This window comes from Tupaia chinensis, unplaced genomic scaffold (assembly GCF_000334495.1).
Source record: "Tupaia chinensis unplaced genomic scaffold, TupChi_1.0 Scaffold000688_1, whole genome shotgun sequence".
Taxonomy (NCBI): Eukaryota; Metazoa; Chordata; class Mammalia; order Scandentia; family Tupaiidae; genus Tupaia; species Tupaia belangeri.
The window spans coordinates 4,283,940-4,356,028 of NW_006160211.1; the positions used below are offsets into that span (position 1 = coordinate 4,283,940).

General features: G+C 41.0%; 1 protein-coding gene and 2 pseudogenes across 1 annotated transcript; 2 read left to right on the forward strand and 1 right to left on the reverse strand.

The window, feature by feature from the left end:
- Window positions 1-17,955: 17,955 nt before the first annotated feature.
- LOC102483027 (39S ribosomal protein L35, mitochondrial-like) lies at window positions 17,956-33,537 on the forward strand (annotated as a pseudogene).
- A 4,417-nt stretch (window positions 33,538-37,954) lies between these two features.
- Window positions 37,955-38,126, reverse strand: LOC102483441 (ATP synthase subunit epsilon, mitochondrial pseudogene; annotated as a pseudogene).
- Window positions 38,127-64,773: 26,647 nt separating this feature from the next.
- LOC102497069 (60S ribosomal protein L26-like) lies at window positions 64,774-65,236 on the forward strand. Its single transcript, XM_006160552.3, has one exon. The coding sequence runs from the start codon at window positions 64,799-64,801 to the stop codon at window positions 65,234-65,236; it is 438 nt and encodes a 145-aa protein (XP_006160614.1). The 5' UTR covers window positions 64,774-64,798.
- Window positions 65,237-72,089: the final 6,853 nt, after the last annotated feature.

Consider the following 72,089-nt stretch of genomic DNA (forward strand, 5'->3'; position numbering starts at 1 on the left):
TGCTCCAACCTGCATCCACCTGTCCCCAAGAGCTGTGAATGAGGACTCCCAAACACCTGGCTCTACTCCTTTTTCTGTGTGAATTGGAGCTTCCTTCTCCTTACGAATGACTGAAAGCTCTCAAAGGAGGGTATCGCCAGTGTATTATTTTCCTATTTCCGCTGTAACAAATTACTACATACTTTGTGAGTTGAAACCACATATGCTTATCTCCTTGGGAAAGTTCAAAGTGTAAAATGCGTCTGCAGGGGTATGCTCCCTCGAGAGCTCAGGAGGCTCGAGACAACTCTTTTCCTTCTGTTTTCAAGCTTCTAAAGGCTGCTTCCACCCCCCCCCCCCCCCCCCCCCCCACCCCCCCCCCCCCCCCCCTCTCCATCCCCCCCCATCAATCCATTCACCTCTCCAATATCCACCCATCCACCTATCCATCCATCCATCCAGCTACCCATCCCGTCAGACCTCTTCCTCTACCTTCAGAGGCAGCAGAGTAGCATCGTCAAATCCACCACCTCTGCTTCTGCATCCCCGTCTCCTCTGATTCTCACTCCCCTGCCTTCCTCTTACAAGCACCATGGGGGTGGTTAGTGGGGCCACCTACACAATCCAGGATAATCTCCCCATCTCAAAACCCTTTATTTAATCACAGTGACCAAAGTCCTTTTTGCCAAGATGGTAGCGCATACTCTGGTGTTTAGGACACAGACATTTTGTGAGGGTATTATTCAGCTGACCACAACGTCCTCTGAGAACGGATTCTCTTGGTCGTAAAATGACGGCCCATTATTTTCTTCTTCCTGCACTGGGTCGTTATAATGCTGAGCTTCGCTTGCTGCTGATGTTTCTTTTTTTTAATCAATGGCAAGAGCAGGAGATGTGTCTCAAATGCCCCTCAATGGCACAACGTCCCTGTGGGCACTGCAAGTCCTCAAGCCTGAGGATGGTGACGTCAGCCCGGAGGCTGCCGAAGGCCACTACTGCCATTATTGTTGCCACCATCATCAACATGGCCACTGCTCCAGTGGAAAGCAGCAAGGTCAGCATGTTTCAGCGGTTTTTTTCCATCACCTTTGGGGCTCAGATTTGAGTCCAGTCAGGAGCCACAGAGAAGTGGAGTGACTGGATCAAGCTCTGTGAATGACCCTATCTCCCTGAACACTGCCGATTGACCTAGAACCTGCATCTCCCTTTCCTCCTGGGGTCATTCTGTCCCAGAAGGTTCCTCTCACTACCAGTTCTTCCAGGCCTAAATATTTCAGAATCCCAGTGTAAACACAGCTGGGACTCGGGCTGCTTCGTAGCACGTGCTTCTCGGAGGCTACCTTCCCCAGCGTTTACATTCCATGCTTGAAGAACTCTGGCTCCTTCAAGAAACTCAAAGAAAGAATCAGTACGGTTCCTAATTTTTCCAGACTTTCTACCTAGTCTATGGGTGACCGTCTGGAACCCATCGGAGGCCATTTGTTCTAATTTAGCACCTCCTATTAATTTTGTAATAAGTGACTATTGAAACACACAATTTAGCAACTTCAGATTTTACAAGCCATGTCAAGTATCGTCCCAAATAGAGTTTGACTGGATTTATGACTGTTGAAAAGGAAATCTTTCCTTGCGTTTCTCCGAGCTACTATGATTCGTTCCACACTAGAGTGTGTGAAATTGAAGCTGTAGAAAGCACTCCTCCCCTCCATCAGAGTAAATGTTTTCGCTTTATGAAATACTCAGTGAAAGACTTTTCATGAATTTCTATGTATTTTTAATGAGTTTTGTTTCTTATGATGGGATCTATTCATCTTTTATGTCACGTCCTCTCAGGAAACGTAGGAATCTAAGATCCTCCCCATGAGTTTCAGTTTGTGCAACAGGAGTCAGTATTTGTAATGTTCAGGGTAGTGGAGCCTAACTCCTAGCCTCACTCCTCTGGTAAGGAGCCAGGCCTGGATAGAGTGGGCCGGCTGAGGACAGGTGAGTGTTGTTGAGTACAGGCTTTGTGGTCCGCCTCCGGCTTCCTCTCCTCAGTGGTGAGGCCTGTTCAGATGACTCAGCAATGTGTACAGGTCTGCAGGGAGTGAGGAAAGGAAGGAAGGTGAGGGGTGGGCACGTGGGAGACCTGGGACTCATGAAGACTCATGGCAAGGTATAGAAACAGGATTCACATAGTTGTGCTGCTGTTCTTTCACAAGTCGTTTCATTCATGGCCAAAATTCTTTTAACTTTAGTTTTTGAGCTGTGTGTAGGACAGAGAGAGCACCTCCAACAAGGTCTCGATGCCACAATCCACGTCCAGACTCAGCCAGTTCTGTATCATGGGAACCAAGGTGCCTGGCATGTTCAGGGGAATCTCTGAAAATCAACCTAGAGCCTTCCCAGCTCCTCTATGATTCTTACTACTTTCCTGGGACTATTTCCTCCCCCCAAAAGAGATTGCCAAATGGAATTAGGCCTACCCATATTGGGATGTAATTCCTAATATCCTGAAGGTGTACTTTTACATTCATATTTATAGGTCTACTCAGATGCATCTATTGACATTAATTTTGGAGACGGAACTGTGGTTGTGGCCCAGGAGCTGACACGAAGAACGCTTCTGCCACCTGCTGGACACTCTAAGGAACTGGAAGGATTTTTCCACAGGAAGAGGGGAGTTTGATGAATTTTGTTTCAAATTTACTTCAACAGCTGAGAATTTAGGCAAGTATTAAATAGATTAATTCTTGCTTTTGTGAAGGTTCGCACGCCTTTGATCATTCCGTCGTTTTAATGAACTTGACGTGGTTGTTTCCGATTTGGCCTTGAGTGTCTTGGCTTGCCGCCGTGGCCTGAGTGGGAGCCTTGCTGCCTCTAGTCTGGGCTCCTGCGTTTTGGCAGGGCTTTCCTTCCCGCTGATGGGAGGTTTACAGAGGGAAAAAAAAAATTATGTCTGAAATTCTTCCAGGACACATCAGCGTATTTCTAGGCTGCCATCTATCGTGGAAGTCTGCAAAGATTTAATATTAAAAAATGGTGATGCACCTGTTGCTAAGGAAAACTACCTTGTGAATTAGCGAATTTAAAAATCTGCTTCTTAGGATTTACAACTCGCGTTTCTACCCCTAGGTTTTCTGATCTCTCTGCTCAGTACAACTTGCTCCCAAGGTCACCCTCCCACCATCTGTAATTAGCCCGGAGATTTACCAGGGGCTTCTAGCACCAGCTTTACCCAGCAAGCTTAGCGCCGCACTATTTTAGGTCATCCCATAAGTGAATCAGCGGCTCTTCTATCTTTAGAGTCTTGTCTCATCCTACACAAAGCTCTTTTCAGACTCACTTTGACATTCTGATATTGTACCATGACCCCGCAGGGTCAGAGAGCATAATGTGGCGATTCAGTATCTGCCCTACTGCAGAGAAAGGGTGTTCAGTGCTCGGTTTAAGGGCAGGCTGAGGAGGGGAGGAGGCAAGGCCACGTCCTACAGATTTGGCCCCTTTGCTTGCCTAAGAGTCAAAGATCTCGCCCGGAAAAATGGCTCCAGAAGCACCTTTCCTGTTGTTTCTTAGCTTTTTGGCATTAGGACTGCAGGCCTATGCTGGTTGGGTATGGCTTTAGGGGAGGTTCTTCTCTGGGGAGTCCTTTGCTTAGGGTACTGTTTCCTGGTAAGGCAACCGAGGCAGAATTTACGGAAGTCAACTGAAGTCAGGGGAAGGTCTGCTTACATTGCTGAATGAATATGAAAGATTTTGGGACTGGGCTTGGCAGTTGAAAATCAATGACAGACTTCCAAATTTGATCCTCTTGTGTACTTGTCTGGTCTTTGTGTACCTGGTCCAGTTTTAAAAGCTATCCGTGGCCATACCAGAGATGAGAATAGTAGAGCACTTGAGAAAAGCAGGATGCTGGGTTTGTTCCATGGCGTGTTTCATACGTTAGAGCGGCTTTTCATTTCAGAGGTATTTTAAAGCTGGGTCCTCACTGAAGGAGCCAACTGACAGGTTGGACTGTGAAAAATACTAAGTTCTAATGGTCTTGATTTACAGTCTATACACACAAACAATTTACCTTTTAGGGAATAAAGAAATGGCGGCCATGATACCATTGCTCGGTTATTGACAGACAACCACAGCAACAACGGTCATAATAAATCCTACCTCCTGCCATGGTGCTCAGGCTTGGGAAGCGTGTATTAAGTAAAACTTTGTTCCATGTGGACCATCCCATTCTGGGCTACTTGAAAGGAGTGACAATTCTTACATGATCTGGGTTTTATTAATACCAAAATCTTGATTGTTTGTTTAAGGAGGACTGAGAGTTACCTTTGTGCCATCATGGAGATGTTTACTAAGCTACTTAATGTTGTTGGGAGGGGAGACTGAGTTGTTTAGTCTTCATTGGGTATCAGCACATGTGGGAGCTGATCTCATTTTTGCTACTCACCAACTGTATGAGCCTGGCTAAGGGATTTCTTTAGCCTAAATTCCCTCATCTGGAAAGTGGTTGGGATAATGATTTCTGTCCTTGCTTCCAGTTGTATAGTTTTGTAATATATCTTTGAAAGAAGAGTCATTTTGGAGGAACTTACAGCATAGAGATGGCATTCCAAATTCATCTTGTATCTGTATTTAAATAGGCTTTGAAATATTATGTGAGCAGCTAAAAATATCCTCTGTCCATTCACGTACTCATCTCTCCTGTCCCTGCCTGTCCCTTCATCCACCCACACATACACACCTAAGGTTATCAAGTAGGCAGGGGGTTCCTGCACTTGAGCAGCGGTACCTATGATGTTTCAGGAAGAATTTCTTAGTTAATACATTGAAAAAAACCTTATCAAGATTATTATCTTGAGAAAAACGAGCTTTATTAGTTTTCTTTATACTTATTTTAAAGGTTAATGCTATGTACATTGAAAGTAGAGATTCTATAGCCTTTTCATTTTTAGGGTGCCTATAGGTCTTAATTTGGAGATTATATCTCTATTTCAGGTTCTTTCTCTATGTCTAGATCTGTGGCACCTCACACTCATATTTGACACTTACCTGCCAGGTGCCTACTGAGCACTGTATATTCATGCAGTCCTCAGATTAACTCTAGGAGATAATAGGAGGGATTTGGGGATTGTGCTGGCCTGCCCAGTATCCATTCCGCCTCTCTCCCATTCTGTTTTATTCTTTTAAGAGTTTTTTTTTAAGAATTATTTTTATTTAACTTTATTATTATTATTATTTTTATTTTTATTTGAGAGACAGAGAGAGGGAGAGAGAAGGAAAGTGAGAAAGCAAGTCACCAGGTCTGGGACTTGGCTCATGGTTGGCCATGTGGGAGTCCAGTGCCTTCCACCACCATGCCAGCTGCAGGCCCCATGAGGTTTTATTTTTAAAAAATTTTGCTAGAGAGTATGTGTGTCTGCAAGAGAGAGAGACAGAGAGAATGAGAGGGAAAGTGAAAAATCACACACCCGAGGGGGATGACCACATTGCAATCCCTTCTCCTCCAGTCTCCTCTCGGGTTTTGGACACACATGCACATGTACCTGGAGTGATTTCCAAGCCACCTGGTCTGGCACTTGAACCTCAAAGTTGGCCATCTGGCATATAGCCTCTTAACCTGCATACCACCTGCTAGCCCTAAAGAGATTTTTTTAAAGAGAGATTTTTTTGCTCTAGGGCACATGTTCTCGTTGGAGAACAGAGAGACAGAAAGTGAGAGATCACCCCCTGGGGAGATGGCTACACCACAATCCCATCTCCTCTGCTCTCTCTGGATTTGGGGCATGCACGCACATGCGCCTGGTGTGAGTTTTAAGGTGCCGGGACTCCAATTGACTACATGGAAGTTCAGCAATGTAACCATTATGCCATCTGCAGGTTCCCCTAAAGATATTTTTTTAAAGTTTATTTATTTCTTCCGCGAGAGAGAGAGACAGGCACGCCCCATGAGTCCTCATGCAGCAATGCTCCCCTGGTCTCTGCCGGCCAGGGCCACTGGCATGCATGCCCAGAATCTTCCCCTGTGGGCCCAGGAGCACTGCCACTGCACTGCCACTTGGCAGCCCAGCAAGCTGCTGCAGGTACTTTCTAGATTGCTCTTGTCGTTCCTGGGGTTTGGCTGTTTACCTGCTCTCACAGTTCTGTGAGCTATTGCCACATCCTCCCCACAAATGCCTTCTGGCCTTGAGTTAGTCAGAGCTGGTTCCTGTTGCTTATAACAACATGTCCTCAGTTTATATGTATGGCAACATTCAAGGCCCCTTTCTCAAAGTAACATAGGTATTGGATATTTGCTGGACTTAAGAGCTGAGAGGTTATTTCCATATGCCAATAAGAAGGTAGTAGCAGATGGTCAATCCAGTCATCCTAGCTACATGAGTTTCCATTTCAGCAACATTTGAAAGAATTATTTCAAGAGAAATTGTAGAAAGTTCCAGTTTTCCAAAAAGGTACAAAATTACCATGAATGTGTTATGCACTCTGTACTTAATAATCCATGCAGGTGTGCCACAGCTGATTACAGTATTAGGAGTAATCTCATTTCGTAGTCCATCCCCCGCCCTGCTCAGAGACTGGTGAAATCTTCCTAGTTTTTAGAGACACAACTCTAATTTTCATCCTGATCTTGGGCTTTTTTCACATTGCTTTCTTCTTGAGTTTCACTGTCAAAGATATCAATGATTCCTCTTCTTTCTGCTTTCAGAGTGCTTGGAGGGATGACTCATCCTGTCCTCAACATTTGGGCCCCCAAAAAACAATTCCTGGGCAAAGTATGGCTGACTAGGTATGCAGAGTCTCTGGAAAGTAGCAGGATTCTTCCTCTAAAATACCATCCTACAGAACCAGCAGTTGGTGTCATGGCTGTGTTGCTGGAATCCCATGTAGTTGTGGTTCGAGCCCCAGACCCAGTGGCTTAAACTCACACCAGGCACATGTGCATGCATGCCCAAGATTCCAAGAGGAGAATGGAGGAGAAGGGACTGCGGCGTGGCCATGCGCCCTGGGGAGTGATTTCTCATTTTCTGTCTCTCTGTCTCTGTCTTTCTGGCAAGCTCATGTGCCCTGTAGCAAAAACCTCTCCCAAAAAAAGAAAAAGATACCATCCTACTAACTTCCTGCTTGCCCTCTCCATCTTTTATTTTTTTCCTAATCTCCCTCATATTCCATGTTGGTATCAACTTGCCCTAGTCTTCCTCAGCTGCTCATAGTGTAATGTACTGCTGCTCTGGTTCTTGAGTTAGTACTGAGAAGTTGGGGAAGGGTAGCGGGACGAAATCACGCTGCCACTAGTCTAGGTACCTCATGAGCAGGGATGAGCTCAGAGAGTCCATATGGGCTTCTGACCCACGGCATGGCTTTCCTGTCTTCAGTTTGTTTTAATCTCCTACTTTCATAGAGGACCTTTTTTTTTTTTTTTCAGAAAGCCTGATAGCTTTTAATGCCATCTAGCTTCAGTAAGGGGCCACCTTAAAGACTTAAAGACTCTTACCCTCAGTGTAAAGATATTTGGGTCTCTGCTTCTTTCCTCTTTCAAAAGGCTCCTCTATTTCTACATAATTTTCTTGGGTGCAAACTGAAACCTAGGTAGAGCAGTTTTGTTGACCTTCTCTGGGAGCTTCTGTCCTTTATGTTGGACAAAAGTTCTGTTATACCAATGCCTTATAGCATGAAATGGACAAGCTATGCTTTTCTTTCTTTCCTTCTTTCTTCCTTCCTTCCTTCCTTCCTTTTTTTTTTTTTAATAAGATAATTATTTTGCTATAGGGTGCATGTACTCACCAGAGAGACAGAGAGATAAAAAGTGAGAAATCATCCCTCATCCCCTGGGGAGGATAGCTACGCCACCATCCCTTCTCCATTCTCCTCTAATGGGCATGCACGCACATGCACCCGGTGTGAGTTTTAAGCTGCTGTGCCTGGGACTCGAATCGCAGTTGACTACTTGGGAGCCCAGGAACATAACCATTATGCATTTGCTGGTCCCAACAGATAGTTTGTTTACTATAAACATGCTGATGATGTAACTTCATCTAACAACTTGTCTCACATAAAAGAACTAAAATCTCCTTTCACAGCTGGCCTTGTGGGAGTCCAGCCGTGTAACTACTATGCCATCTGCTGGTCCCCATATAAACTTTTCTTGATTTCTATTATCTACCTTCAGCTGAGCTTACTGTCCCTGAATCCAGAGACCTTCTTCTGAGAATCTCTCCCATTTTTTCTTTGGGTGATTGAGAATTACTTGCCTGACTGGGGGAGGAGGTCTCACTGCTCATGGCCTATGGTGGTTTCCAGGGAGGTCTACAGCAATATTGTTCATTTTACAAGCTGTATATCATGTGTTGGGTATTTGTGGAGGGCAGACTACTTAGCTCCGTCGCTCACAAATCTTTAGGTCAAGATTGAACTTTAGGAGCTGTGCCTGAGAAACGGTGCCCTAAGAACCTTGTCTGCACCTGGATCTTATTAAGATGAAGAAATCTTGGGTTGGAACTGATCTATAATGGGATGAGACTTCAGTGACTTGGGTGTGGGTAAATGTGTGAAGTTTGCATGTGAGGGGTAGGGGTGAGGGTGTGAACTATTGTGGCATTTCCCATCTTGAAATTTCTCTACTCTCCACTCTCTTGGATCTGGTGGGCTCTGGGATGACTTCGGCCAATAGAATATAGCTAGGCCAGTTCTGGGCTTGGCTGTTAGTCTGGAAGTTTCTGCCTTCCATGTCTGGACTCTGTGTAAGAAGAATGGTTATCCTGAGATCACTCTGGTGTGAGAAGCCTGAGCCATGGGCAGGGACAGAGACAGAAATAGAGGGAGGGGGCTCTGAGGTGCCAAGAATGTGAATGGCAAAGCCATTTTGGAAGCTGATCCTTCTATTTCAGCTGCTCCAGCTGGTGCCAACCAGGACCAGAGAAGAGCAAGCCAGCTGAACCTTTCCTTAATTTCTCACCCATAAAATTGTGAGGGGGGAATAAAAAAAGATTGTTTTGGACCACTAAGTTTTGGAGTAAGCTTTTATGCAGCAGTAGGTCATGGAAATACTATGTGTTATAAAGGTTTAAAAAATCCATTTGTTTCTGTGCTCTATCCATAAGAGGTACTGGGAGCTTCCAATTCTTGAGTCTCTATAGTCCAGATCAATTTGTTTCTGATTTTCCCCACTGTCAGCAGAGATTTTATTTATGGGTTTATCTTTAGGTCTACCAAGTCAATTGTCACTAGTCTGTTCACTTTTCAGCTTCCAAGATGTAATCTATTTTCTCTTATTGTTCTCTTCCTGAAGAATTGATGTATTTCACTCCTGCCATACTATTAGTTTTGGGGCACTTTGCAGACAGCAGAGGTGTCTATACATTCAAACTGCTACGTTTATCTGAATGCCTCCTACCTGTGTCATTGGCCACTTAGAATGGCAGTAGTGATTTTGATTTAGTCACAGAGAAATAATAGTTTTTTGTGAGGCATGTTAGCCCAAAGGTCTTCCACAAAAGGTAGGAACTTTGTGGGGTGGATTTAGGGACCAAGCCTGTTGCTGATTCTGGCCAGGAACATTCATGGGGGTGCGTGATTAATATGAGAACATAGTAGGTGCTACAGCTGACTCTGGGAAACAGACTCTTTGTTGTCAATAAAGGACACACACACACACCCCTCTCCACTATCTATTTGCAATCAGGAAAGCTCATGAGGTTTCTTGAAGAAGAAAGAAGTATATGAGATTTTCTTTTGTTTTTTAAAAGAATTATTTGTTTACTTTTATTATTATTATTATTATTATTATTGTTTTATAATTTGCTATAGGACATGTGCACTCATGGGGGAGGGGGGAGAGAAAGTGAGAAAGCCAGTTTCCAGGTCTGGTACTCAAACCATGGTCAGCCATGTGGGAGTCCAGCAAGATTTTCACTTGCCATTGCAAGTGTTAGCTCACTAAAAGAGAGGGTGACATGGCATTAAATGTTCCCATAGAAAAGAAGAAATGTCACTCCCAATTAAGGGACTAGGGGTGAAGGAAAACTCAAAATAAGAAGGTATATTCACAGGTGATTGAAAAAGCTGGAAACAAAAGCTCTACCACTTGGAAAGTTCCAGGTTCTCAGGTGCAGAGCTAAGCACCTCCATGACAATCCGACTTAAGAGTTCTGAGAGGAAAAGAAGGTATCAGGCTTTTGTTATTGTCAGAAACAGCTAAAAAATGTGAAATTGGTTGTTTATTTATTTGTTTTATTGTTTTTTAGGTTTTTGCCATCGGGTGTATGTGCTCCACCCAGAGAGGTAGTGAGAAACAGAGAAAGGGAAAGTTGAGAAATCATCCCTGGGGGTGAGGGGGATCACCATGCTGCCATCCCTTCCCCTCCATTCTCCTCTTGGGGTTTTGGGTACATGCGCACATGTGCCTGGTGTGATTGCCAAACCACTAGGTCTGGGACTTGAACCTCAGTTGATCATGTGGGAGTTCAACACTTTAACCACTATGCCACCCGCTGGCCCCTTGGCTGTTTATTTTTTAATATGAAAAGTTCTTGACTTTGCCTGGCTCAGTTACCTTACCACAAAATAACAACAACAAAAACAAATCAACCAAACTGAAGGCACTTGCAGGCACTATTGTTATTAATTTTCCTCTGATTTCCCTCTGGAAAATCATGAAAACTACATAGACACTAACTTGGACAGAGCAACTTTAAATATAAGTATGAGGTTTTGAAGGTGTCATTTCTCAAGAGAGAACAAAGGTAACAGATTGCAAAACAGAGCCTGCAAACCGTTTTGGGGAATGAGTGAATAGGAGAGATTTGCGACATCTTGGAGCTGGGGAGAGGAGTATGAAAAGTGACAGGACACTTTTTTGAGAAACGTTGTTGGAGACACTCCAATGGCAACAAACAGCACATTCAAAGACTTGAGGTAAGTTCATTAAGAAATACTTGGGTGTGAGAAACAGCCCTAGGGAACTGACCTGGAGCTATGCAGAGCCTAGTTCAAGCTTTTGGTAAGGGGGAGATTCAAGGATCACTAAGTGGAAAGAAAGAATTAGTTTCAAAGTACAGAAGAATTTTATAGACTCTAGATGATTCTTTTTTTTTTTTTGGAGATATTTTTGCTTTAGGGCACATACACTCACTGAAGAGACAGAGACAGAAAGTGAAATCACCCCCCTACAGGGGGGATGGCCATGCTGCAATCCCTTCTTCTACAGTCTCCTCTCAGGATGTTGGGCACACACACCTGGCATGGGACTCGAACTGCAGTCAACTACGTGGGAGTCCAGTGACGTAGCCATTACGCCATCTGCTGGTCCCAACCCTGGTTGATTCTTTATCTTGTATGGAGTTCCAAGTTCTGTGGTGAATAGGAACTTCTGTGGCAATAAGATAAGCAACTCAAAGGGGGGTGGGGGAGAGGAGAAAAAGAAAATGAATCAAATAACTGTAGCCAAACTTAAGGGAAGCAGTGTGGGGTCGTGCTTAGACATGGATTATAAGAGCAAATATTCTGGGATTTTAACCCTTGTTTCTCCCTGGCTAGTCTTGTGCTTTTGGACAAGTCACTTATTCTGAGCCTTCATTTTCTTATCTTTAAAAGTAGGATAAGAGAGTGTATTTCATAGGGTTATTCTCAGGAGTTGGCAACAAGCTGTGTGTCAGGCACTTCTCAGGGGCCTGGTATGCAGTAAATGGTGCCTGCTGCCACATCACTGCCACTGCCTTCATTGTAGCAGAACTAGATGGCAGTCCAGACCTGTGTGTGCTTCTCTTCCAAAGAATACTTTTTCCTGGAAGTTGGTGCCCGAATAGGGATTACATTTCTCAACCAAGTTCAGGTTCAGGTGAGAGACCACCCTTGTTGGAAACCACATGTTGAAGATGGGTCCTGAGTGGCTGTGAAATGATTTCAGAGTTTACCTATTACGGTTAGTGTGACCTTTATTATGAATGATCTAGGTGCTTCCAAAACACGGCAGGACATTTTTCATCATTTGGGGATAAAATAAAATAAGTTTTAAAAGTTTCAGTTGGAGATTTCAGGGCTGAAAATGCTTTCTGCAAATTCTAATGCCTTCGATCTTGAAGTGTCACTGTCCATTGTTGATAACAAAACTATAGTACGGGCCTCCTTTTTGATCTAAACATTTTAACCCTTGAACTCATTTTTCTTCTGGAAAATTTCTTTGACATTCAAGTAAAATCAATAATTTTAGATTAGTCACCTACATCACAACAGAGTGACTGCTTTAATTTCTAAATCAATTCATGCAACCCTAACAATCCCCACAGCATAGTCATGGCTTAAGACCACAGTAGCCTGGTCAAGTCTGAGCTCAAGAGCAGGTGGTGTGGTGGTTGGGGCACTGGACTCCTACAAGGCTGACCCTGGTTGGAGCCCTGGACTTGGCAGTTTGCTTTCTCACTTTCCCTCTCTTTCTCTCTCTGTCTCTCTGGTGAGCACATTATGGCCCATAGCAAATCAACAATAATAATAATGATAAATAAAATAAAATAAATGATTCTAAAAAAAGTGTATACAAAATGAATAAGCCCTTGAGAAATCAGACAGGAAGAATATTTTCTTATCAGACTAGGATGATATGAAGGGGCTGTGGCTCAGACTGGGCAGATTGGGAGACAAACTGTGATTAGTCAGTGTATTGATAAATTACTCATTGAAGTCAATGTTTCCTCAAGACATTTCTATACTCTTTATCCTAATCTGCTGGCTGAAGGTTTGACTGGTGAATCTGTCATTATAGATAAGCCCTAGCAGAGGAGTGAGGGAAAAGGCCATGGCATTGCAAGAAAAAGCCCAAAGTCCTTAGGTTGGGAATCGGAAACTTCAAGGCCATTGTTGACTATCAGGGAAGCTTTAATTTGTGGAGTCTTCCTTGGCTGATGTAAGGGCATTGCACGTCTTTTGCCTCTGTTGAGTAAAGGTCTGGGTCCTCCTAAAAACTGATCAACTTTTAAAGTTGTGTGTGCAGATTCCATTTGTAGGATCTAGCCAAGTCAGATTGTCTCAAGGAAAACTCAGTGGCTGGAATGTCCAAGCCATTCAAAGTAATGGATTGCCTTTTCTTCTTTTGTTATTTGTAACAGATGTTCTTTCTTCATTACTTTTTTTTTTTTGGGGGGGGGTGTAAGGGACAACTGAAACAAAACAAAACAAAACAAAACAAAAACACACGTACAGACCACTTCATGGAGTCAAGTGTCCAATTATCCCGTTGGGTAGTCTGATCTATGCAGCAGTAGAAACTGAAAGGTGGGAGTGGGTGGCGGTCTCTAGTCTTCATTTGGGGCATGGTGGTGAGGATGTGGGAATGAGTGGTAAGACGGGGAATGTCTGAATCTGTGCCAAAGAATTGTGGGATGGCTGGAGGACTGGGACTGTTTGCACACTCCATTGTGACTTGTTCCTTATCTTCCCATCATTCTCCTCAAAGTCTTCTTCACCTTTCTGTTCTCTCTTTGGGTTTTCATGATGCTGGTCTTACTGGCAAAGCCATAAACGTGGGTAGGAGGGAAGAAATGGCATGGGAATCCTGCCCATGGGCTCCCACTAACCGGGTCAAAACTTAGTCAATTAGAGTGGAGGCAGAGTGTCCCAAGAGCAGTGAGCGGTCAGGGTCTAGAAGATTGCAGAGTCAGGCAGTGGGCCTGTGAAGCGCTGCCTGAAGACTCCTAAGGCACGTACGTCAGAAAAGCCAACTCTATCATTTGATCCAACCCGAAGGCAAGTGTTATTTTTACAGCTGTGACTCCTGCACCACAGTCGTGACCAGAGGCTTTAACTGGTCTAGTAGTTGAGAGTCAGCAACTTCAGGAGTTTGGTAGAAGGCAACTCATTTAAACCCATTTCTCATCTTTTCTCAAGGTCACTATTAATGCCGATTTAAGTGTATGCACTCTGTCCGAGTAAGGCTGATGAGGAAGAAAATCTCTTTTGGTCCTTTTAGAAAACAATTATAGCCAGCTTTTTGGATGGCCAGGAAAAAGACTGTAAGAAGTACCAGAGGGTCAGCCTGATGGTGTGGTGGTTGAGGTGGCTGGATTTCACATGGCCAATTGTGTGGTTCGAGCCCAGGCAGCTTGAAAAACATCCTAGGTATGTATGCATGTGTGCCCTGAATCCTGAGAATGGAGGAGAAGGGACTATGATTATCCCTCCTGGGGGGCGGGGGTGATTTCTCACTTTCTTCTTCTCTCTGTCGAGTGCATATGCCCTCTAGAAAAAAAAATATTATAATGGAAGCTATTCAGGAATTAACCAGAAGTACAAGGCACTTGAATGGTTGATGTGTGTGGTTGAACAAGAAAATGATACTGCTTTGGATTTCCTCTTTCTATTAATTCATATTGATGTAGAGTGAGCCACATGACCTGGGAGGGCCAAGTTGTCAGGCAGCTTGTTTTGTGGGAAGTGGAATTCTAAGTGAGCCATACACTTGTAAGATGTCCTCTCCTTGAGTAGACAGAGACCTGTGAATATGATGGGATATCACCCTTGAGATTAGGTTGCTAATCAGATAATCTTGAATTAATCAAAAGATTTCAGGGCTGGCCATGTATCACAGTGATTAAATCATGAAGTTTTTTTTTTTTTTTTGCATAGGAAAACAGAAATATATGTCATGGCTTTTCCGACAACCTAATGTTATGCAGAGGAACCGAATCCCACGTGGTTCAAATCCTGTCCCCAGTAGTTTGATAAAAAGTCATACCAACTGTGTATACATGCATGCTCAGGAACCTGATAGGATGGAGAAATGAGAAAAAAAGGGATTGCAGTGCACCCAGGCCCCACTGGGGGTTTCTTTCTTCCTCTTCTCTCTTCGTTTCTCTGGCTCTGGTCCACACCCAACCCCTGACATTAAAAAAAAAAAAAAAAAAATCAGAGTTTATCTTTTGTAACAAGGTTACCTTAGCATCATTGTGGCTGAGGAGGATCATGATAGCCTGATGAAGCCTGAGCTCTACAATGAACCCTGGAGAAATCAGCCAGGAAGACTCTTTCCTTACTAATGACCTGCATCTAAAATGGGCTGTGTCAAACTGGAAGACAAACTGGTTTACAGTGTGGTCTATACGCTTGCAAATTACTCATCATATTCAGTCTTCTGTTGCAAAGTTTCATTATGCTTTGTACTAAATTGTTGACTAAATGTTTGCTGGTGGACCTTATCACTAGTGATAGACAACCCCAGCAGAGAATGAGGGAAAGGCTAGAGCCTTTGCAGGTGAAACCCCAAATTCCTAATCTGTGTGGTTGACCTAAACAAGTGGGCACTTCAGAAGGAATAAAACATCAGAGAGCTTGGGTCTTAGGGGAAGATACCCAAGGTGAGTTGTCTATCAACAGGCGACACTGTTAGGACCTAGAGGTCTTCCTACAGGACCCAACAAACTCCAGGAGTGAGAGTAAGCCCTGGGCAGTAAGCAAGACAATGGGAACATAATACCCACAACCTAGATGAGTTTGGAGGGACCCTTGAACTCCATGCAAGAATGTAAACCTGTCACACTTTGAATTCAGCCTTGGGAAATCTGGAGCAGAGAATGCAGTTCTGCTGTGCCTAGAGCCCTAACTCACAGAGACTGTGAGATAATAGATGGGTGCTATTTCAAGCCAACAAGTTGGGGGAATTTGCTAAATAGTGAGAGAAAACTCGTTCACTCTGTATATCAGCATTTTTTTTAAATGTTTGAAAAATCAGCATTTGTCATTTGTCATTTGTCATTGTTCTAGGTCATTTCACTATCAATACCATATTTCATGATATAACAAAAAGAACAGGGGACCAGCAGATGGCGTACTGGTTACGTCACTGGACTCCTATGTAGTCGATTGTGGTTTGAGTCCCAGATTTGGCAGCTTAAAACTCACGCTGGGCTCGTGCATGTGTGAGCCCAAAATCCTCACAGGAGAATGGAGGAGAAGGGATTGCAGTGTAGCCATCTCTCCTGGGGGAGATTTCTCATTTTCTGTGTGTCTCTCTGGCGTGTACACTTGCCCTATAGCAAAAATCTCTCTCTCTAAAAAAAAAAAAAGAACAGTATCCTGTTTTTCTGTGAAGAACTCACTCAAATTCTGCATTTCTCATTCAGTTACTCCTTTCAAGGATAATTTGAGTGTCTACTTTGAACTTCTTTAGCATACATGTCTTTAATTTTCATCTTTGAATCACTGTAATGAAAATGTATTATTTAAATTGTAAGTGTTTTGTCTTAAAAGTTGAAGCAATTTCAAGCCCACTGCAAAAGCAATACAAAGAACTCCTGAATGTTATTCACCCAGATTCTCTGAACATTAAGCCTTGATTGCATTCTCTATTTACCTTTTCTTTTGTTGTTGTTGCTCTAACATAGTGACTCATATCTGCTCATTACCCCAGTGCACACCCATCCAAAAGAAGGAGCCATTTACATCCCTCAAGGTCAGAATTCCAACCCTAAGCCATGTGGCTGTCTAATCCACAGACCCCATTAAAAATTTGCAAACAGTCCTAACAATGTCTCCTTTAATCTTTTAGTCTGGGATTTTACTCAGGAACACATATTGAATTTGTTTGTCAGGTCTCACCAGTCTCCATCAATCTGGAAGTTTCCTAGTCTAGAGATTACAGGCCTTCACTGTGTAGCATATCCATCAACCAGAGTCAGCTTGATATTTTGATGTGGCAAGACTCAGGTCATGCATGCTTTGTAGGGGTAGCGTTTCTGCTACCACAGAAAATGCTGTGCTGATCTGGAGAAGTCAGTATTTTCCCTCTGCATTTGATTCATATTTTGTGTGGAGTTACCCAATATTACAAATAATATACTGTCTGAGCAATCCTTCACCTAGCCCCCATCAATGACTCCTGTCTGTAACAGCTTCCACTCTGATGGTTGACAAATGGTGACTATTCATGCCCTGCATCCAATCTGTATTTATTACTTGGCTTTCTACTATACTAAAGTGCTTTCTTTTCTACCTTATTTCCTTATTTGTTTACTGTTTTGTTTATAGCAACATGATCTTATGGGTCTCTATTTTACTTCATAATTAAATATAGTTATGTTGTAATGAAATATATCTATTTATTTTGATGCCCAAATTGTTCTACATTTGGCCAGTGCAAACTCTCTAAAGTTGGCTCCTGTGTCCTTTTGATGGGCTCCATCTTTCCTTAAGCATGTCTTACTTTCTGGCATAACAAGAAGTTTTTAGGTTCACCTTCTACTTTCCCTGCTCCAGACCTATAATTAGCCATTTCGCCCACACTCCCTGGCTTCTATTAGTGGAAGATGGTATTTAAAAATCTAGATCTGGATGCTTAATGTGCTTGTTTCTATTAGGGGTATTGCTGCTCCTAGACTGTCTCAGTGGATGAGTGAAGAATACATGTACATGTACGTATCTACAAGAATATGCCCACACACAAATATGTATTCTGTTGTGGTTGAACCAGAGGAAGTGAACCAGTGGTGGTAAGTACACTCATACATGCACAGGGAATTGGCTTATGAAATTGCAGGGAGCTGAAGGGTGACTAGGCAGGAAGGGAATGTCATCTGGAAATGCAGAGCAGTAATGGCACTATGGCATGCTTAGGCAGAAATGGTCCTGAGGTGGAGCCTCTTATTCTTGATGACTTGTGTATGGTCCCCAAGGAATGCACATATTCTTGTGTTTTCCCACGGTGCCCTGGCCTCCTCCATGGGGCATATGGGAGGTAGCTGAAAGTGTTTGGTGGTAACCTTGCCAACTGGATGACTGAAGCAAAAGAAGGGGCTTTGTAGATGAGGACAATAGGTATTCTTCCTAGGGTAGGGACTGGTGGGAGCAGCAACCAGAACTCAGGGAAGTCATGGCACCAGGGGGAGCTGAGGGAGGGCCTGTGAGCACCCCAGGAGCAATTGCCACCTGCATAAGTTGGAGGTTTCTAGGAGATAGAACCAGCAGGATAGTATAAATACAAGAGGGGACTTATTGAAAGACTTGGTTCTTGAAATTATGGCAGCTGAGAGGTCCCAGAACAGGTTGTCTGTAAACTGGAGATTCTGGGATACTGGTAATGTGGTTCAGGCCAAGTCTGAAGGTATGAGAGTGGAAAAGCTGATGGTGTAACAGTCTGAGGCTAAACGCCTGACTGGTGGTGAGTCTTAGAGTCCAAAGGTAGGTAAAGCTTGAATTCTGATGTCTGTGACAAGAGAAGAAGTCTATCTTGCTCTCTCAGAAAAGACCAGTCCATCATCTGTATTCATTCTCTCTGGGCTTCTTACTGATTGGATTGTGCCTGATCAGATTGCAGGTAAGACTTCACCACTTAGCATACTCAGAGACATGTGTGAATCTCCTTTGGAAACACCCAAACAGATATATCCAGGAAAATGCTTACTAAGTCTCTAAGTATTCCTACTCCATCAAGTTGACCCCCCCAAAACCTAGCTATCATACCACTCATTGCCTGTGGCAAGAGTGTGGGCCCCCAAATCATGCCAGCCCAGGCTACTTGGGCAGTGGCAAGAGTATAGACAGAGATATTTGAACTAAGACAACGTGTATATCCGGAGGTCTTTCATTCATCCCATGAGGATATTTAAACTTTGCCCCGCACCAAGATATCATCTTGATGTAGACAGGATGGCGGAGGGCAATCCCCCTAAGTCATTGAAAATCCACTTTGTTAGGGTTTAGGCTTTGAAGAGCTATTGAATCTAATGGGATTGAGTTGACTAGAAAGTCTTTTAAAGGAAGGATTAGTTGATTTTTTATTTATTTATTTATTTTTTGGAGAGATTTTCGCTATAGGGCGCGTGTGCTTGCCAGCCAGACAGAGAGAGACAGAGAGACAGAAAGCGAGAAATCACCCCCCAGGGGAGATGGTCACTCCACAATCCCTTCTCCTCCATTCTCCTCTCGAGATCCTGGGCACGCATGCACATGTGCCCAGCGTGAGTTTCAAGCCACCGGGTCCAGGACGCGAACCATGGTCGACCACGTGGGAATCCAGCGACATAGCCATTACGCTAACTGCTGGTTCCCAAAGAAGGATTAATTGATTTTTAAAGGGCAATTAAAAAATCTTCTTGCCATCTCCTTTCCCCAATACCACCACCGCTCCATTCTCCCTAAGGAACCAGAGAATAGAATGGCAGAAGCAGTTAGAGACTGGCAACAGGAGGAAAAAAAAGGAAGGTACATTTTGGTTGTAGTGTATACATTTGGACTCCAGCACACAGTCCCATATCCCAGGCCTTGTCTTAGTGAGTACCATATGAACACCATGTTGTTCTGTGGAGGCACCACAGGCTTAAGTGCACCAGTTGGAATTCTTTTGGCATGGCTTTAGTTGATTCAGCAAATTACTTAGAAGAGGATGATCTATTGTCAAAGAGATGATTCTTGCAGGGAATGCATGTCTGGCAAACTTAGCCCTCAATTTGCAGATTGTTGCGGTACCTGTGGTAATGAGTATTCTGTATCTTTTTCCAATTTAAGAAAATTTCTTGCAGTTCTCTGTGATGATGATATGTGGTGCTTGACATCCAAATGAGTTGATATAACCCTACCAGTATGCTGCATATTCCTATAGTGCTCATGGATATTTTGTACCATATTACCTTATGATTTCAAGGTGAAATTGACATCTTGGAGTTACTAGTAAATAAGCTTTTCATACCAGGGAAATTTTCTTAATATGGGTGAATGTTTTGGTTACATTCCTGATTGTTTTTACAAAGGAAGTTTCCATGTGCAAAATCTGAAACCATCTCTCCAGCTGCAATACTCTGTTCAACCCTCTAGCTTTTGTCCATTTCCTAGGGTTGTTCCTAAGGAACGCTATTCTTACTGTATTTGTTCTGTGGGTATCTCCTTATCATTCCCAAAGTCAAAGAGAGCATGGATTTTATAATAATTGATCCAGAAAGTCCCCACTACATTAAGAATGCCTGATTTTAAACAAAAGCAATGAGAGAAATGAGTATTGCCCTGTACCTAAGAAAACTAATTCCTGCTAAACCATTGACCTGTCTGTGTAAATCTAAATGGAAGATGTAGAAAAAAATGAAAGGATAGGGACCAGCAGGTAGCATGGTGATTAAGGCATTGGTCTCCCACATGGTCAACGGTGGTTCAAGTCCTGGACCTCGTGGCTTGCTTTCTCTCTCTCTCTCTGTCTCCCTATGTGTGCACACTTGCACTAAAACAAATTTAAAAAGTAATAATAAATAAAACTAAGTAAATAATCCTAAAAAAAAGAGAAAAATTGAAGGGATAAATTGTTCCAGATTCCTTTTCTCTAAGACTTACAATGGAAATATTTCTTAGGGATTTGTTTTCAAATTAACCAGTAAAATACTGTAGGTTTAATATTTTAATAAAGTAGACACTGTTCCTGGAAGAAGTCTTAGATTAGTCACCTGAAACAAATTTTACTTTTGAGATGAAATAAAAGTGGTAAAAAAGTTTATTAACTTCCTCTTATGTTTGTTTCTTGGCAACTCTACCCCTTACCAATCCAGTTTCACTGAATATGAGCTCACTTTCTCCCTTTGATATTTTAAAGGTGTTCATTTTAATGGTGGAATCATCTCAAAGAAGAAAAAAATATATTGGACACACACACACAAGAGAGGGAGGCAAAAAGTAATGTAGTTTCTCTGGAACAGACATTTTATTCAGAGTGTTTATAAAGGAATGATAAACACCGTGGCAATGAGACAATGATTTAGATCCCAAAAGGTGTTCCATGTAGTCATATATTAAGGCACAGAAGAAAAAAAATCAACCAAATTTTCCCTTGGAAAAATTTAAGAGATAGAAGAAATAAGATCAGAATCTATTATACAGCTCAATGGAAAAGTACAGGCAATATAGAAAATTCTGGATTTTCTTGTATGCTGGTGAAATCCAGTGCTGCCTGTAAGAGAGAGCAGATCAAGGGGCTCCTATGTATCTCAGGGTCCATGTCTGTGAAGAAGACACAAGAAATGTTCTAGCCCACAGTGGGCCTGGTCGTGTCCAGTGGAAAGAATTAGAGTCGCTCCACAGGAGGGTTGGTAGCTGATAACAATGTGACCTCAGAGGGTTATGGGTACCACTGGCTGCTACTCTTCATTCTCCTCTTTCACCTCATATTTTCACCTCTAAGAAAAAAATTATAATATCTACCTGAGGCTGAATTTTTATTACATGTCTGATACCTATCTGTTTTACATTTTTAAAATATTATTTTTTATTTATTACTATTTTTAAATTTTCTATAGGGCATGTGCACTCACCAGAAAGAGACACACAGAGAGAGAGAGAGAGAGAGAGAGAAGTGAGAAAGCAAGCCACTAGGTCCAGGACTGGAATCGTGGTTGGCCATATGAATGTCCAATGCCTTAACCACCACACCACCTGCTGGCTCCCATGTGTTACCTGCTTTTTTTTTTTTTTTTGTCAAATAAGAGATTAGACTAGTAAGATGTAGATATCTTGAATTGTATTTGATGATAAACTTTAATTTATATAAGGTCTTTTCTCTATTGATTTGCTCAAGAAGAAAATGTGGTGAACAATGGTATTACTCTTCAGATCTCAGACTATTCAGGTCCAAAGTTTTTTATTTTATTTTATTTTATTTTATTTTTATCAATTCATTTCCTAAGAGACTTAAACTCTAGGGTTCACTACTTATTTGTGTGGAAAAGTCACTGGACAGACGGTGAAGAAATGAAAGGTCTGTCTGTATAACCACAACCAACATTGGCAAGGGGAGGCAGAGATGGCTAGTTGCTCCCAGTCTGAGGAGCAGCTGCTCAGCCAGGGTCTAGCTACACTTCTTAGACTTTTATATCTGAGTGGGGCCATGTGTCTAATGAACATGAGTGGGTGGGTATGTGTTGCTTTGGGTTGATGGGGTTAAGAGCTTGTGTTTCCTCTACCGCTTCTCTCCATCTTCCAGCTGGATCTTGATGGTAAGGGTGGCTTTTGAGGCCCATGTTGAGCTTCTGAAGCCCAAGTCCTTCAAAAATTGTATAGAGCAGAGAGCCCTCCATTCTCTCTCCCACTCCACACATACTCATACACGCTGAATAGGAGTACCTGTTTTATTTTATACATAAAATAAACTCACATAAATAAACAAATATATTAAGCCATCGAAATTTCTGGGTTTCTCTCTTACAGCAGTTAGAGCTACCCAACTAATAAGAAAGACTTTTTTGCACCAATGAAATGATAAAAGTTGATGTTAGCTTCCTTACCAATAGAAGATTAGTTTGTGAAAGAGACAAGTTGAAAAATGTTCAGTTTTAGATAGATGTAAGTCAAATTGTAGAAATGTCATTAAAGAAAAACAAATAGTGTGTGTGAGAGAGTAGGGTCTAAGAAAGGACATTTAGAAGAAAAATAGGGAAGCAAAAGCATTAATGGGACAAAGAAATGTGGTATTATCTGTTGAAGATATTTTATAGTTTTATCAACTGGACTAGGGAGAAATGTTCACCTGTTGAAAAATTCATTTTGTAAGCTAAATAATGTGATTTAAGCCATCGAAATTTCTGGGTTTCTCTCTTACAGCAGTTAGAGCTACCCAACTAATAAGAAAGACTTTTTTGCACCAATGAAATGATAAAAGTTGATGTTAGCTTCCTTACCAATAGAAGATTAGTTTGTGAAAGAGACAAGTTGAAAAATGTTCAGTTTTAGATAGATGTAAGTCAAATTGTAGAAATGTCATTAAAGAAAAACAAATAGTGTGTGTGAGAGAGTAGGGTCTAAGAAAGGACATTTAGAAGAAAAATAGGGAAGCAAAAGCATTAATGGGACAAAGAAATGTGGTATTATCTGTTGAAGATATTTTATAGTTTTATCAACTGGACTAGGGAGAAATGTTCACCTGTTGAAAAATTCATTTTGTAAGCTAAATAATGTGATTGAATGTATAAAAGAAATTGAAATAAAAAAAGTGAAAAAAGTAACCTTCATTTATCTTGAAAAACTAGAATTTGTTTTATGTTGAAAATTATTATTATTATTCTTTTAAAGTTTGCTTTAGGGCACATGCCCTTACTAGAGATATAGAGAGAAAGCAAGTAAAAAAGCATCCTCAAGGGGGAATGACCATGGCATAATCCCTTTTCCTTCATTTTCCTTTTGGGATTTTGGGCACAGACACATTCATGCTGGCGTGATTTTTAAGCTACTGAGTCTGAGGCTTGAACCTCACTGTTGGCCATGTGGGATTGAGCTGCCTTAACCACCACACCACTAGCTGGCTCATTTATATTATTTTTATTTTGTCAAAACCTAGCATTTAACTACTTATTAATTTCAAACAAAAGCAGGGTAGTATCAAGTAGACTCTGTGTTCAGAGCTTTACGTGTGCATCTTATTTAATGATGACAACTTCCCAGAGATGGATGGTATAATTATACCTATTTTGTTTTTAATTGCTAGTGAGTTCGTGTGCTTGAAAGAGAGAGGGAGAAGCACCCCCTCCTTCTCTCATTTCTCTTTCCCAACTGCATGTTGAACACACACACACACACACACACACACACACACACACACACACATGCCTGGTGTTTTTTTTAAGAAGCTGGGATTTGAACTGTGGTCAGCCATGTGGGATCTGGCTTTCTTTCTTTTTTTTTTTTGAGAGGTTTTTGCTATAGAGCGCATGCGCTTGCCAGACAGACAGAGAGAGACAGAGAGACAGAAAGCGAGAAATCATTCCCCAGGGGGGATGGCCACGCCGCAATCCCTTCTCCTCCATTCTCCTCTCGGGATCTTGGGCACACACGCACACGCGCCCGGTGTAACTTTAAAGCCACCGGATCGGGGACACAAACCGCAGTCGACTACATGGGAGTCCAGTGACATAACCATTATGCTAACTGTTGGTCCCGGGATCTGACTTTCAATGCATGACATTTAACTCCTTATGCTATAGGTCTGGTCTGCTATCCCTATTTTAAAATGACAAAACTGAGACCCGAGGATGTTAACTAGCAAGATAAGGGCCATACCCTGGTAAGTGGTGAAGTCAGGAACAAATGGGAGGCTGTTTGGCCGGTGCTCTTCACCCCTCAAGTGTGGCTTTCCATTGTGTGCAGAGCTTCATTGCCACTTGTGGCTGAGAGTGCGAAGGCCTCACCAGTTGAATTGAATAACTCAGTTCCAAACTGCCAGGACTTGTCAAAGTCAGATTTTCTGACTCTGCCTTCACTACTCTTTCAACTTGGAATACCATAAATTAAAGCAAACACTAACTTGGTTATGGGGCAGACAGTCAATATTTTTAGAGTGTTTATAGAAAGGAAGTAATTTTGGCCTGGCAAAAGAGCAAACTGAAGGTAGTTTTACATTCCTGTTTCAAAAAGAATCATTCAAATGGGGAAAATTCCCATGGTGCTGGATCAGTCTGTGGGCTATTAGGGAGAACAAACCCCTTTCGCTCCTGCTCCAGCCCTTTTTAAAAGCAAATTTTGTAGATTATCTCACTGGGCTCCTTGCCCTCTGAGTCTGATGCACAAAACTGCTTGGTGTTTGGCAAGATCTGATTGGCAAGAAAGTGCCTGTGTGGTTAGTTGTGTCTGACCCTTGCTGGGAGGTTAAGGCCAGTTTTTATGTTGGTGCCCCCACACCCTGTCCACCTCCATTCAGAAGTATAGTCAGAAGGACAGGAGCCAGGGGACCAGGTTTCACAGTGGTCAGGAGGCCTTTGGAGTCACACTTCCTGGGTTCAAGTCCCATGTCCATTCCACTCTGGTGAATGACCTTGGACTTTATGTTTTACTTTTTCTCCTCTGTGAAAGGTATTAGATTGTCGAGAAAGTCATGACGTATTTTTCTATGTTTTTCTATGCAAAAAATGCATTGTGTCTTTCTCGATGAGCCAATAAGTAGGGTTTTGGTTTATGTGATGGAGAGAGAATGCATGTCAAGGGCAAGGCCTTCAAGCTGATACGTACCAGAGTTCAATGAAATTTAGCTATGGCTATTAAAGAAAATATCTGAAGGAGACCCAGCAGGAGGGTGCAATCAATAGTGTAAAAAAGGGTTAGTGTAATGGCTATGTCGCTGGACTCCCACATAGTCGACTGCGGTTCGCATCTCAGACCCGGTGGCTTAAAACTCACGTCGGGCGTGTGTGCGTGTGTGCCCAAGACCCCGAGAGGAGAATGGAGGAGAAGGGATTGCGGCATGACCATCCCCCCTGGGGGGTGATTTCTCGCTTTCTGTCTCTATGTCTCTCTCTGTCTGTCTGGCGAGCGCATGCGCCCTATAGCGAAAATCTCTCCAAAAAAAAAAAAAAAAAAAGCAAAAAAAAAAAATGTAAAAAAGGGCAGTTTGGGAGGCCACACAGCCGTCTGCAGGTTCAGATACCTGGTTGGGTTGACTGAAACATGGTTGTGTGTGCATGTGTGCCCAAGACCCCAGTGAGCTGAGGACGTGAGGAAAGGGACTGCAGTGTGATCAGAACTTACTGAGAGTGCCTCTCTCTCCCTCACATGCACACATGCATGCGCGTGCTCTCTATTATAAATAAAAAAGGAAATATCTGAAGGAATGAGTGTTTAGTTAAAGAAGAGCAACCTAGTCTTGTTGTGAATTGTCTAGTGTTATTTTCACCAATGCCTGCTCACACTAAATTTAGTTTAGAAGCAGTGGTTTGAAAGAACCAGGCGGCAATAGATCCAAGTTTAAACACAGAATTTGGCTTTAAAATTTCTGGGAAGCAGCAGGATCCTTGGATGAGACAGCTCATTAAAAGTGTAGTTATGACCACCTCTCCCTTGTTCTTGGAAAAGGCCAACAGGTGACTCTTGGGAAATGTTTCATACCAACTTTTTTTTTTGGAGAGGTTTTTGCTACAGGGTGTGTAAGCTCTCCAGAAAGACAGAGAGAGACAGAGAGACAGAAAGTGAGAAATCACCCCCTAGGGGAGACGGCCATATCGCAATCCCTTCTCTTTGATTCTCCTCTTAGGATCTTGGGCACACACACACACACACACATGCCCCAGGCGTGAGTTTAAGCCACCGGGTCCAGGACTCGAACCGCGGTTGACTACATGGAAGTCCAGCGACATAGCCATTACACCAACTGCTGATACCAATCTTACAACCTCATACCAATTTTTTTCTTTTTTTTCTTACTCATGTAGTTTTGCTCAAAATTACAAATGAAAGAGCCCCACCATGATCATTTTGATTTCACCATGTTTTTTTAGTGTCAGGGTAGTGCATTCAATATCTAGTTAGTGATTAGAAATCAGCTGCTTCTCAAGGTAAAGGAAGGAAAACATGAAGCTCCCATCCAGCTCTCCCTCCTCCCAGTGATGTGGTCTCTTATCCCATGACTGCCTGGAGGAGTGGAAACAGGAGTGCTCAGGGGGCCTGAGAAACAGAGCAGGAAGGGACCAGGTCAGATGAGGCCCAGAAGGCCAGTGTGAACGAGGGCTGAGGGCATGAATGATGAGGCCACGTGTTTTGCATGAGAGAGGGTGAGAGGTGAAGCTGCTAGGGGGCCTAGGAGACCACTGTTTCCAGAAGTGCCCTGACAGGGTCAGCACAGAGCTTTCCTATGCAGGGACACAGCTGATTTCCAACAGTTCTTCTCTCACTCCCCACCCCTTTCTCTGTACTTCCCCTTGGCTGATGAGTTTTACCAGTAGTTCAGAGTCTCTGGGCTCTCTCCTCTGACTGCTTCCTAAATCCATCATTGTATGACCAGGTCAGTTACTTTTGCCTTTACTTATTTATTTAGCACTTAAAAAAAAAGTTGACCTCCTTTCATGTGAAAGAGAGAGAGAAAGAGAATCATCCTCAACAAGGTCTCACATTACAATCCACTTCCAGTCTTTCCAGCCAATCAGGATCACAAGTATGGACATGTACAGGTCATGTGCCTGGCATGTACAGGTTGACTTGGAATCCAAATTCTGATCTTCCATATGGCTTCCAGCATTGCAGTGTTCCACTACTGCTGTGCCACTATGGCTGGGCCTATTCTTGCTTTTGAATGATCCTGCAGAGAAGGGAGCATTGTACTGGGAGGCAGGAGATCAAGCATTATCCTTAGTTGTGTGATCTTCTAGTCACTGTAGTGGACGCTGTGGTGCATCACACAAATCTCCCTTTCAGAACAGACACACTATTCCCCCAGCTGTTGGGAGGATCAGCTGCTGAGAGGTTACAGCTGGATCCACCTGTAGGAATTGTCCTCAGCCTAAGGCACTGGATCTCAGGGTCATTTTGTTCTACATGGGACATTTGGTAAAGTCTAGAACTATTTTTGGTTGTCATGCTTGGGGGTGAGGTATGTGCTATTGCAACTAGTGGGTAGAGGCCAGGGATACTGTTATACATCCTGTAATACTCAGGACAGCATGCTCCAATAAAGAATTGTTCAGCCAAGAATGTCACATGTGGTGAGGTTGAGAAACTTTGCTCTGAGGGAGCCACTATACCCAAGATCAAATTCATCCCCAGGGTTAGCAGTGATGTGGTGGTTAGGGCAGCTGGATCCCACATGGCTGACTACGTGGTTCCAGTCTCAGAGCCAAGAGCTTGAAAAACTCACTGGGGTGCTTATGCATGCATGCCCAAAAATCCCAAAAGGAGAATGGAAAAGAAGGAATTGCAGCGTGGATATCCTCCATGGGGTTGCCTTCTCACTTTCCCTCTCTCTCTCTGCCTGTTTCTTTGGTGAACGCAAGTGCCCTGTAGTAAAGTAAAACAACAATAAACTCCCTCCCCAAAGTCAGATTGATTGGGAGGCATGGGGAGTAAAAGCTTGGTCCCTTGCTTCAATTTAGGGCCAACTGAACAAAGTAACCCCCAAATCCAGAACTCTCTCTGGGACCAGCTGAGGTCTCTACTGTGATTGCATCACAGCTCAGCTCCTCCCTCTGTCCAGTTCTGTTTTGTTGCCTCATGGATGATGTTCCTGACAAACACTTCCCAGCAAACTGCCAGCACACAGATCTCCATCTCAGTCTTAGTCTGTACTCAAGACAAATGCAGTTGGTGTCAAAAGCAACCCTAAGAAGCAGACTGAGTTTAGCAATCTCCCGTTGCTTGTTAAAACTGGGGCAGATTTTATTTGTCTTCTTTTAGTAAGATGTGGCAGAAATTTCTAACTGTATGCAACATCTTCTCTTACATAACACAGATTTTAATGGGACACATGCTTTTAGGTTTGATAACTATGACTGTACTCTGACCAGTGGCAGGTGAGTGGCTTTGCTGTGTGCTTCTTCTGTGTGGGGTCCTTATGGAAAACTATCAGGTCCTCTGCTTCCCCATCCCCTCCCACTGGCTGGACTGCAGATAGAGGGAAGACCCGGAGTGGTTGGGGCCAGCAGTGGCATGGCGATTAAGGTGGCTGGATCCCACATAGTAGACTGCACAGTTTGATCCTGGATGTGAAGGTTTGAGAGATATGCTGGGCATGCATGCCCAACATGCTGAAAGGAGGGAGATACAGAGGAGAAGGGATTGAGGTATGACCATTCCTCATGGTGGGGGCGGGACTTTCTCTGGTGAGCACATTCACCCCTAGGCAAACTAAAAAGAAAGATCCCTGATGATTGTGGTACCAGCATACAGACTCTGGGCTACTTTTCAAGACTTTTCAAGAAATTTTTTTCTCTTGTCGAAGTTACTATGTATTGGAGTACTCTGTTACAGCAGCCATAGCAGTACCTAAACTATGTACATCCTTACTATATTAAAATGGTGATGAAGTCCATAAAAATATGATTCTCGGTGGTGGGGTAAAGGCATTCTCAAGATAAATCACTTAATTTGTTATGATTGAATCCCTATTGTGTTCCCAGTAGTTTTAAAAAAATGATAGATTGGGAAAGAGAGTAAATACATTCTCTCCCCAGAGAGTTTTTTTTTCTTTTTTAGTGTCAGAGGTTGAGTGTGTGTGCACATGGATGAGAGAGTGCAAGCACACCCCACTGAGAGCTGGCACAATCCCTTTTCTTCCAGTTCTCCATGCTATCAGGATCCTCAGTATGTGTGCATTGCCTAGTGTGCTTTTCAAGCTTTCGGGGGTGGGACTCTAACCTTGGCTTCCCCTATGCAATGCCTAACTGTGCACTATGGGGCTGACTCCACAACTAGAGAAGTGCTTTTATAATTCATACACTCAGGCCTCTCTTTTTACAGAGATTATAATATACAGTTGGGGTGGAATGTGTTTCAAGTGGATGTTTTGAAAACTTAGGACTCTTATATGTCACCTTGCTCCTTATAGAAAGAATAGGGTAGGAAATCAATATATGTCTTTTGAATAGCTAAATGAAATTTCTGGAGCTGAGAGTATAGTAGATGCTATAGAACTTCTTGTTTCAAAGTCAGTAACTCCTCATGAGAATCCAGAAGGCAGGATTTATGTTCCCAGGCACTAAAGATATAAGGTTCAACAGATTTGAGACATCCAAGAGATTAAGAGTAAGTGCTAGGACCAGCAGTTAGTGTAATGGCTATGTCGCTGGACTCCCATGTAGTTGACCGTGGTTTGAGTCCTGGACCCGATGGCTTAAAACTCACGCCGGGTGTGTGTACGTGCATGCCCAAGATCCCAAGAGGAGAATGGAGGAGAAGGGATTACAGTGAGGCCATCCCCTTCGGGGGTGATTTCTCGCTTTCTGTCTCTCAATCTCTCTCTTTCTGGTGAGCACATGTGCCCTATAGCAGAAACCTCTCAAAAAAAAAAAAAAAAAAAGAGTAAGTGCAAAACTAGGTAAAACTTCATCACCTGCTCTTTTAAAAGGTCTTTGACATCTGACACTCCTCAGAGACATTCATATGTGCCCTTTAAGTAGGAAGGTGATATTGTAGGTAAACAGTGTCGTTATATCAGGTAGCCTTATCCTCTTGGTCAGAATCGTTGGGTGCTGTCTGAATTCAGTTTTTGTGTTGCTAACAGAAATACATGAGAGGGAGTGACTGATAAAGAAATAGGGCCTTACTGGGGTTGCCAAGTGGTGTGGTGGTTAAGGGCGCTGGACTCCCACATGGCTGACCGTGGTTCGAGGCCTGGACCTGGAGGCTTCCTTTCTCACTCCTTTCCCTTTGTGTGTGTGCGTCTCTCTCTCTCTCTGGAAATATTAAAATAATAATAATAAATAAAGTTGAATAAGATAATTCTCTAAAAATAAAAAGAAAGAAATGGGGGCTTATTGACCCTGTAATTTCTGGTGGCTAGAAAGTCCGAAGGTATAGACCAGCCTACAACATGGCCAACATATCACAGAGGATGGCGGGTGTGTGCAGAGAGAGGGCAAGCTGCAGGCAAATGTCTTTTAATGACCAGCTCTTGTGGGAACTAACTCCTTCTCGTGAGAACTAGAACTTACTGTTCTCATGAGACATCACCAACGTATTCAGGAGAGCTGTTTCCATGATGCAGTCACCATGACTCGCTCATCACCCCATGGCCTCACCACCTCCCAACCCCAAATTTCTAGCCACGAAACTTTGGAGGGCAAACTATTATCCAGATCATAACAGATACTTATGTAAAACACCTATAGGTGGATAACATTTGGCTAAAACTTTACTAGCCCATAATTTTATTTGCCGATTGTAGTTTATGGGAGAGATATCAGTGCATATTGGTTAAATACTTGTGTCTAGATATCTCATATATCTATGTAAATTCAGATTAGGAAGTAATATATAAGCATCCTTATATATATACATAGAACTTCATGCCTTTTATTGAGTTTGTTAATAATTGGGTGGAGGTGGGATGCCACTGATTAAAGCATGATGCTCTGGTGCTCATTTGAGCTGTGCCTCCTCGCTGGTGGTGGCTCTTACAGAATTCACCAAGGCCTCTATGGCTGTTGTCCTTGTGCCAGGGCTCAGGATGCCTCAGACTGTGGTTCAGGAGGCAGGGCACTGATAGGAGCCCAGATTCCAAGCTACCTTTCAGACCTTGGGTTGGTCCTTCATTCTGAAGCCTTTTCTTCTTCCCTAACTTTATTCTGCTACTTTCTCAGGCTTTTTCATCACCTGGCTAGTCCCTCTAAGTTCTCTGTTACTCATTTTGCTTCAACTCTTCTTGCTAACAGCCTCAGTCTTTCAATATTTGTAGTTTAAAATCTTAAGAGAGGGAAATTCACTCATCTTTGTGTTCCAGGCTAGGTCGGAGAACACTCACAAACGCCTCCATGGGCTAGTTGCCCTTGGGTCAGTATCACATGGCCAAGGACCCACTCTGCCATTTCCCTGATCTCAGACCAAAGGAAGGGTGGTATTATAATAGCTTACAAGAGGGAGTTGGGCATTTCTAGTGACATGTGCAGTTCCCATGGGAAGGCATTCCCATTGCTCAGAAGTCACATTCATTGTGGGGGACCAGCAGATGGCACAATGGTTATGCTTATGGACCCCCACATAGTTTTCTGCAGTTTGAGGCCCGGACCTGGCAGCTTAAAACTCACACTAGGCACATATGCGTGCATGCCCAAAATCCTGAGAGGAGAATGAAGGAGAAGGGATTGCAGCATGGCCATCCTTCATGGGGGGGGGAGTGATTTCTTGCTTTCTGTCTCTCTGTCTCTGAGTCTCTGGCGAGCACATGTGCCCTATAGCAAAAATCTCTCTCTCAAAAACAAAACAAAACAACAGAAATCACATTCATTGTATCATCAAGAAAAGTATATACTGTATTAGTCTGTGTTAAGAGTTATGAGCAGTTCTGTAAAACGCTTGTACAAGTTGTTCCTTAACAGAGTTGAAGATGGTCTTAACTGAGTTGAAGATGGTCTTTCTTGATTCTGCATATATTTATTGACTTCGGAAAAGATTTAGTTATAAATTCCAGACATCTGTATATTTAAAGAACTCCTGTGAGGGGAAGTAGGGTAGATTAACTTTTGAACATTTTAAGAATGTGGAATGTTGAATGGGAAACATATTTACATGAAGAGTAGTTGATGAATTATTATGGTAATTAAATGAAGTAACTCATGTAAATGCGCCTGGCTTTTAATACATGATCAATACATGGAGGTGGCTACCATTCCCTGTGGGAATTAAAGGTCTTGAAACTTTGAAAACATTTCTCCTCAGTGATTTGGCTTCTCTATTGTCATTATTTTACTCAATGTTTGCCGTAAAAACATATAATGTCTCTTATCACTGAGACATAAAGAAAGGCTGAACATCCCAAAAACTTTAAAGTGCTTTGACTTCACCGCCAGAAACTTTGAACGATTAGTGATGCTTCATTGAATTGTTTAAAGCATGGGCCCAGCTGCAGTGGCACAGGTGGTGAGATGCTGCTCAGCAAAGCCAGAGCCACGTGGAAGAGTGCGGTTGGGATCCCTGTGACCTGAAGTACACTGAGTGCATTTGTGCACACCTGTTATCCTGACTGGCTGGAGCGCTGGAGGGGGCTGTGATCACGGACTCATCAGACCCTACTGAGGGTAACTTTCTTCCTGTCTCCCTCTCTCATGGAAAGAAAAAAACCATAGTATGTCAAACTTGAATGTAATTAGGGATAATGCACACTTACATGCATCATCATAATACTGAGTGAGCATAGATCAACTTCAGCTCTACTTTGAAACTACAAAATGCTTACAATTATTTGACTTTTGAAAAAATGAGGTGTGGGCGACTGTAGGCGAGAGTGGCAAGATGGTGGCCTCTGTCTTTGTTGGAACCATGTGAGCAGACTCAGGAATCTTTTTTTAAGAATCATTTTATTTAACTTTATTTGTTTATCTTAATTTGGCCACAGATGGACAAAGAGAGAAAGAAAGAGAAAAAGTGAGAAAGCAAGCCACTGGGTCCTGGACTTGAACCACAGTCAGCCATGTGGGACTCCAGTGTCCTTAACCACCACGCTACCTGTCAGCCCCCGCAGCTTCAGGAATCTTACAGCCTCTGAATATTTTGGCTTCTTCAGCCTATCAAAATTGTGCCAAGAATGCTTGTCTTACTTCTGCACTGTCTACTAGACATTTAAGAAAAATGATTTGATTTAACTTTATTTATTTATTTTATTTTATTTTGACCAGAGAGGGACAGCATGAGAAAGAGAGAGGAAAAGTGAGAAAGTAAGCCACCAGGCCCAGGACTCGAACCACAGTTGGCCATGTGAAGTCCAGTGCACTTAACCACCGTGCCACCTGCCGGCCCCCACCAGACATTTTAGTCATATTCAGACACCAGTTGTTTCCTCTGCTCCTAGATTTCTCAACAGCTGTTAGAGACCTGTCATGTCATACAGCAATGATCCTTTGTGGAGTGGCACCCTTGCTTCCAGATGCCCTCAAGTGCCCCCAGTCAGAACCGTAACACATCAGTTCACAAAAAGGTAAGAGGAAGACTGTGAAGGCTGTCATCTACAGATTTCTTTAGCTTCATTCTGGCCTTTGGCTAAGGAGAAAGACTGGTTATAAGAATAAAATATGGAAAAAGAAAAACACAAGAAAAAGACGCTCGAGGGAATTTGTATTCTGCAATAAAACCCAGAGCAAACTCTTAGGTAAAATGACAACATCTTTCTGGAAGAGGCAAAACTGGTATGCCGCTGAGCCTTACCTGAAGGACTATGACTGAACAAACGGGAAAGTATAGAGCTGCAGTTTCCCAGTTTCCCAGTTACTACGTATCTTTGTGTGCATGTCTCTGCAAAAATGAATATGTATGAAATGTTATGTAAATTGTACCTTCCATCTGCTATGTTAGCATACAGTAGCAACATTAGGTTTATAGAAGCTTTAAAACTTCATGGATTAAACAGTCCCAAATTTGGTCAGAGAAAAAATAATGAGGTGTAACTTCTGTATAAGAAAAAAATGTCCATGGGATGCTATTAAGTTAAAAATCAAGCTATAAAGCAGTTTTATAGTATGTTTCCATGTCATGCATTGATAATAAGTATAATAAAATATACTTTTTGTAGATAGAAAATATACAAACTTCATGACAGATCTCTCCATGGGCATTATGGGAGACTTTCATTTTGTGTGAAAATATTTCAGTATGGTTTGAATTTTTACAGTGAGAAGTTACTATTTTTGAAATCTGTAAAAACAACAATTTAAAAAGTAGGTGAAAAAATGCAAAACAGTCTATGTGAGGCAAATCTTGTAAAGTATACAAGGTGATTAAATTACTGGCTTAAGTAAGTCAACTCTTCTACCACTCAGTTTAGCGTTTCCAATATTTTGGCTACCTCAGGTGATTTTTATTACTTACTACAAGCTTTTCTGTTTCAGTTTGTCCTCAGCTTCTAGGATACAGGTGTTAAATACCACGCTATTGCACTGGTGGCTGCTTACGCTCCATATAAGTACTCTCAAGTTAGCGCTTAAATTCTCCATCTCAGACCACGTACCGCCCTGCCTCTGGGCCCTCTTCTCCCTAGAGGTAGATCTGAGCTGCCTTTAAAGAGTGTCAGGATCTCCTTGCTCTTGAAGCTATGGTTATTAGTAATTCTTTGATTCTAGACTGCTGTTCTCCTTCCAACCTGCACTCCCCAGAGCTGCAGGCAGTATGGTAACACTTAAACTTTAGTATACCTGAGTAGTAATTGGGGATTTGCTTAAAAGGCAGCCTTAGTGCCAGGATTCTACTTCATTAAGTATGGAACAGGGTCCAGTAAAAAGCAGTCATTTGGGACCAGCAGATGGCGTAATGGCTATGTCACTGGACTCCCATGTAGTTGACCGGTTCTAGTCCCAGAGCGGTGGCTTAAACTCACGCCGGGCGTGTGTGTGTGTGTGTGTGTGTGTGTGTGTGTGTGCATGTGCACACGTGCCTGAGATCCTGAGAGGAGAATAGAGGAGGAGGGATTATGGTGTGGCCATCACCCCTGGGGGGTGATTTTTCTCTGTCTTTCTGGTGAGCGCACGCGCCCTATAGCAAAAACCTCTCAAAGAAAAGAAAGAAGAAAAAAAAAAGCAGTAATTTAACCAAGAGTGTTAATGACTCTGTGCTGCCCCAGGTTCTTTGGAGGAGCTTCAGGTTCTGCAGTCAGTGAGAGTTCTAGAGTCCAGTTGTCATCAATCTAAACATCTCTGTTTTAAAATTAGGCGTCTGTGGAAACATGCTGGGTGTACAGGTACGTGTGCGTGTGCGCCCGTGCGTGCCCAGAATCCTGAAGGCAGCAAGAAATGAGGAGAAGGGATTGTGGCATGAACATGCCTCATGGAGGAAGTTGCTTCTTCCTGTCCCTCTCTCTCTTTCTCTGACTCTCTCTGGTGAGCGCATGTACCCTCTAACAGACTTTTTTTTTTTTTTCAAAAAGACGTCTGGTGATACTCTGTTTGAAGAAATAGGTCCGTGCATGTCTATGTATCCAAATAACCAAACATCCTATTTTGTGTAGTGGCTTAAAAGGCCTTTGTCAATTCATAATTCAAAAATAAACAAGCAAGGACACAAATAGGCCTCAAAAAAACTCACTTCTCTAGGTTTGGTATGGCTTCCTTTTTCTATGCTTCAAAATATATCTAGAATTTTTTTCTTTGATATTAGCTATAAGGTATGGATTCATCTTAAATCTTATCTCAAATAATTTACCAATTACATTAACATTTTTTATTGAATAATCTATTTTTCCACAGATTGGAAGGATAGTCTTTATCATGTACCATATAACTATCTGGGTCCATTTCTGGACATTTTATTCCCTTGATCTTGCTGTAATTCTTTTATTGCTCTCATTTTTTCTTAATTATGATACCTTAATAGCAAGTTTATTATTTATTAGAGCACATTGTCTTCAATTACTCTTCTCTTTGAATATTTTTTCATATGCTAATTTTTATTTATTTATTTTTTAAGAATGAGATTTTTACTATAGGGCAAGTGCACTTGCTGGAAAGACAGAGAGAGAGAGGAAGAGAAAAATCACCTATGGGGGGGATGGCCATACCATAATCCTTTTTTTTTTTCTTTTTTTGGAGAGATTTTTGCTATAGGGCGCGTGCGCTTGCCAGACAGACAGAGAGAGACAGAGAGACAGAAAGCGAGAAATCACCCCCCAGGGGAGATGACGACGCTACAATCCCTTCTCCTCCATTCTCCTCTCGGGATCTTGGGAACGCACGCACGCACACACGCCCCGTGTGAGTTTAAGCCACCGGGTCCGGGACCGGAACTGTGGGAGTCCAGCGACATAGCCATTACGCTAACTGCTGGTCCCACCATAATTCTTTCTCTTCCATTCTCCTCCTGGGATTTTGGGCACGCATGCACACATGCCTGGTGTCAGTTTCAAGCCTCCAGGTCTGGGACTCGAACTATAGTTTACCATGTTGAAGTCCAGCACATTAACCACTATGGCATCTACTGGTCCCTGAAATGGTGACTTATATATATAAAGGAATATTTTTTGCTTCATTCTGGAAAATACTGTAAAGATCATAATTAGAATTTTATTCAATGTATATAAATTATTCTGGTAGAGGTGGGAGGGAATAAAAATTGGTATTGAGTATGTCCTTCCAGGAATATAGTATGGTTTTCAGTGTAATTAATCTTCTTTCATGGCCCTCGGTGATTGCATTCCTATAGGATCTGCACATTTCCTGTCAACGATTCAGTATAGAAGCGCAAAAGCATGGCGCAGCACGCTGACTCTGTCACACAGGAGTTCGATGGCTTAACAGCAGCACAGTATTTTTGCGATTTTTCAAATTGCAGTCGCAATTATGATCTTTCTGAATGAAAACAACAAATGTAATGTTTTTTAATTAAGTTGATGAATATAGTATACCCTTCCTTTGATTACCACACACTGCATGCATGCCTTGGAAAACCCCTTTGTACTCCACAAGGATGTACAATTAAATGTACATAAGGAATTATAAAATAAAAAAGAAGACTGGCTTCAACACTGTTACTGAATATTGCATGGCTTTGAGAATAATAATGTATCCTCATGAATTCAATCTAAAATTACAACACAAAATGGTACTTAAGTATGAAATGTATGGGTGGAAAAGTCATTTCAATGATAGCTAATGTTTTGATCTCAAGTAATGTCAAGATGAACTGTGCTTTCCATGTTGTCAACAGTTAAAACTAGAAACAAAATCTATCTCACTTTCCACCAAATTTTGCAGCAAATATATTTTCTGAGCTCAAACTGCTATTCCAATTGTTTCTGGACCTCAATGTGGTGCAAGGGATATTTTCATAATTTGAAATCCATTTAACTGCAGTTGAGGAGCTTCTTCCTAACCTTTAATTGGAAGTGATTAATCTACAATAAAATGACATACCAAATATCAAGAGAAGAATCTAATGGAATTTCCACAAATTCCTTCTGAGTGATGAATATGATCAATAAAAGTCATATGCTTGTGGGTTAACATCAGTATTTGTTAGTACCTATCTTTGTGAAAGATATTTTCAAAGATAATTATGTAAAATCTTACTACAGATCAGCATTAACAGATGAACATTTTAACTGATTTCGATCAGGAACACTAATTTTACACCCCTATTAAATGAAACATTACTCCTCCCCCAAAAGAACTCATTCTATTCTTCTCATGAGAAGATCTGCATTACAAAAAAAAAAATATTCTCAATTGCTGTATTAATTTTATCAATAAAAATTTTGTGAAAATTTCTTAAGTACTTGCATAATATTCTTGATTGTGTCTCGTGGCCTGCAAAGCCTAAAATATTTATTATCTGTTACTATACAGAAGAAGTTTGCTTGATCTGGTATTTGCCTACTTCAACCACTCTGGTCTTTTTCTCTTCCCTAAAGACAACACAGGCTTTACTTATTGGGCAGCTTCGTCTTGCTGCCTCCTCTGCCTGGAATGCCTTTATTTTAAAAATTGTTTACTTATTTATTTTAAGAGTGAACCATACTTCCATTTATCAGCATTGTTAATTTATGAACAAGACACGTATTTTTTCCCCCCAAAAGTGTGATCATCAACCTGCCATAACCTGTGCCCACATGGCTTCACCTTGAAAACGTAGCATTTCGAGCTTTAGCCAGGGTAGACTATTCCTTTTTAACTTTCACAATGTTTACAGTGCTGACAGAAGTCTCCGTTGGCACTTGCTTTAAATTCTGCCCCTGCTTTTGCATAGATCTGGGAGCACTGGATGTAGCTGAGTCCTGCCTGTTGCCAGTACCACTGTGACATGAGAGGGGAACGCTCTGGCTGAGTCATGAGGACACCTTCAGTGTAGGCTCCTGGAATGCCTTTAACATTCCTTCTTACCCTTTAAACCTCAGATATCGTTATTTAGAATATCCCTCCCCCCCAACTCTATCACAAAATAACCCCCTTTATTTCCGTCATAGTTGTCTCACTTAGATATCTTTTATTCAGTCATTGTCTCCTCTACTAAAATGGAATTCTGCAAGACTAGACATCTTGTTTTGTTCATCAGTGACTGGCACATAGTAGACACTCAATAATTACTTTTCAAATCAAAGAATAAGGCAGGAAGCCTTATGGGATTTTAAAAGTGGGTTCTAAAATTCTAAGATTATAGTCATAAGAGTAGGCCTCTAAGTTTTCCAATCTGATTCCTCCCTGGTCATGTTCTTAGTGCTATTTTTTAATAGCTTTACCACAATCTAGCGATTATGCATTAAAGGATGATTATTTCCATACTCTTTGATTCTGAGATGGTTGTATCTTTGTAAGTATAATAACATTCATCATTCACAGCTTGGGATTATAAATACCCCACCGTCTAACTTATCCTCCAAAGTTTGGCAAGTTAGAATGAAGACTTCCCTAGTCAATAATGACCCAGTTAGCCTTCCCCTGGGATCCTTCTCCCTGAATATAAATAAGAGCCTTGGGGACCAGCAGGTGGCATGGTGGTGAAGGTGCTGGACACTCCCACATAGCTGACTATGGTTTGAGTCCCGGACCTGGTGGCTTGCTGTCTTGCTTTCCATCTGTTTTTCTCTCTCTCTCTCTCTCTCTGTGTCTCTCTCTGGTCAAATTAAAATAAATCAATGAATAAATAAAATTAAATAAATAATTAAAAAATAAATAAGAGCCTTGTGTGTGCTTACTGATGTCTCACTCTCATTCCTGGTTGTCCTTGCTTCTTGCTGATAGAACAACTTCTCAAATATATGCCTCAAGGCTAGACCTTTGTTACTGACAGGTGTGGTAGAGGATCAGTATCACGTGGGAACTTGCTAGAAGTGTAGAATCTCAGGACCAGCAGATGGTGTAACAGTTACATCTCTGAACTCCCAGATAGTTGCCTGCTCTTTGAGTCTCGGACCTGGCGGCTTAAAACTCACATCGGGCACATGTGCGTGTGTGCCCAAAATCCCTAGAGGAAACTGGAGGAGAAGGGATTATAGCGAGGCCATCCTCCCTGGGGTGTGATTTCTCACTTTCTGTTTCTCTGTCTCTCTGGCAAGTGCATGTGCCCTATAGCAAAAATATCTCTTCCAAAAAAAAAAAAGGAAGAAAAAAAAAGAAAAATAAATGTGGAATCTTGGCCTCCATCCTAGACCTATTGAGTCAGAACCTGCTACTTAACAAGATCTCTTGGTGAATCCTCAGGTCACATCTAGCCTGGATGCTGTTTGATCTTGATGGTGGTTCTAGCTAGTTGTCATTGCTGCCACTATCATGTCTTAGGAGCCTCCAGAGATCTCTGCCCCATGCAGCACCGCTGGCTCCTGCCATCACTGCTGCATCACCATCCTCCTCACCTGGGCCAGGGCCACATCTCTTGCTTATCCAGTTGCCACGTGAGTGGGATGTAGCTCGGTAGTGCAAATGGTTACCATCTGCAAAACCTAACTGTTGATTTGGAGGTATTATTGGGTTGTCGGAAAAGTCGTGATGCATTTTTAAATAGAAAAACAGATGTTTACGGAAACGTGATGTTTACAACAACCCAATAGGATATGAACCCTAGTGAGATGCTCTCTGCCCCTTTCTTGGTCTGTACTGCTGTGGCCTGGAATGGCTCAACCTCTGTCACGGGAACAACTCCAGGCAGCTCTCTGCCCCAGAGTCCTGATCAAACCAGATCCTGGGTGTAGACAGAGAAGAAAAAATTAATCTGACTTCACCTTAGGATTGCTTACCCAAGCCCTCACTTCTTGACCCACTGTTCACCCTTCCTCAGAATGACTGACACTGGGAACATGTAGTCCCTTCAGGGAAAGTCTTACCCTCACTGGCAGAGGTGTGGTGTAACATGTAATTGTTGGAAATCAGCGCATTCCTCAAAGTCCAGGTTATTTGGTCTTAAACAACACCACATGCTGAATACCAGCAGTACTTGCAACTTTCTTTCGAGTTTGATCTCATTGAGGGTTCTGAAACCTGGAGTCCAGCCTCATCCTGGGTTACCTATTATGTAAGATTTCACTTGGCATGTTGTTTAAAGCTCAATGAGAGTGGGCCAGCAGGTGGTGTGGAGATTAAGGCTTTGCATCCCGCATGGCTGACTCTGCGGTTGGAGTTCTGTACCTGTGACTTGAAGATCACAGTAGGTGAGTGTGCATGTAAGTGTGCGTGTGAGTGTGTGTGTCTGTGTGTGTGCGTGCACCCGAAATGCCAAGAGGAGAATGGAGAAGAAGGAACTGTGGCATGGCCATCTTCCATGGGCAGTGGTTTCTCACTTTCTCTTTTTCTCTCTCTGGCAAGAACATTTGCCCTATAGCAAAAAACAAACAAACAAACAAACAAAGCAAAACAAAACAAAACAAAACAAAACGCAGTGAGAGTGAGTTATACCTTTTCAGAAGCCTCTAAGGAGGAAAAGTTGTGGTTAAGGAGAATTGGCTGAGATAGGAATAACAGTAAAGGATGTGTAATTTTCTCTTGATGGCTCCAAACAAGTATTGGGATGTATTAGAAAGATGATCTACCACTTGCAGTTACATATACACTGACTCTGAGGAGATCAGTAATTGTTCATGTACCTAAACAGAGCTATAGAATGACTTTGGGTCACGTAATACTGTCTTAGAAACCCTACCTGATGACTATTTTTAGTGTTTATTTTTCATTTTAGAGCTTTTGTATGAACTTTAAAAATAACTCACTTATGGGGCCAGTCTGTGGCTGGGTGATTTCAGGGGAACTCAACCTGTGGTGGTCTCTACCCTGGTGTGAAGGTCCTTGGCTTCATGTAGGTGAGAATTCAAAAGCAAGCTGTTGAGGGAGAGTGAAAGCAAGTTTAATCAGGAAGGTGTACAGAATGGATAGCTCCATAGGTAGAGCACCTCCATGAGAAGAGATGGGTGAATAATTTTGTTCCTTCCTCTGAGAGGAAGTGGAGAACTGTTACCTGGGAGGATTGATAGAAACGCTACTTCATATGAAGGGTAGCACAGAACTTCAGGGGGTGTCTTTGGCTTGGCTTAATGCCAAGTAAGGGATGGTTTAATTTAGGAGGTTTTCAGGAGAGGGATAGTGGTTTTCCTGGAATCACTCTTTTTCCCATTTTCTGGCTTTATTAGGGTAGGCAGTTCCAGCCATTTTCACGGCTATTCTAAACTGTCATAGTGCAGGTAGAAGTGTCATCTGGCATGCTAACATAGCACAATGAAGGTATAATGGATTTGAAGCTTAGGCAGTGGTCATTTGAGGTGCCATCTTTGTTCCCACTGGTTCATACTCAGTCTCTAGCCACTTCCTATCTGTCAAATTTTATTGTTTTATTGCAGGTATTTGAAATGTCCCCCCTTTCAGCCCTGTGGTATCTTAGTTAAGGTGTTTGGCTTAATGTACTGTGTGAGTCCTGGACCCAGCAGCTTAAAAAAAACTCACCAGGTATGTGTGCATGTGTGCCCCAGATCCTGAAATGAGGGAGAGATAGTGGAGAAAGGATTGCTCTGTGGCCATGCCTCATGGACGGTGCTTTCTCATTTTTCCTCTCTGCCTATACCCCCCAATCACGTGAGTGCACATGCCCTCTGGCAAATTTATAAAACAAAATTGTGGGGGCTGGCAGGTGGCATGGTGGTTAAGGATGTTGTACTCCCACATGGCCAACTGGGTTTGAGACCTGGACTCAGCAGCTTGCTTTCTTACTTTCCCTCTCTCTCTCCCTCTCTCTCACTCCAATCAAATTAAACTAACTAACTAAATAAATAAAGTTTAAAAAACACACACACACACACACACTTATGTTGGTTGAAAGGCAGTTTTCCTGCAAAAACTTTTCTAGAGGTTAAAAAGCAAAAAGGAGAACAATTAATAAAGAACACTTAGTGTTAACTGAATTTAAAAGAAAAACTTCAGACAAATCTAATTTAGCAGAGTTTGAGTAAAAAAAATGATTTGTGAATTGGATAGCCCCCAAAATGTCTTCTGAGGAACTCTCAGGTGTTGTGTGGTCCAAAATCTCTCATGAGAAGAAAAAGAAAAGTGATAGAAGAAAATGGAAGTGAGGGAATTGGTTACAGTTTGGTGTTTGTCTGTATTAATAGTTTTTTTTTTTAATTTTAAATATTTTTTGTTTTTAATTAATTTACATTCATTCACTGAACATCATCACAGCATACAAAATGTGATTTTCCATCCAGAATATACTGCATAGTGGCCTAATCATACATGTTAGGTTTGATTTGGGGTTGGCAGTGGAGTTAGAGGCAGCAAAGATGAAAACACCAGAGTCAGGCCTTGGGGTTTAATAAAAGCAGCAAGATTTATTCTGCAAAATGCTCTCTGGTGAGGTCCCTAGGTCTGGTCAGAGGCTGAGGGAGTCACACCCAGGGTGGGTGCTGCTCGTTCTTAAAGGGCCATTGTCCAATAGGTGGTCGCCACCCGTCCTTGTCTGGCCAATGAAGGTCACTGTTTCTGCTCAACTTTGGCGGGCGCGTCAAATGTTGAAGGCGCCCTTCAGCAATGGAAAGTCCATTGGTGATGGCCGGCCAGATGCAGAAAACAGGGAAGTTCCTACCAGCGGGAAAGTTTCTGCCCTGTTTCTCTTCCCTTCCCCCAGACCCTCCAATACATGTTATTGTCAATAATTTTCCATTTCTAGTTATATATATATATGTGTGTGTGTGTGTATGTGTGTGTGTGTGTGTATATATATATATTTCCCCCTATTTCTCACTCTCTGCCATTTCCTACCGTCCTCTCACACAATGTCAGTTTCCTGGTTGTTTTCCTTTCCTTTCCCCCCCACATTTTGTTGATTCACAAAATTTCTTAAATAATCTAACTACTTTCAATAGCAAGCTCAGCTGATATATACATATCGACAAATACATGTCTGACTTTAGGCATGAAATTCTGAGTAGGACGAATATACTATAAGGTAGCACCTGGCTGATGCTTTATAGCTTACTACAATAATTAATTATGTATTTTTTACTACATTTTTTAATTTTAAGAAAAGCAGTTTTAGCTTTAATAAATCAAAGACATTCTAAGGAACTATGCATAAAACTTAAAGCCAGGAAACAGGTTGGGGTTCTTTTCAAATAGTAGGCGCATGAACCTATCAGCAGCTCAAGACAGGACAAAAATTCTTTTTTTTTGGAGGGGGGAGAGGTTTTTGCTATAGGTCGCGTGCGCTTGCCCGACAGACAGAGAAAGACAGAAAGAGAGAAATCACCCACCAGAGGGGGGTGGTCACGCCGCAATCCCTTCTCCTCCATTCTCCTCTTGGGATCTTGGGCACGTACGCACACACGTCTGGCGTGAGTTTAAGCCACTGGGTCCGGGACTTGAACCGTGGTCGACTACGTGGGAATCCAGCGACATAGCCATTACGCTAACTGCTGGTTCCAAGGACAAAAATTCTTAACACTGGAAAGCAAAGGCTAGAAGAAAATCAGCAAGGACGGGCAGTCTGTGACTGCAGCACTGCTGCTGTGATTGGCTAGGACTCACTGATTTGCTAAGGAAGCAAACTAAGTGAGGTTGTTTATAGGAGCTCAAGTATAGGAGTACCGAGGCCTTCTCAGATCTATATAGTTGGTTTAACAGGAATTAAAAAAAAAATCTTCGATTTGTACTGTGTAGCTAGAAAGCATTTCTCAGACACGGTCTCATTTATCCTTATACCAGCCCTTGGAATTACACAGAGCAGTGTTTTAGTCCCATTTTGTGTCTTTGGAAAACTGAAGGTCAGAGAGGGTAAGCGGCTGAAAAGGAGTAGTCAGCCCTGACATTAGGTCTTTTGACTCTAAATTCAACCATCTCTTTAGCAAGATCAGGTCACTTCTGATTCCTCCTGAAGATACTGAGGAAAGTCTGCAGACCAGAGCTCCTTCTCACACTTCTCTTTTTCCTCCTTCTTTTTCTTCTTTCTTCCCTCTCTTTCAGTCCTCTGATTCACTCTCTTTCCACTTCACTCCCTTTGGCTTAACTTGTTTCTTAAAGGGCTTCACTATTAACATCCCAGAATGACTCAGTGTGAAGGAAACCGCAGCAGCTGCAGGGAAGGAAGCGGAGGAGGGGTGTGGAAGGAAGGGGGAGATGAAGGCAGGGCAGGTGCGGAGAGCAGCTTAGCGCAGACACGCGGGTTTCTACGCCCAGACTGGTATTCTGAGATGTTCCCTGCTGCTCTGGAATCTCTGTAAACACAGGGATTTGTCTGGAAAGACTTTACAGCTCAGCATGAAGCTTGCTAAGCGCCAGGACTCTCAAACTGTGAGTGCTGCTCAGAAGTGGAGGGAGGACGCTCTCAGCTGGCCAGCGCCCCTTGCCCAAGCCTGCCAGTGCCCACCTCATGGTGCCTGTGCTCACTCCCATCCTGGTGCCACGCCTGCTCCCCTCGTGGAGCGGGGGCTGAAAGGAACCTTGCAAACACAACTACTTCTCTGGGCTGTATGGTGAGCCACACCTAAAATGTTCCAGAAAACCCTGAAAAAAAAGATTCAGACCTGTTCCTAAAAACATGTTTTTATCAGTGTACGCAAATTCAAGATTTTTCTCAGCCGTACGTTTTTCTTCTCAAAATTGCCCATTTTTGTTTTTTTTGGAGAGGTTTTTGCTATAGGGTGCGTGCGCTTGCCAGACAGAGAGAGACAGAGAGACAGAAAGCGAGAAATCACCCCCCCCAGGGGGGGTGGTCACGCCACAATTCCTTCTCCTCCATTCTCCTCTTGGGATCTTGGGCACACACGCACACGCGCCCGGCGTGAGTTCTAAGCCACCGGGTCCGGGACGCGAACCGCGGTTGACTACATGGGAGTCCGGTGACATAGCCATTACGCTAACTGCTGGTTCCCAAAATTGCCCATTTTTATGAGAAGAATCTAAATCTTTTCTGCTGCAATTTAATTCTTGTTCCTCTGTTTTCTTTAATGACAGGTTTTCCTGAGAGATGTAGGTAGTGTTCCTGTCCCACTCTTGAGATTGAGGCTTTGGGATAAGAGAGGCCATTGAGGGAACAAGAGAAAGAACCTGAGGACTGGTTCTCTGGGAAGTGTACTGCCCAGAGTTCCACTTGAGTTGGCATCTGCTGCAAAAGAGGCCACAGGGACCTAGGGTAAAGCCACACTGAAGCTCTGTCTCCTGAGGGAAGCAATGCAGAGTCCACACTGACCTTTCCGCTGGTCAGCAGTGCTCACACGTCTCTGCACCCAGCACAGCTGACCTGTGCTTCTCCAGCCAAATGACCTGCACCAGAGATGAGCTCTTAGATTAGGTAACTGATATTTGTAACGGTTATGAATGGCTTTACAAGATTCAAATCCAGATGAGACTAGTTGTATTAAGTTTCTCTAGAGATAAAGAACCAGTAGGAAATATCTATATCTTTCTTTAAAAAAAAGAATTTATTTAGTTTTATTTCTTATTATTCTATTTTAAAATTTGACCATAGAGAGACAGACCAAGAGAGAGGGAAAGTGAGAAAGCAAACCACCAGGTCTGGGACTTGAACCATTTAGCTATGTGGGAGTTCAGTACCTCAAACACCAGTCTACCTGCCAGCACCTATATCTTTCTATCTTCCTATCTACTGGGTCTTTGGAAAAGTCATGATGCATTTTCGTATACAGAAACAGAAAAATATGTTACAACTTTTCTGATGTCCCAATATAGGTCCTACTAGAAATCTATCTATAGAATATATGTTTGCACATATATTTGGATGCATATATAATACATATTTATTTATTAGCGAACACATGCATGCCAGCATACGTGCAAGATGGCAAGTCTGAAATCTGTAGGGTAAGCAAGCAAGCTAGAGGTTCAGGTAAAGGTTGATGTTTCAATCTTGAGTCTGAAGATTGAACACTCAGGCAGAATTTCTGTTTCAGTCTGGAGCAAACCTCAGTTTTTGCTTTTAAGACCTTCAATTGATTGGATGAGGTCCACCTACATTATTGAGATTAATCTGCTTTACTTAAAAGTCAAATGATTGTAAATGTTAATCACATCTGAAAAATATCTGTGTAGCCAGGTTGATGTGCCCGCTTGGCAAGCAAGCTGTCTCGGTGTTTTGTATCTCATTGTTTTTTATAAGAAAAGGGAACTTGAAGGACTAGAATTTATAGCAACATCTAGGTTAGTGTTTAATCAAATAACTGGTCACTATGCCTGAACCAAGTTGACACATAAAATCGGACATATCTTTTACCTTTTAACTAACTAGTAAGTCACTTAACTTCTTTTTAAGTTTATTTATCGATGAGTGAGGGAGAGAGAGAGAGAGAGAGAGAGAGACACCATACTCTGACATGGTCCAAATGTGATCCACCCCCTTGCTTCAGCCAGCCTAGGTCATGGACCCATGCATGCACAGTTTGTGCAGAGATCTTCGGCTACAAACTGGCAACTTCCCATGTGGGTCTGCCTCATAGAGTGTCACAGTTTTTGACTTTTGTGTCACCACACGGCCTCTCATTTAACTCTTTGAACTGAGTTTTTCCTTGTGTAAAATGGATAGAATAAGACAAGCTTAGCCCAGAGCCTGGACAGTAAGTGGTCAGTACATGTAGGCTGTATTAATATGGCTGTTGCGAGTTCTCAAGTAACTTTACATCATGAGTCCCATGGGGGCTCTCTGTATTGGAAATTGAATAGAACAATTGGCTTCATTTTGTTTATTGATTTGCTATCTATACTCATCAGTGTTTAAGTTGGTATGCAGACATTGACTGCTAAAAGCTAAAAGTGGCTATCTGATCTAGCATGGTAGCATGAGCGGATACTGCTCCAGGGGCTGCCACATGTGAAACCTGGGTTAGATTCCCAGTCCAACCTAAAAGACTGGGCATGGTGGCATGCTTGTGTAAGTCCAGAGACTCAGAGAAGCTGAGATAGGAGGAGTAAGCTGGACACTGACCTGACCTGGGTAACATAGCAAGATCCTGTCTAAAAATGAGCTGGGCATGGTAGTGAAGACCTGTAATTGTAGAAAGGCAGAGGCAGGAAGATTATGAGAGCAAAAAATTCTTTTTATGTAAATGAATAAATAAATGCATTAGTATAGACAAAAGTATGATACCAAAAATTAATCTGCTTTACTTAAAGTCAAATGATTGTAAATGTTAATCACATCTGAAAAATATCTATGTAGCCAGGCTGATGTGCCAGCTTGGCAAGCAAGCTGTCTCTGTGTTTTGTATCCCAGGGTTAGTAGGTGGCGCGGTGGTTGAAGGTGCTGGATTCCCACATAGCCGACCACAGTTCGAGTCCCAGACCTGGCAACTTGCTTTCTTCTTTTCCCTTTCTCTCTCTCTGGTCAAATTAAAAATAATAATAATAACAAATGGAAATAAATAAATAAATCTTTAAAAAAATATATGATCCTTTCACTCTGACATATCAACTGTGTTTCAATTTCTGTTATCTCCTGTGGGTCTAGTTATTTTCCACACACTTATAAATATGTTATTTACAGATCTGTATTCAAATGGACAATGACTGCATTTTGCTATTTTCCAATGAATGCAGTAGAAATCAAAACATGAAACTAGTCAGATTAATTGTCTACTGATTAAAAACTATAGTTCATTATTTCTTATCCCACCAAGGAGCTCATACTGATGGTGTGTCCTTTCAATGTGCCAGCTTAGCAGACAAACTGTAGAGGTTTTTCTTATCCCATTGTTTTTCTAAGAAAAAGACGATTGAAGAACTAGGGTTCGTGAATGGATTCTGAATGTAATCTGTTAAAGGAGAGAAAAAGTTCTGCATTATTGTGGTTTTTACTTGTGTCATTCTTTCATCAATTTATAATGTGTTGAGTTCCTTCCATGTGCTGAGTGTGGACACTGGGGATACATCCAAGCACAGAGCAAGCCATAAACCTATTCTCCCAGAGTTGCAGACTAGGAAGTGAGATGGACAGTGAGGAAACTCATAAAGGCCACAGTAGGGTGGAACATCTACCTGAGGGTTGGGACATGGGGTGGCAGGGACTGTGGGAGAGAAAGAGGGAAGGCATCCTGGAGAATGTTCTGAGCTGAACTCTGAAGGATGGGGACCAGTTAGCCAGGTGAAGGGGAGACAGGTGGTCAATGTTTTTTTAGCTTAGTAGTAGGGAGACAATTGCTTTTGTAGAAAACAGAAATCAGATTTTTTTTTTTACTTACTTATGCAGACATGTAAACCTCAGGAAAGGCTGTGGGAATAGTGTGTGTGAAGGCTACTGTCTACACACCATGATTGTAGATGGAGTAACTGTAGGAAGAGTGTGAAGGTGAACGATCCACATTAAGGAATTTTGACTTCTTTCTGTGATCAGTGGGGAACCACTGAAATGTTTTAAAGAGAGGAGTGACATGATAATGATCTACAATGTATGAACATCACTTAGCTTGCAGAATAAAGGATCAGTGGTGGGGGCAAGACTGATTGTATGGAGACCAGTTACCAGTTACCAATGGGGTAACCAGAAAAAAGATGACAGTGACCAGGATGGCAGTGACAGCAGTGCAGATGGAGAGAAATTGATGGACTCAAAAGATAGACTTAGAAGACAGAAGGGCTAGAACTTGTTTATCAATCTGGTGTGTGTGAGAGAGAGCAGTTAAGGATGAAGTCAAGGGTTCTTTTAATTTATATCTCTATGTTCTTTTTTTTTATCTCTATGTTCTTGAAAATAATATTTCTTTATTTCAAATTATTTTGGCTTTGGGCAGCTGCTGTCATGTTTAGTCAAATGTTCAAATTATGGCATAAAAGTTTCCACGCCATAGAGGAAGAGCTCTTGTGTGGAAGGCTGGAGGCCAGATATACTCCTGTCACAAACCCCAAGTGTGATCCTGGGCCTGTGATTTGATTTCCTCACAGGGAATGTAAACAGCCACATTATAAGATAATACATTTATAAGCTGGAATGGGACTTTGAAATATAGCACATGTGTAGAATGAACATATTTGGGTGACATTCATGGTGAACTGCTGAGGCTACTCTTTGCCTGAAGGGACTGGCCTACTGTTTTGCTAGCCATAGGTCCTGTCCAACTACTGGAGGGAATGGAGAAGAATCCATTATTTTGTCACAAATATTCCAAATTCAGGGAATACTAGTATGTGAAAACCTTTTGGCAAGCTCTGGCATAGTGATTAAATTCTTAAATGAAGGAGTCGAGACTAGAGTCCTCATTCTACAATTACTAATCGACTCTAATGCAATTTTTAAATGATTAAGATTCAGTTTTCTCATCTGTAAGACAGAAAACATAATAGTATCTGTCTAACATTGTTGTGGAGAGTAAGTAAAGAAGATATGTAAATGTTTTTATTAAAGTTCCTAGATTCAGAATAAATGCTCAATACATGTTACCCATTGTTGTTTTTGTATGTAGTCTTTAAAGTGTATAGTTTAGTGATTTTTTTAAAAGGTAAACTTATAGATTTGGGCAACTATCATCACAATCCAAATGTGGAACATTTTCATCATTCCAAAAAGATGTGCCCATTAACTGTCACACCCTGATCCAACCCCAACTCCAGGCTACTAAGGAACTACTGTTTGTATTGATTTATATTTTCTGGATATTTTATAAGCATAGAATCATATAGTAAGCAGTCTTTTGTGCTGTTTATTTCTGCTTATATAATGTTTTTGAAGATCATTTGCATCATAGAATGAATCAGTAGTTTTATTTTCTTTTATTGTTGAATACCAGTCTTTTGTATGAGTATACCACTTTTTATCTGTCCATTCATCAGTTGGTGGACAATTCAATAATTTCCACTTCTTGGCTATTATGAATAATATTACTAAGAAACTTTGTATATAAGTCCTGTATGAACATATTAATATATAATCTTCCATTTCTAAAAGTCTAAAATTCTAAGCAACATTCAATTTGTGAGGAGGATAACTATTGAAACTAGTCTTCGTACTTATCCTTGGGATATAACTACATTTTTACCAAGATGTTTTAAAGAAATAGAGTTATTTATATCCAATATGGACTTTAACTTTTCAGTTAAAAAAATAAAAAAAGTTGATTTTAATAAAATACTTGGTCAAAAGAAGACTAGAATTAGGTTATTACTTCTGAATTTTAATTGGAAATTTCAAGAAGGTTTGGTCTAGAATCTGATGGCCACCCATGCTGCACAACTGCAGAGGGCATCCTTTCACTGGAGTCATGTGTCTGAATGTGCCATTCACATGGGATACAATGGGAATGGTGCTGTCCAGAGCTGTGTGTGAACAGGTGTCCACACTGACAATCCTTATAAGTCTGAGTGATGTCCATTTTGTCCCTGGAGGCAGGGCTTGTTCTGTTTTTGAAAGGTAGTGCCAGGTCAGAAATGGAGCTAAGACCTAGGATGCCGCTCTGCAGACTGCTATAGCTCCAGACTCCAGGGAGTCCTAAACAAGTCCTTGTTTTAAACCAAGGAAATCACAGACAAGAATTACAGATGGTCCTCTCAAAGAGCTGGTGGGACAGACTGAAGGCTCTGACAGACTCATCGCAGAAGCAGCGTCCTGTACACTCTCCTGTCTGTAGAGATCTGGGGCTAGATGCCCCTCATCTCATTGAGGTCCTGATTTTGAAGGTTTGTTCTAACTTTGAAATACTACCCTTTTGTTTACGTAAGAATGGATTAGACCTGTGGGTAAAGTTTTGGGGTCAGGGAAGCCAACTGGGACATATGTCTTACTGGGACATGTACTTAGCTCTATTTTCCCCTAAAAGGATTGTGCTGAAGCCTCTCAACAGAGAGTTGTGGAAAATTAGAGACATTCTGTGGAAAGACCAAGTTAACATTCAAGTCTCAGAATCTGATCTTAGGTCAAATATCTCTTACTTTTGCCAGTAAAAAGAGCCCAGATGTTTTTCTATTTACTTAGGCAAACCCTTGAAACACAAGTTAGTGATATAAAACTTTACATTTGCAATGTTAAGAACCCATATTTGGAAAGTCACAAGCATAAAATATATACTGTGAAATGGGAGGTCAGGATGGTGAACTCATTTCAGAACCATCGTTTTGACTCAAGAATTTTGATGGGGTCTTCACGTTGGTTGAGCTTCTTGGTCCTAATATCATTGAGAGAATTAAATCATGATATTAAAACATTGAAACGCTAATGCTTTGTTTTTATTGGCAAGAACCGAAATGATCTAATACTAATGCCATGAAACATCAGTCACTTTTTTTTCCTGATGGATAAGATGAACTTTGGCTGCTTATGATAGTAAATTTAATAATGTCAGTGATTTGAACTGTTTCAATTCTAAATGTGCAGAAATGTGTTTGACTGCATCTCTCCCTTTTTTCCTCCTCTCTCTCTCTCTCATTCCCTGGTACCACTACCGTCAGGAAGTTTTGTGGCAAATAAGCCCAAATACATAGATTAGAGCATATCATTCACATGTTCTCCGTGTGTGCCAAAGTATGAGTACCCACTGCTAGGCTCCCTCTCACAGGTGGTCTGAATTTGCTTTTAGCTGGTCCTGTAAGCAGATTTAATATTTCATAAGCACTGCTCCATCTCATGCCTCCATTATTGACACCACATGGAAGTCAGGAAATTGGTTCTTTCTGGGAACAGTTTGCAGAAATATGCAGCCTGTCAGCCCCTTTCTCATGGGTGCATTAACAGAGCAGCTCACGATTACAAGTAACGAACCTTCTCCAGATGTGTGTAGCAACTCAGCTCCAACTTTATCTTCAGTCTCGAAGATGGACTTGACAAGATGGATTATTTGTGGCCGTATTGTAATAACTTTGTGAAATTGGAATTCCCAACGATTGTAATGGATGGTGAGGAATCAGCAGCAGAGGAATGGAGAATTTCTCTTTGCAGTAAACAATACAAAAGGACAACAATAAAGAGAGCAAATCAGCTGTGGCATTTTCCTGCTTTGGACACCGACTCTTCCAGACTGTTCTAATTCTTTCCCTTTTATGATTCTGTTTATGTTACACACATTAAAGTTAAGTCATGTCTTTAATAAGATGGAAACTGGAAGTGAGATTTGGAAATGACTGGATCAGACTTCTTAACTTTTTTCTTCTCTTGGAGAGCACAAAAACAACTGACAGAAAGGGATATACCAAAGAAAACAATTTTAATTTTCAGCTCCCATGGAAAATTCAATCCAGTCTTTCATTCATTCTCTCCCAGTGTACGGCCAGCAGAGTTTTCTCTCTGTATGGCTAAAGGCTTCTTTTTGCTGACACATTTCTGAAGGATAACTAAGTTCTCTAAAATAAAAATTTGGAGTATAAATGATGCACATATTCTTTCTCTCTCAGTCACAAAAAACAGATTTTTCCAGGATAGAGTAATTGGGGGTAAATTTCTTTTTGCATTTTATTAGCACTGATGATATCAAGGGAGTATTTCCTTAAAGTAAGGCCATACTTAAATGTTTTCTTTTAAATGGAAGTTTCTAGAATTGATAGTTATAAAACTGAGTTCCTTTGGGAGTTATTTGTCCATCTTCAAGGCTGGCACTTTTAGTTGTTTGATGTAGATGTTCTAGATAAAATTCCTCAAGTCCAGCTGTTATGATTTAGCTTAATATGTTTGTACAGAGGGATTTTCTTTGTCATCGAAGAGATGAAATCAAAACAGAATTAGTCACTCTTACATCTTCTATTTATAGCACAGCTATTATTCAGATGCATTGTAGAAGAATAATGTGGACAAAAATTTTTCTTTCTTTCTTTTTGTAACAGAACTTTCTTAAAAAAGAAAAAAAAATCCTGTATATTTAATTTTTGGTTGCTAATTTAGATAGATGAGGCACTTAACAAAAAAATATTACTACCTAAATGAAATATTACCCATCAAGTCATTCCATCTCCATTTGTAAAGCACTGGTTTGTCTGTACAAGGTATGTGGCAGGACTAGAAGTCATGGGTGACTTACATGAAAGTGGCAGAAGTGGTAAAGGTCAATTGGAAAACTTGTTTGGATGGGTTGCTCATGACTAATAGTCCAAATCTTGGGAGTTTATAAACAAAATTCTACTCTTTTATTTAGTTTAATGTCAGCATTAAAGCTAGCCTGAAAATTTAGTAAGAACACAATTAGAGGCATTTTTATTTTGGAGAAATTTTAATTATTATTATTATTATTATTAATTATTTGGAAGTGGTGGGACAAGATAGAGGCCTTGAGGGCCTATAATGGGGCAAATGAAGTAGATTAATCGGTTAGCTAAACTGATTGTCAGAACTCTGTGGACCATTGAGTTTTCTCATTTCTATGTTTTGGTAGAGAACTGAGGAATCAAGAATAGCTTGCTGGATGGAAGGAAGAAGCAGAATTTCTACTGTTCTGATCTATGTGGTGATTAGGTGTAAACAATTCTATAGATAATTACATGAGACGAAGTATGTGAAAAGTGCTTAGTAAACCCTCCATCTGGGGCCAGCAGGTGGCATAGTGGTTGGGGTACTGGACTCCAACATAGTCCACATGGTTCGCATCTTGAATCTGGAGGCTCAAATTTCTCTTTCTCTCTCTCTGCCTCTGTCTCTCTCTGATGAGTGTACCCTATGGCAAAAACCTAAAATGAATAAATAAACAAATAAACAAATAAATCTTTAAAATCCTCTGCAGCACATTATGTTATACAATTGCCTTGAAGTCTATGTTTGCTGAGTTATCATTAAATCAAAGAGTAGTTGGACAATAGAAAGTATTAAGTGGAAGTAGAAGATTGAGAAGGTTGACAACTACCATTCTCCCTCTACAATTTTTCTATTAGCAGTGTTGGGTCAGCAGGTGGTTTGTTTTCATTGGCAACAGCATGGAAAAAGCTTTGCTGGATTCAAGAACAGTATATTATAGCAATAAGTTCTTAAAGTTTTATTCTTTTTTTTTTTTTTTGAGAGGTTTTCTCTATAGGGTGCGTGCACTCACCAGACAGACAGAGAGAGACATAGAGACAGAAAGTGAGAAATCACCCCCCAGGGGGGATGGTCACGCCGCAATCCCTTCTCCTCCATTCTCCTCTCGGGATCTTGGGCACGCACACACACGCGCCCAGCATGAGTTCTAAGCCACCGTGTCTGGGACGCGAACCGCGGTCAACTACGTGGGAGTCCAGTGATATAGCCATTACACTAATTGCTGGTTCTCTTAAAGTTTTATTCTTTAAGGATATTAACAACCAGGAAAATTAATGAATGACTGTCAGGTGTTGAATTTGAATATCACTCCTGGTGATTATAAGGGTGAGTGTGTTTTTGTTTCCTATCTGTGCTAAACTTGAATTAGGTGTCCCATTGTTCTAAGGAGTTTTAGAAGTAGCCTTCAGGGGAATCTGAAAATCATACATATCTAGTGTATTTACAAGAAGTGTGAACTGAAGACAAAAACCACCCTCCCTACAACTGGTCGGACATCTGGTCCACTCTTAGGCAATGGGACTTTTTGATACTTGTAGATACTCAGTTTCATAGTAATTCAATCTTTGGTTCTCAGAAAATAGGTGAAGTTTCAGGGAAAGAATTCTCAAGCCTTGAGTCTTCCCAAGAAGGGAGGATCGGGACCAGCAGTTGGTGTAATGGCTAAATCACTGGACTTCCATGTGGTTGACTGCGGTTAGAGTCCTGCCCTGGTAGTTTAAACTCATGCCAGGCGTGTGTGCGTGCATGCCCAAGATCCTGAGAGGAGAATGGAGGAGAAGGGATTGCGGCGTGACCATCCCTCCTGGGGGGTGACTTCTCGCTTTCTGTCTCTCTGTTTCTCTCTGTGTTTTTGGCAAGCGCATGCACCCTATAGCGAAAACCTCTCGAAAAAAAGAAGGCAGGACCAAGATTTTGCTCTCTTCTATTGATACAACCCAATTCTTCCCATTATTCTGGAAATATAATGGTAAGGAGAGTAGAGTTGCAGCAAATCTATATCACCTTGACTAGAGGATCAGTCTGGGCAGGAGAAACTCTAAAGGAGACTTTACCCTCTGTGACTAGTGTCTCATTCCTCATGAGATGATAGCTAGGCAAAAACTAGAAATGAGAGGTTAGTGATAACTAAGGACCAAACTAGTCAAACCCATGCAAAGAGCATGTGGTAGCCAATAGAAACACCAACAAGGGCTTCTTCAATCCCACAAAGAAGGAGACCCAGGAGGAACTATGAAGCCAGGGCTATCGGATGCCATAAGAAGGGAGCCCAGGGCAGTGATCTAGGCCTTCAGGGTCTTGGAAGAGAGGTATCATGTAGACTCCTTAGTAAGGCCCTACATAGCCTGTTGTTAGCTATGATGGTGTGGTCCTGAGGCTGCCAAAATTACAGTATCCCCAGAGTCCTGGGACATGCTGGGAAGGCTATAGATTGGTGAGTGGGGTCGATAACAGAAATCCCTGGAAAGTAGGATTACTCATGGTTAGAAGCCAGCACTATTATCAAGGAGGATTTCCCTGGAGACCTGGAGAAATAGTGACAGGATGCAAGCTCCTGTAGGGAGGGAACTTATGAGGGATAAGTCAGCTATAGGCACTGTAAAAAATTTGGCTTAGAGCAGGAAGAACTAGAGCATAAACCAGGAATTGGGGAAAAAGCAAAGTCATATAGATTGGGTAGGGTTTCAATAGAGCCTGGTCAGCAACTGCAGTCAGCAGACATGTGGACCCCAGTGATTCCCTTCAGGGACACAGGATATCATGGCGGCAGCATCAAATCTAATCCCAGGCCTATGTACTGGTGGCAGTGGAAATCCTGATAGGTCACCATGCTGGAGGGTTAGAAATGACTCGGGGTCAATCTACATTTGAGTTCTGAGTGGCCCCTTTCAGGGATTAGGACAACTGAAAAATTTCTGCCCAGACTTCACCCCCTCCTGCCCCTCAGATCTAGCCAGGACAAGCCAATCACCAGCCATCTATATCTGAGTTCTGAGAGGCCCCTTTGAGGGATTAGGACAACTGAAGATTTCCTGCCAAGACTTCACCCTCCTGCCTCTCTGATCTAGCCAGGGTCAGAGTAATCCTCAATTTCCATGGCATCTGCTGCACCAAAGGAGAAAAACAGTACTGCTTAGAGATTGTAGATCACTTTCTCCTGCATGCTTCTGAGTGCTCAGATTTAACTCCAAAAATTAGGAAAAAGTGTATAATCCACCAGATGAACAGAAACCACTGCAAAGGAATAAGAAATATGAGAAGTCAAAAAAAAAAAAATCTCTCCCCTAAGGGAAAAGAATAACTCCTCTACAGACATTATGAGGGAACTCGTGGAAATGTCAGATAAAGAATTTAGACTATTCATAATGACAAAGCTAACGGAGATGCAAGAGAAGCGAGACAACAAACTCCAGAAGATGCAAGAGAAAAGAGACAATGAGTTCCAGAAGGTGAAGAAATTCTTGCATGAACTGAAAGAAGAAATATACATCATAACAAAGAATCAAACAATTGTTAGAGATGAAGGCTGTAACTGTGGAGAACAATATGGAGGTTCCTTAAAGATTTACAAATAGAACTACCATTTGATCCAGCAATCCCACTTCTGGGTATCTACCCAAAGGACAGGAGAATGCTCAGTCAGAAAAGTGCTTGCACTTCAGTGTTTACTGCAGCATTAATCACGATCGCTAAAGCATAGAATCAACCCAAATGTCCACAAACTGATGAATGGATTGAGAAAGTGTGGCACATATATTCTATGGACTACTACTCAGCCATAAAAAACAACAAGACCCTGGCAATTAATAGAAAGTGGTCAGATATGGAGGTTCTATTGCTGAGTGAAGCAAGCCAGGATGTGAAAGAAATATATTGTATGTATCCACTTAATATATACTGACTATCTATACTTTATGATAGAGATAGAAATATTGGAGGGCATAAAAGCAGTGAAAATAGTTAGCAATGATGAAGACAATGTGGAATGGGGTGGGGAAGGGAAGAGTATAGAGAAGAATAGCGAGAGAACAAATAGGCATGACATTAGTGGGATACAGATATAGTTTATTACCTGTTGATGATGATGTGTATAGTATTCTCAGCTGGACTGATCTGAGAAGTATTTCATATTGGGTAGAGTCTTTTTACAAGCAAAATGATAAGTAGTGATTGAATGTTTTTAAAAAATTGGAATAATAATAATCTGGAAAAAATATTGAAAAGCTATTTGATGACGATGTGAATTTTAATGTCTTTGTATTGACTGATATGCATGGTATTGCTTCTGGAAAAAGAAATGTAATACACTTTAAAGTTATATGTGATTCAGTGTAATATAAATAAAATTATGATAATAAATAAAAAAATAGAAAAAAAAGAGATGAAGGATGTAATATAAGAAATCAAAACCTCCCTTGAAATTATTAAAAATAGATTGGATCATGCAGAAAATTGACTCTCAGATGTAGAAGACAGAACTTCAGACTTAGAAAAATTCACCAAAAAGACCGATAAAATAACCCCTCAAAATGATAATAATATATGAGTAATACTAGATACCATTAAATACCCAAACATCTGGATCATCGGTATCCCAGAAGGTGAAGAAACTAATAAGGGCATTGATAATCTATTCCATGAAATCCTGAAAGAAAACTTTCCAAAACTAGAGAGGCATTTAAATATCCAGACCCAAGAAATACAAAGGATCCCACATAGAATCAACCCAAGATCTTCTCCGAGGCACAGATTGGCCAAAGCCACAGACAGAGACAAAATACTAAATTTGGCAAGAGAGAAACATCAAGTTACTTTCAAAGCATATCCCATCAGGCTAATGCTGGACCTCTCATTGGAAACAATGCAAACAAGGAAAGAATGGGAAAATATATTCACAGTGTTAAGTGAAAAACAATTTCAACCAAGAATACTATACGTGGCAAGATTATCCTTCATTTGGAAAGAAAAGCCAACATTTTCAGATAAACAAAACCTGAAAGAATTTACCAACACCAGACCAGCTCTCTAAGAAGTGCTGAAGGGAGTGCTATACCAGGAAAACTAAGTCAGATACACAGAAGTAAGAATATAAAAAGCAACCAAGAGAATGGCCAACTTAATGGTTGGAGTCAACAATAACAAGTTGAATGTTAACTTCCAGAATTTAAACAGGAAGATCAGACCACAGTAACACTGCAAATTCAATAGAAGAGAGATTAAGTACATGAGATTGAACTGGTGAAATAGAATTTCATGATTTTTGACTAAAACATTACTAATTTTATTTTATGTTTTGTTTTCCAGATTTAAGGATTTTTGTCTTCTCTTTTACTGTTGATAGGTTCATCTACCTCCTGTTTAACTGAAGCCTAAACTTTTTCCTGGCTTTAAGTCTTAAGCAAATTTCCCTTATCATTTTTTGATTTCAATCTATTAAAACTTAAACTGTTTTTCTTGAAATTAAAAAAAATGCATTAAAAATACCTATTTAATGACTGCAGTAAACTATATAGTCCCAGCTAGATGCTACTTTATAGTACGTTCATTCTACTCACTGAGGTTTATGCCTAAAGTCAGACATGTGTTCATGGATATGTGTATGTCAGCTGTACTTGCTATTGAAAGTATTTAGATTAATTAAGATCTTTAGTGAATCAATAAATTGTGAAAAAAAGAAAAGGCATGGAATGCAACTGTAGATAACAGAGACAGTATGGGAGGAAGGTGGGAAATGGCAGAGGCTGAGAGGTAGGGAATCAAGAGGGGGGAAAAAGATACAAAACCCCAAAATATATAAGAAGCAAGAAATGGAAAATTATTTGTTGATGATAACACATATGGTAATATCCTTGATTAAGCCAATATACAGTTTATGCTGGAAGGATAATCTCATTTTGTCTACTGTAATGATATACAGTGAATAATGTAAATAAGTAAATTTAAAATAATAAAAAAATGAATTGACTCAGGGTCTAACTGGGGCTGAAGTTGCAGATTAAATCTTCAACACTTATCTGGATGGAGTTAGGGGGCAGGCACTCTCTTCTTGGAGGTGATAAAAAGTTTTTGAGACATACAACAGCTGGTATTAATAAGGGAAGTATTGAGCTGCTATCAAGGGTATATCGAGAGAGAGAAAGAGAGAGAGAGAGAGCGAGCTACCAGGTCCCAGACTCAAACTGCAGGCAGGCACGTGAGAATCCAGCATCTTAGCCACCATGCCACCTGTGGGACTCTATACCAAGATCTTATATGAAGAGAAGCATGCTAATGTTCCAGAATAAATTATAGGTAATTTATTCTGAGAAATATAACCTGAACAACCACCACCACAACAAAAAGCATAGTGTAATAAATATGAGCATAGTGATAAGGACAATTTGATAAGACACCTGTAATCAGAATTTGTTTTGAGAGAGATTTTTACTATAGGGCATGTGCACTTGCCAGAGAGACGGAGTGAGAAAAAGTGAGAAATCATTCCTGGGGGGATGGCCACACTGTAATCCCTCCATTCCTGCAATTCCTTCATTTTCCTCTTGGGATTTTGGGCACACATGCACATGTGTCCTGTGTGATTTTCAGGCTGCTGTGTCCGGGACTGGAAACCCAGTTGACTATTGGGAGTCCAGCACCTTAAACACTATACCACCTGCTGGTCCCCAGAATTGTTTTAGTAAATATAAAATCATGTGGTTACCAAGTTATACCTTGCAACTAGGGGTTTATCTCAGCATAGAGAAGAGAAGGTAGTCACATACGTGAGTAGCAGAGGCCATATGTGAGAAGTGCTTACCAGACAAGTTCAGGAAAGAGAGAATTTGTTCAGTTTGGGTAATCAGGGAAGACTTTGTAATGGTGGTAGCACATAATTGAGCTTTAGTGGTCATATAGGATTTGAACAGGGAGCTAAAGGCATGAGGCCCTTTCACGTGGAAATAGGATGGAAAAAATCCAGAAGTCTAGAAGCAAAAGCTGTAGAAATGCGATTGTTAGTTCATACTTTATTGGGGAGAGTGGGGTTAGGCAAGATCAGAAAAGTAGATTCTACTGTCTTGTGTATCACGTTGAATGGGAGATTGGGTGACGAGACATTAGATATTGTACTGTGTGCTGGGAACATAAAGATAGAAAGTCATGTCACGTATTTACTATCCCAGCCACAATGCTTCATCAGGATCCCTGGGACACAAGCTACTTTTGAGGAAACAGATGCCCGGAGAAAGGACAGAGGTGTTGAGGAGGTGCTGAGGTGTGGGAAAGTATCTCATACTGTTTCCTGCGGCCCACCATGTTGGTTTCTAACGTGCGTTGCTGATACTTGACGCCAGCATGAATACCCACACCTTGGCAACGTTCTAGGAAATGTAACCTTGGGGTTTAAGAAAATAGAGGAAAAACCTGCTGTTGCTCATTACAAATGTGAGAAATTATACATAGTAGAGGTCTGTTGTTCTCTTCTGGAATTCTCTTCTCGCCATTTGTTTTGCCTCCTGCACAGAGACAGCATCCAAATGAGACTGTGTCCAGAAACAATAGTAACTGTTCTTCTCCGGAAGGTCCTCTGTGCGTCCCAAGACACAGCTGAACAACCCTGTACCTGGGAAGCTTTCTGTATTCATGCACTTATATAAATAGTTGAATTGGCTCACAGAGCAGTGCTCTTTCATGGAGAGCCTGTTATCCTACTTACCATTTCTAGTCAGGGGAGTAAAGTTATTTTACATACTTTTTTCCCTGTGGTAGCATGACTATTTCCAAGCAAAAATCTTAGAGGATCTCTTGAAGGATAATTAAATATGACACCTGGTATAGGGAAGAACCAAAGAATATTATGTAAAGCAGAAAGTTTAGGTTTTCTTTAGATATGGCAAATATTTTTCCTATACAAACTTAAAAAATATGAGTCAGTGGCAAGTCTTTTGGATGAAAGGTCATCCACTCAACTGGCAGTATAAATAATGACTCCGGGATGTAGCTGGAAGAGTACAGGAGTGGGGAACAGGAGAACTGTACTTTAGTCTTGGCTTTAGTATTGGCTTTGTGTTTTTGAGCAAGTCCCTTAATCTCGTATAGTCTCAATTTCTAAATTTGAAAAGTAAAAAGATAGAGCAAAATACTTAATAAGGTCCCTGTGACTCATTATGCTCAATGCCCAGTTTTGCTGTTGGTTCTACTTTCTCTCTTTTTGCCCAAGAATGTTTATTCTTTAAGTCCAGTTATCTGAGCCAATGTCCAGCTTCGTACCATCATGCCCACTGCTTTGTGATATCCTACCTATTGAGAGAGCACTTAAGAAGTCTTCTTGGTGGGCTGGTAGGTGGAGTGGTGGCTAAGGGTACTGGACTTTCACATGACCGACTGCGGGTCGAGTCCTGGACCTGGTGGCTTGCTTTCTCACTTTCTCTTCTCTCTCTCACACACACACATTCTGTCCCTCTCTGGTCAAATTAAAATAAATAAATGGATAAATAAAGTTAAATAAAATAATTCTTCTTTTAAAAAAAAGTCTTCTTGGTGTAATTTAAAATAAGATCAAAGGTCTCAAGCATTTCAAAGGGTCACCCAGAATGCCTGAAATTTCTAATGTTATTTACTCCTTTAGTGTAAGACCTCCAAGTCTTGTTTGTATATGAATTCACATTCCTTGAGACCATATGACATGGAATGCTTTGTGTTCAGCGGCACATACCCAGTTCTGTTCTTAGGAGCTCACTATATGACACATACATCATCTGAAAGAGGTCACATGATGGGAACATCTCTAGAGTTACTTCTGAGCAAAGGAGTGACCACTGAAGGCAAAATGTTAAGTGAAAGTAAACCTTTATGATAGGAGATGGATTTCACTCTGGGATCTTGGCTTTGCATCTGTGACGGGAAACTAAATAAGTGACACATATCTAGTTTTTCCAGTCTAGTGATAAAGACCTGAATTCCCATTTGAAGAGCAATGCAGTCTTCTCTATTTCATATGTAAAATAATTTTTAAACACACACTTTCGAGTAGAGATGCCACCAAGCCTGCTTTAATGAATCTATACATCACAGCCATGTAGAAAATCTTCAGTAAGGTATGTATTACAGTTCTTAGGCATCTTATTCCTTTAAATAAACCAAATGTACTGATCCTACTTACACAATATTTATTCGCTTAGGGAATTTTCATATAAGACAAAGATAAAGATAAACTTGAGCCCAGGCAACTTCATATTATCAATTATTGAAATTGAAATGAATGAGATGTCAGTATATTTCATTCCTAAAACTGAAGAGTGGAAAGCAGTATGGAGTCGTGGTTAAGGTGCTGCACTCCCATGTGGCTGACTATGGTTTGAGTCCTGGACCAGCAGCTTGAAACTTACAGTGGACACATGTACATGCTGCTTAAAATCCTGAGAGGAGAATGGAAGAGAAAGGACTGCGGGATGGCTATTCCCCCTGAGAGGTGATTTTTCACTTTCTCTCTCGTGAGCCCACACACCTTATGGCAAAAACCTTAAAAAAAAAAAAAAAGGCAGTCTAAAAAGCTCAGTCATTAGTTGTCTTGAGAGGATACTTGTGTGAATCTTATATTCTATTAGTACGAATACTTACATACCAATGGTATTGAAAAGTTATTGAACTTTCTAGAGATTATTATTATAAGTATTAGATTAAAGACTATCTTATGCTTTTAGGTAGACTTTTAGAAGCACACAAAATAATCAGACTTAGATTTGTGCTTGAGAATCTACTGAGCCCCTGGAAATTGTGTAAAGGTATAGATCATTAGCCCCAGGGTTTCAGATATAGCCAGACTACCCTAGTAAGACTCTGAAAGAATTTGTGCACTTGTAAACTTGGCAGACTTTAGCTGCAAATGGTTGCACCAGACCAGATGAACTGTTGGGAATGTTGAGAGAGCCAGGGAAAGAACTTGCTTATTTCTGCCGCCTGAGCGAGGGAAAAAGTAATCCAAATGACAGACGTCCAACAGGATGGTGGTTCAGTACTTGGAAAGCAGTGAGACTGAAAACCACCTGTGGTTGGTAATGGAAAGTAAATGTCTTAAACATTTTTTTGAAGTACTATTTTGGGCTTTACACCCCAAGTAAAATGCCAGGGGCACAGAGGAGACAGTTGTGTTTGTGACATCAAGAATGAGCCCTTATGACTCATATGCAGTTTGGGTTCTCTATGAATTAGTAATAGTGAATGTACTGGACCAAACTCAAGGGACAGAAATTCAAAAGTATATGAGCTGGCTTAAAAGGACAGATTAAGAGGCCTAAATATGTTTGACTTGGAAGAAGAATGAAGAGTACAGGATATAATAACTATCTGCAGGTCCTTGAGGAGCTAAAACTCAAACTAAATAAGAAGAACTATTCGGGGTGGTGTACAGAGGCACAGTGTTGCCTGACATGATGAAATTGAGAAAAGGAAAACTCAGCCTGAATGTTAGGAAAATATTTTTTACACACGTTCCATTAATCTGCCAAGGGAAGTGGTAGAAGTCTTGTTATTTGAAATCACTTCAAATTAGATTGATAAACCACTCATATTTTTTATCTTTCCTCAATGCCACCACTTCTTTATCTAAAAATCTATGATTTCTCTGTTCTTTGCTGTATTTGTAAGTTCTCTAAATTAAATGTACCATTTTAAAATCGTCAGGGTGTTTCTATATCAAATTTCCATTTTTAAATAGCAATAGGAATTAGATTCACTGGAAAAAGAAGTCATCAGGCTATTGATTATCTCGCTCGTTTTCAGAGTTCATTCCTTAACTTCCTTTGTTCAAGCTTATTTGAGTACAGGCTTCTTTTTTTTTCAAGAGTTATTATTTTTAAAATTTTTATTCATTCATTCATTCATTCATTTAAATTCGACCAGAGAGAGACAGAGAAAGAGAGAAAGTGAGAAAGCAAGCCAGCAGGTCCAGAACTCAAACCGTGGTTAGCCATGTGGTAGTAAGTGTCCAACACCTTAACCACCATGCCACCTGCTGGAGGCTTTAGTTGTTAATTTTTACTTTTAGAATACAATTGCAACCAGAGCAGTTTTGATTGGATACTTCAAAATACTTATGAATGAAAGGACTCTAATGAAATTACTTTAAGAATCAATAATAGAAACAAACTTGGGCAATTCATCAATATGAATATGTGTTAACAACGAATTCCAAAATAATCAATGGTTGAAAGAAATCTCAAGAAATTAGACAACACTTAGAGATAAATGTAAATGGAAAATTTAAGGGACACAAAAATGGAAAATTATCTGTTGATGATAATGTGTATGGTAATACGACAAATATACAGTGTATTCATGCTGAGAAAATTCAGTTTGTATGTTGTAATGATATATACAGTGATTGAATGTGTATATATATATATATAAACACTCTAGCAAGCATCAATAAAAAAAGATAAATGAAATGAAAACACAATATACAAAAATCTATAGGATGGAGCTAACACAATATTCAAGAACATTTTATACCTATAAGTAAAAAGAAGGATATAACAGACTTAAGTGGAAATAAATAACATTGAAAATAGAAAAATTGAGACCTTTCTCTTGCGCGGCCATCGCCAGAGCTGCAGCGGCCAAAATGAAGTTCAATCCTTTCGTGACTTCTGACCGAAGCAAGAACCGTAAAAGGCATTTCAATGCACCTTCCCACATCCGAAGGAAAATAATGTCTTCCCCCCTTTCCAAAGAGCTGAGACAGAAGTACAACGTGCGATCTATGCCCATCCGAAAGGACGATGAAGTTCAGTTTGTGCGAGGACACTATAAAGGGCAGCAAATTGGCAAAGTGGTCCAAGTTTACAGGAAGAAATATGTCATCTATATTGAGCGGGTGCAGCGGGAAAAGGCTAATGGCACAACGATCCATGTGGGGATTCACCCCAGCAAGGTGGCTATCGCCAGACTAAAGCTGGACAAAGACTGCGAAAAGATCCTTGAACGGAAAGCCAACGCTCGCCAAGTGAGAAAGGAAAAGGGCAAATACAAGGAAGAAACGATTGAAAAGATGCAGGAGTAAAATAATCCTATCTACCGTTCTTATTAAAAAACTGCTAAAATGAAAAAAAAAAAAGAAGAAAATAGAAAAATCAATGCAACCAAAAGTTGGGTCTTCAAAAAGATTCACAAAGTTGATAGATGGGCAAAGAAAAAGAAAGAAAAGACTCAGTTGAGTCTTTTTTATTAGAAATAAAAGATGAAAATAAAAGATACTACTGACATTACAGAAATGAAGCGAATTATAAGGGAATACTATGAACAACTGCATGCCAACTAATTAAATCATCTTGACGAAGTGGGAAAATTCCCCAGAATACATAGTTATTAAAACTGCCTCAAGAAGAAATCAAAATTTGAGCAGCATACAACAAGTAGAGATTGAATTAGTAATTTAAAAGCTTTCCACAAAGCCCAGCCATGGTGGTACATGTTGCAAGATGCTGTGCTCTGCAGGGTGGGATCACAGGGGATGCCCTGGTTCCTGTTTCAACCTAAGGGCCAGGCATGGTGGGTAGGTACCTGTAATTCCAGTGTCTTGGGATGCTGAAGTAGAAGGATTGTAAAGCTGAGCTTGGCCTGGGTAACACAGTGAGACCTTGTCTAAAAAAGAGCCAGGTGTAGTGGTATGTACTTATAGTCCCGTCTGGAAGGCTGAGGCAGGAAAGATTGTGATGTGGTGAGACCCATCCTTGAAACAAACAAATTAAAAAAACAAAACAAAACATTTCAGCACCAAATGGCTTCGTTGATGAATTTTAACAAGCATTTAAAGAATAATGATTACCTGGGCTGCCCTGTGGTCTCACAGTGGTTAAGGGACCTGGATCCCACATGGCTGACCGAGTGGTTTAAATCCCAGCCCTAGCAACTTGAAAAATGCTGAGCACATGTGTGTGCATGCTCAAAATCCTGATGAGTTAGAGAAATGGAGGACAAGGATTGTGGCATGACCATGACTGTTTCTCTCTCTCTCTTTGTCTTTCTTTGAGGGAAATCTTGCTCACTGGCAAAACAAAAACAAAATCTAGGGCCAACAGGTGGCATGGCAGTTAAGATGCTGGACTCTCATGTGGCTGACTGCGGTTTGATTCCAGACTTGGCAGCTTGAAAGTTATGCAGGGCACATGTATGTGTGCCCAAAATCTCAGGAAGAGGAGAATTGATTGCAGCATGGCCATCCCCGCCCCCCCACCCCCACCCCAGAGGAGTGATTTCTTTCTTTCCTTCTTATTGTCTTTCTCTGTCTCTCTCCAGGAAGCATACACGGCCTATGAAAAAAACCTAAAAATAAAAAATAACAAGAAATAAACAATGCCCCTTCCACCCCCCCCAAAAGCTCTACCAAGCTTTCACAAAATTCTTTCAAAAAGGAGAACAAAAAGGGAACACTTCCTAATTCATTCTATTGGACAAGTGTCAGGACAAGAATGCCCACTCTCTTCATTTCTATTGAAAATGGTACTGGAAGTTTTAGCTAGAACAATTAGGCAAGAAAAAGAACTAAAATGTACCCAGATAATAAAGGTAAAACTATTTCTATCTGCATACAATATGGTCTTATATACAGCAGAAAATCCTACAGAATTCACACACAGACATACAAAATTCAAACAAATAATTAGAAATAATAAACAAGTTTAGCAACATTGCAGGGTATACAATCAATATATAAATATCAATATATATAGTATCAATTCTATATACTGGCAATGAACATTCTAAATTAGATGAAAAGATGCTGGATCCCACATGAATGACTGAAAGATTTGAGTGTTGGATCAAATGGCTTGAAAAAACAGACTGGGCACATATATGTAATGCCCAAAATTCTGAGAAGAGAATGGAAGATGGGAAATTGTGGCGTGGCTGTCCTCCATGGGGTGGGCACGTGTTTGTGTGCTTTCTCACTTTCTCTTTCTCTATCTCTCCAGTGAGCACAGGTACCCTATAGTAAAATTAAAAAAAAAATTAAATAAAAAACAAAGAAACATGTTGAAAGGTATTAAAGAAGATGTACATAATAGGAACACATCTCATATTCATGGATCAGGAGACTTAGTATTGTTAAAGTTACAATACTCCCCAAATTGTTCTACAGATTCATGCAATCTATATAAAAGTTGCAGCGAGCTTTCTTTCTTCAATAATTAATAAGCTAATTCTAAAATTTATATGGAGATGCAAGGGATTTAGAATAGCCAAAGCACTTGAAAAAGAAGTGCAAAATTGGAAAACCTACATTTTCCAATTTCAAAACCCACCGCAAAGTATAGTAATCAAGACAGTGTGGTATGAGAATAAAACAGACACGTAGCTCAATGGAAAAGAATCAAGAGTCTATAAATACATTTTACATTTATGGTCAACTGGTCTTTGTCAAGGTGCCAAGACAATTTGATATAAGAAAGAATAATCATCCCAACGACTGGTACTGGTATCAAGATGTTCACATGCAAAAGAATGAAGTTGGATGTTTACTTCACATCATAAACAAAATTAACTCAGAATGGGTCATTGGCCTAAATTAAGAGCTAAACTATCAAATTCTTAGAATAAAAGGTGTAAATTTTTGTGACCTTAGGTTATGTAGTAGTTTTTAAAATGTGACACTGGAAACTCAAACAACTAAAGAAAAACCAGGTAACTTGGACTACAGTACAATTAAAAATTTTGTGCTACGAACAATACTACCTAGAAAGTGAAAAGACAACACATAAGAAGGGAGAAAATATTTGCAAATCATATATCTGATCAAGGACTTGTATTCAGAATATGTCATTTTCTTACAACTTAATAGTAAAAAGACAAATAGCCTAATGAAAAAATGGGCGAAGGGGGACAGCAGGTAGCATGGTGGTTAAGGCGCTGGATCCCCCATGGATGACTCTATGGTCTGAGTCTCAGACCCAGAAACCTGAAAAATCATGCCTGGCATATTTACGTGCTGCCCAAAATACCAAGAGGAGAGAGGAGGGGAAGGGATTGTGCTATGGTCATCTCCCCCTGGGGTGATTTCTCACTTTTTTGTCTCTCTCTGTCTCTCTGGTGAGCACATGTGCCCTATGACAAAAAAATCTATTAAAAAAAAAAAGACAAAGGATCTGAAAATCTGAATATACATTTCTCTAAAGAGGATATATAAATGGCCAATAAGCACATGAAAAGAGGCTAAACCTCATTAATCTTCAGGTTAATGCAAATCAAAATCACAGTGAAATACTGCTTTAACCCACGTAGATGGCCAAAATAAAACACAGATGATAACTGTTGTTGAGGATGTGGAGAAAATGGAACTCTCACACACTGCTAGTAGGAATGTAAAATGGTGCAGCTGCTGTGGGAGAGTTTGGGAATCTCTTAAATGTAAAGTATAGAATTAACACATAACTCACCAGTTTCATTCCTAGGTGTATACGCTGGAGAATTAAAAACACATGCCCACACAAAACCTTGAACATAAAAATTCATGGCAGCATAGTTTATAATAGCTCAAGGTAGAAACAACCCTAATGAGTAGATAACCAAAGTGCAGTATATCCATACAGAGTATATTATTTGGCAATAAGAAGAAATGAAGTACTGACACCTGCTATGTAAATGAAACTTGAAATCATTATGCTGGTCTAGTCCTATAGCACAGTAGTTAAGAGCTATACATTGGGAAATGGACCCCCCCCCAAACACACAGGGCCCACTGTAGTTCACATCTCAGACCCTCTGACCTGAGGAACATGCTGGGCACCTGTGTGCGCATGCTTAAAATCCCGATGGGATGGAGAAATGGAGGAAAAAGAATAGCAGTGTGACCACACCCCCCTGGGGGATGCTTCTTCTCTCTCTGACCAGTGCACACCCTCTCTAGCAATAAAAACAGAGAAGAAACATAAAGCAAGCATAAGGATATATAACATAAACCATCTATAAAAACCATGTATTTTATAATTTCATTTATGTGAATGTCTAAAATAGATCTATAGAGAAAACAGGAGGTTAGTGGTTGCTCCTGGGTGGGTGGGGGGGGGGGAGAATGTTCTAAATTTAGATTACTGTTGCATATTTCTGTGCACACAGAAAAGCATGAGATTGTACACTCTAAATGGATGAATTGAATAATATGTGAATTATATATCAACAAACTGCTTATAAAAATAGAGAAAAAAGGACTTCATTATTCTGGGTATCACTAAAGTTATGAAAAAGTCTCTTGATCTTAAAATAAAAAATGCTCTCACTCTTTTTCACCTAATCTCTCTCCTTTCTACCTCTCTCTATCCTTTCTTTTTATTTTGCTTTTATGATTTATTCCACAAAAGACATCATTCATAACTCACAAATGACTTTTTTTAAGAATAATTTTTAAAATTTGATTTATTCATTTATTTATTTTAATTTTACCAGAGAGAGACATACAGAGAGAGAGAGGAAAAATGAGAAAGCAAGCCACAAGATCCGGGACTTGAACCGCAGTCGGCCATGTGGGAATGTCTAGCACCTTGACCACCACACCACCTGCTGGTCCCTGACTGACTTTTAAGTGACCAACTTGATGAATCTAAGAAAAAAATTCAACCTAGGAATCAGAAAAAATATTTATCTGATTTCCATAAATCTACTGAGAGAAGTGGTAGACATCTTAGGTATCTGAATTTGTTTAAAACTAGACTCACTAGTTCCAGTGGGTGACAGCATGAAACATCACCTTCAAATGGGGTAGGAGACCCAGACTGGGACATTGGTACAGAGACTGGAAAAAAGACATTGCCATTCCTACCAAGATTAGAATCTGAGTTCCTTCCCAGCAAAAGAGGGTCAGGAGAGAATTTAGGATAGTGGTATCTCACTTCTCAATATTACAATGAAACAGTCCAAATGATGTTCTTGTGTTTCATAGATGGAACAAAACCTTTTTCTAGCTACTTGAAATATGAGGGTACTTCAGAAAGTTCATGGAACCAAAGTGTGAGTTATTTTGGTGCTAAAATATTTTGAAATCCATGATCAATTTTTTCACCATATGTGTTTTCCATAAACTTTATAACAGACCCTTATATAACAGACCATAAAATTTGACAGTTAGAAAAAAAATACTCTGTGAATTGTGAAATGCAATATCACACAGCAGAAAGGGGATGGGCGGGATAGAATCTAAGTACAAGGTGTCATCTTCTATCACTATGCTTCAGATTGTATTTCACTTGCTGGGTAATTTTCTACCACACATGAAGCTGGGAAGTTAGAGAGGCCTTTGCTGATGCTATGCGTTCCTTTGATAAGAAATAAGGTCTTTGACTCTGTGGGTAAAGCTAATAGACTTGAATGTATGATGTAACTGGGATTGACTACTCCAGAGTAAATGTTTTCACCAGGAAGTAGGCCTTGAGAGTAAGATGAGAAATATAGTCACAGGGAAGAAAAGAGGAAGATTCTTTTTTTTTTTTTTTTTAAGTTTATTTATTTCTTCTGAGAGAAGGAAAGAGAGAAACAGAGACACACACATACCTAACAGGGCCTCTGCAGTAAGATCTACCCGTACCTCAGTTATCCAGGATCTGAGGCACACACATGCATGCACCTGGCATGTACAGGAGGACTTGGGACTTTCCCATGTGGCCTCAGCATTGTGGAGCATTGTGTTGCCACTGTGCCACTGTGGCTGACCAGAGGAAGATTCTGATGCAGAATAATAACTTGGTGAAGTCAGTGGCTCTCAAAATGTATTTTGACAGCATGACCAACAGACAAGAAAGGGTAAGGTGAAGGGAACCACTCTGAAAGATGAGGCCATAATCCAGGCATGAGGAGATAAGGAATATTGGAATAGGATTTTGTCTGTGGGAGTGGAAAGAGAGACAAAAATAGTGATGGTAGAAGACTAATCTCGACCTTAAAGGTGGTTTTAGGACCTCATAGGCTCCCTCTGAGGCAAGCACAAACTCAATAATTGGGAGAGAAGGTCATCCACTCATTTAATTTTCTTTTCCCTGCCTTAATTTTTTTTTATTTTTTAATTTTTTTTTAGTATTTCTCAGTGCTGTTGAGATAAGGATCAAATTCTGTAATAATGTTATAAGGTTCTTCCTAATTTGTTTCCTGCCTACCTTTTCAACTCATCGCTCTCTACTGCTCACCTCTTACTAAACATTCCAGCCACCATGAATGAGTCTCCACTTCACAGCCCACCCCCTATGAATGAGTTTCCCCTTTTGTGTTTTTTTTTTTTTTTTTTTTTTTTTTTTAGAGATTTTTTGCTATAGGGCATGTGCATATGCCAAAGAGACAGAAAGACAGAAAGCAAGAAATCACCCCCCAGGAGGATAGCCATGCTGCAGTTCCTTCTCCTCCATTCTCCTCTTGGGATTTTGGATATGCATGCACATGCATGTGGTATGAGTTTTAATCCACTGGGTCCAGGACTCAAACTGCAGTTGACAATGTGTGAGTCCAGCGACATAACCATTATGCCATCTGCTGGTCCCTCAGTTCTGGGTATTGTAAGGATTACCCCTCTCTATTTCTTCTTTTTGTACTTTCTCCTCTCCCTACTCCTCCCCATCCGCCAAGTGAAGTAATTCTTTTGCATAATTAAGCTTTCAATGCAGATCTCTTCTGACAATCTTTTCTCCCCTCCATCCTGGGTCATTTTCTCTCCCATGCATCTCTTTACTACCCCACCCAGTGCAATACCATTCTACTTCGGCATACACTACAACACTGAATGTTTTCCCGAATGTTAGTGGACATAAAACCACCTCCAGCATTTGCTAAATGCCAACCGTGGTGTCCCAAATCAAAGCATCTTATTTAGTGGAGCTTGGCTGAGGCTCCATTTTTAGAAACACTTCTGCATTGTAATTGGTTGTTTACTTGTTAAT

Coding starts and splice junctions, on each gene's coding strand:
- LOC102497069 (XM_006160552.3), top strand. CDS start 64,799: ATGAAGTTCAATCCTTTCGTGACTTCTGACCGAAGCAAGAACCGTAAA.